The sequence below is a fragment of the Apteryx rowi genome, unplaced genomic scaffold (genome assembly GCF_003343035.1).
Source record: "Apteryx rowi isolate R43461 unplaced genomic scaffold, aptRow1 scaffold_496, whole genome shotgun sequence".
Lineage (NCBI taxonomy): Eukaryota > Metazoa > Chordata > Aves > Apterygiformes > Apterygidae > Apteryx > Apteryx rowi.
In genome coordinates, this window is record NW_020450756.1 from 65,145 (window position 1) to 137,233 (window position 72,089).

Here is a 72,089-nt window from a genome sequence, read left to right on the forward strand (position 1 = left end):
ACTTCATTGCTTGATGCCCAAATTTGTTTTTTAAAAATTTTGAAGTGCCAGCTCTTCTGCAAAACAAGCTGCTTATCCCTCAATTGTAGGAACTTCAAACAGTTATGCTGACAGCATCTAGACAGCCCCAGCTGAAATAGCTTGAGATGGTGATAGCTTCTCCTGGCAAGCGAGGGAGATTAAGAGCAAAATCCTACAGTGACGAAGTTCATTACATTTAAGTCCCTTTCTTCTTTAGATCTCTATACATCTTGAGGCCTGATCACCACTTCTCACGTTTTTTCCTCCTTGCAGGAAGTGTACGTTGTCAGGGTGCAGATCCACCGCAGGAGCAGTTTGTCCCTCTGTGCTTGCTTGGCACTGGCTCCTGCCGGAGCCGAGGGGCAGCCTGCACTCCACAGCAGTGCTTACGCACAGCTGTTTGTTGTTCTGCAGCTCTTCGTCATGGTTTGCCAAGCCAAAGTGGCTACTTCACCCATTTCAGTATCTGATATTAATTTGTCCCTGCTCCACAACTCCAGAGCACAGTGCCTTTATGCTTTGTTAAATCTGCAGACAGGCAGTGAGATGCATTTTAAATATTTTCACCTGAGTATGTGCAGCATAGAAGAACAGTGTGTGGATATACATCAGGGTGAGAATTTCTGTTTGTTTTCCTATCTCTGAATGAACAAGTATTTTTTTGCCCAGCAGATGTAGCTCACAGATGTTTGTCTTTCTCACTTGACTCCTCTCTCCAGTTTTCTCTTATCTATTTGCATACCTTAGAGATATACTTCCTTTCTTCGTGGTATGCAGAAGCTTGAAATTAGATATACGTTGAAGTACCCTGTTTGCTAGGAGAAAGCCACTACAGAGTAGTTAGTTAGGAAGCTAACCTCTGTGATTGCAGTGTGTGCTAAGAGGCTAAATGCTTTGGGGAATATGAACCCTGGTGACTGCTGCAACACTAGTACAAGGAACTCTGACATCTCGGTCTGATGCACCGGCATTGCCACATCTGCAGCAACACACTATGATCATGCCAGTGCCCTAGGACAGACACATCTGCAGTTCCTAGGTCCATCAGTGCCCAGTTTCTATTGAAATGAGCAGTCTACGTATGTCGGTAGATCTGGGCAAGAAGTTTTTTTATTGAGGAAAGGGGCTTTGAGGGGCAGATTTTAGATACTGAGCTCCACATATTGGGAGTGAGCAGTAGCCTGAACTGACATAATACAGTTTCAAGCATCTGCTGTTGGTAAATGCTCAGGTCCTTTTCTGTCTTACCGTCCTTGCAGTGGCTCAACGTAGTGTGCATGTACAAGCAGTGGGTATCGTACAAGCATTGCAGGCTCATGGCAAGTTTTTTGTTTCCTTTTTAACACAGTGCAAGCAGCATCTTAATACTAAGCTCCTTTCCAATAACTAGGTCTGTCTCAACATATTGTCTGTGCAGGTCCCTATTTTTAGGAACTATGTTTTCCATCTGGCTCATGGGGAAGGTTGCCTTACCGCTGCAGGTGCAATCTACATAGGCAGTTTCACACAGCTCCTGAAAATTTTAGGTAGCAGACAGATTGAGGCTACCTCTGACTGCAGAAAACAAGTCTCAAAAGGAATGAAAACACATCTTTTGTTTTCTGGGCTTGAGTTGATAGCCCAGGCTCCCAACTAGCCTGAAAGCCCTGTGCAAACTCCAACAGCCTCCCCATGGGCTGTTTCTTTAAATCTGGAGGCAATGAGCACCTGCAGCCTTTCAGGGCCCATTTTATAAGGGGTTGCTGTCTGCTGGGGCTTGCTTTTTTCTAACTGGCAACTACTCCTTCTTTCCTCTTCCCCACCTTCCCCCATGAGTTTATTTTGAATTCCTTCCTTCTGCCATTTTAATGTCCTCTTTGACTTAAAAGCACTTGGTCATGAGAAAAGCTGTGTAGAAGAGTTATCTCCCAGCTCTYCTTTGTGTGGGACTGTGCCAGGAAATCTTTGCAGAGCCCTTTAGCTCTGTCAGAAGGAGAAGGTTTGTAAGCACCAAATCTCACTGCTTTACCTTTCTCCACCCTACACATACTGCGGTGTCCTTGGCATGAAGGTGGGCTCTGCAAGCAAAACCTCCTAGCCTTTGTGCCCTCTTTGCTGGCAGCCCTATGTGCAGGCATTCCTGTGGATGGCCCAGCCAGTGCCAGTGCCAGCGTGGGACCATTTCTGTGCTTGCAGAAGATGGTTCAGCTGTGGCTTTCCTTGCCAAGGCCCCGAGCGTGCCAGTCATGGGGGGAAGCTAGCTGGGTCTTGATGTGTTTTTTCTCTCTTTCTGCCAGCTCAACACATGAGATTGTGGTACTTCATGATGTTTTAGAAGCTAGAAACCTTCTGTGCTTGCTGTGAGGAAAAACCCTAAGCTGAAATGAGATAGATGAGCGTGCAATGTATGTCTTCCTTTACACATGTATGTCTGTCTTTTTTTTTTTTAAGAAACCCATGGAACTGGAGCGTAACAGAGGGAAAAAAGAAAAAGCTGAGGAGAAATAACAGAGAACTTCAAGTCTGTGGCCATCAGAGCAAAATACAAAAAGGAACGGCAGCAGGATTATGAATCCTTCACCCTGTCAGACTGGCTGTGAAATCACCGTTGGCCTAGTTTGTGCTAGCGTCCAAATGCCCTTATGTGACCCTCTCTTTCTAAAGCTGGAAGGGGACATTAGAAAGCTGCAAAAAATCAGAAGGTTGAGAGCCAGATTAAGCTAGACTTTAAAAGGACAGTACTCCAAAGCGAACAGCCGCGGACAACCAAGAGAAGGGCAGTGCTGCTATGCGGGCGAGTTGGTTCATGCAAGAGGCTGAGCATCATGACCCCTTTGAATCTAGCCCAAGTTAACCACCACCTCGCAAACAAATATATGAAAAAGAGTGAATTCTGCATTTATTTGCTGAAACACCTACCTACTTTGTGTTTAAAACTGCGGTTTCATCCCATAGTGTTATATGTCAGTATGGTGACCTTTAACAGTCTGTAAATCAAAGGTGTCAGCTTTTCCACTTTTGTCATGAGCCTTGTGTTTCTGGCTGTGTGTTTTAGTTTCTTGTGGTTAGCTGCAGCTTTCTTGCAAATTTTTCCGGTTTGGAAAGGGCCATTGTTTCCTGCACTTCTTACCACCAGAGAGCTACAAGCCAAGGTGGGCAGCCTTTCCAGGCAGCTCTTCCCCRCTAGGACTGAGGGTGCGCTCAGTAGTGCTCACTGCCTCTTGCTGTTTTTAAGCAGACTGAAGTGGGACTCTTCTCTGTGCCTCTTTATGTTGGTTCCTGGCAGCTGTGGGRAGAGGCTAGAGGGGAAAACCAGCCTGAAAATGTTTGTTTGTTTTTTGTTTTAAAAAGAAATTTAAAAAAAGCAATCCCAAAACAAAACAAAAAACCCCAACTTCTCCAGTTGTTGACAAACATCTTATACACTTATGTGGAAATTTTCCTATTATTGTTRTTATTTCAGCTTTTAGTTGGCCATGGGAACATTTCCAAGGAAACCAATGCTCTGGGAAATCTTTTGTTTTCCAGAAAGGCTGTTATTCAAAAGCAATTAACATAAAAACATGAAAATTGACTAGCTTTAGAGACAGAAGAATGGAGGAAGGAAGTGTGTGTGTGTGTGTCTTGTGCGTGTGTGTGTAGGGAATATGGCTGGCAGGGTCAAAAGGCAGGAGGGTAGAGACCATGGCAGGGGTTGGCGCAGTGCAATTGCTGAGGTCAGTGGGGATGGGAGAGACGTGCGCAGGGGAAGTGGGAGCAAGGAGAGTGGTTGGGGACTGCTGTGAATTTTAGGGGTGAGACAAGCTGAGGAGACAGAGGTTGGGGAGGAGAGAGGTGCGGGGTGGTGCATGGCCCAGGACAGTGGGGGGACGGAGATGCCCAGATGTGAGGGTGGAGATGCCCAAGGTCTTTCCATTCTCCAGGCCGGGTATGAATGTTGTTTTCTGTCTTTTGACTGTTGTGAGTACCTGCTGTCAGCTGTTGTGATAATGTGCAGCTTTCTGCATGGGTTTCAAGATCAAACTTGTATTTTGGCAGCCTGTGGCAATGCTTCTGCGTCACTTCGCTTCCATTGAAGCCACCATAAGTGCTGGACTGAGGCACAAGCAGTGACATTTCACTGTATCTATTTTATGCAGTTACAGGATCTCTCTTTCCACCTCTTTCCCTGGTGGGTTTTGGACCAGCTGGCTAACTTCAGTCTCACTTGACTGGAGGCAGGGGGTCCCTAGGTATTAAGGTATTGTCTAGTTTTGTGAAAATTGAGGTTGATCAGAGTTTCCAGCTGACCCCTAGTCAGAGCTCTGCCTTTCTCAAAGGACACAGCTGTTTTAAAGCCTGAGCTGCACCCTATACAGCCTAAAGTAAGGGACAACAGTAAATACCGTGCAGTAGAAGTACTGAAGAAGAGTAACTACTGATGAACTGCAGTTACTGAGGTAGAAGGAAAGGATGCAGAAGGTTTTTGTTTTTGTGTTTAAAATCAAAACCTAGCCAGGATTCCTGCCTTCTGCTGCTCTCGGAAGAAAACCCCTACTTCCTAGAAGCATGTTTGAAATAGAAATCCACAAAGACCTTTGCTCAAATAAAAGTTTGAAATTAGAAAGTTTGTTCTGAACTAGACAATGGTCTTTCACTCCAAAAAATCTGTGTATGTGGGGTGAGAAACAAGACACAAAAAGTCAGAAGAAGAGGGAACTGCAGGACCAGATTCAAAACAGGTGGCGGCTTGGAAGCACCGCATAGAGATGGCACAGGAAAAACTGTCTGGGACTCCTCTACTCTTATGGTAATATGAGACTTTTGGGGTTTTCAAGGCAGTGTTTCTGTGTTGGTATTTTCCTCCAAACCTTCTCTTCCATACAAAGAGCAACATAAACTTTTAGTAGACCATCAGTAGCCTGTACTATCATGCCCACTCCTTTCCATTCTTCTGTCCCATTTCAAGATCAAATTTTAATTGAAACAAGATGTGGCAGACAGGATGAGTTTCTATATATAGGTTATAAAATGTCATCTTAAGAGGAATGTATGTGACCCAGTTCAAATACCAATTTAAAGAAAAAAAAGTGTTAAACACATAGCCCCATTAGACACAGAAAGGTCTCCTTGTAAATTGTCTTATTCTTTGACAGATATTTATTTAGGCTGGTTTCAGCAAATGATAACATATTTTCTGATTTGGTGCACAGTAAATGCATTTTGCCAGTAGTTCCATTCATATTGCACTTTGAATTGCTATTGAATTTGTTGCACAGATAATGTGCTCTCTTAGTTTCTTTCTTTCACCATTTTTTAAAGAAGTTGAATTTAAGTAATCAATAACCTGGTACACAGAAGAGGGTTTTTTGTTTCTTGTTTTTGTTTTTAAACCAAATCCTCAATTAAAAAACCTAAGTTGGCATGATACAGTGTTCTAGGATGAGCATATCATTTATTTGAGAAACCTTTTGGCATGTTGTAGAGGTTGTGATGGAGAGTTTAAAAGCCACGTGGGACCTTTAAGCTTGTACTTGCATTTATATAACAGAGTATTTCAGTCCCCTCGGCCTGCTCAGAAATTTACCTGCATAAGTAACAGAGGCAGCCGGGGTTCAGCTTTTGTTATTCAATCTCTTTTCAGTGTATGAAGTGCTCTCAAACAGCTGCTTACGTAAGTAGAGGTTTGGCATGGTTACATTTTTCAGTACTTGCTTATATACTCTTTTTTTTCCTTTGCTTTCTGATGGGTTTCATTTATCATTCTTACTGCTGGTGTTCTGCAGCAGTGTGTGTTTTGAGAAAAATATGTACTATAAGTGTAAATATGTTTTCATTATAAAAAAATATAAAATTAATACTAGCTAGGAGAAGAGCCCAATGTACATATTTTTAAAGTATGCTTAAGTTTAAATAAATGAAACATTTACTTTTAAATATTATCAGTACTCACTGAGGTTAACACATTATTACTATAGACAGTAAACTGAGCCAACTATCACTTAAAGACCATCAACAGAAGTACTAGGTTTCTAGGGGGATGATAAATAAGTTAGTGAAGTTATAAAAAAATTTTAGCCCATACTGCAGTGTTAGCTGTTTGAGTACATGCTGCAGAACTTCTCAGTTATTTTCAAACCTGCGTTATTTCTATGTGAAAGCCAAGTATTTATATTACATCAAGGTCAAGAAATGGCACATTCACCAGCCATAAATGTAGAGTGCAAGCTTTATCATTCAAAATACAGGCTGACTTTTTTTTTTTCTTTTTCCTCAAGTTGACTGATGGATTTAGACATACTAATTACAGTAATGGAAGTTGCGTGTTTAAATATCCTAGGCTGTCTCTAGCATGAGAAGTCACAGCTTATCTTCCAGAATCGAATATAAGGATTTCTCAAGCCACAACCCACAGACCACCAGCAGTGTGTGTTGATAGCGTTTCAGGGACAGATGACGGTCATGTCTGACAAAATTTATAATGCAGCTCATTGTGACATTGATATTGGCCGAATTTGTGCATTAATCTTGCTACCGTGTGGATACATCTTAAGACTTGTTTTTCAAAATGCATCAGCCTGAGTACCAAGGTATAGAGAAAAAAAGGAATAAGGGGTTGCGGTTCTGGAGGAGCAAAAGAGAGGTCCTTTGCCTAAATGCGCGTGATGCGTCTCCTGTCCCTACAGCACTCTATCCATCTTCTTCCATAGTAAACACCAAGGGTGGAAACCTCAGGAGAAACTTGTATGTGCATCCTAGGCCACCTAATTGATTTTCCAGCCAGTTTTGAGACTTATCTCTAGCCATTCATATAACTGGTAAATCATAGGAGAGATATGTGCTATATGGAAGCAAGCATTGCTGTGAACCCTCAAGTTGGCATTTAGACGTGAAAGCAGTTAAGCGAGCCGATCCGAGACCTATCTGCATCTTTTGTAATAAGAATTCAAAGGGTATATATGCACATGGAGAGACTATGAGTGCATGTGCTGAGTGAAATACCATCTAGATAAGACTGTCTGCATGTATAGAAAGAACACAGTTCTTTTAAAGTCCAAACTACACATATACAGCCTAATGTAATGCACTTTCTTTTGCAAGAGGAGAGAAGATTCCTGAATTTTTTAAGCTTACCTCTCTCATTTAGTACCCCTATATCCCCTTTCAATGCCTTTTTGATTTTTGCAGCTAGTCCTGACCTTTGTAGGAATCTGATCAGGGGACAAAAACCATACTGTTTAATATGGGTGCCTTGTCACAGTGTATTTGAATCCTGAACAAAAATACTTTGAGGTATTGGTACTATTCAGCAACCCACAGGCAAAATTGTTTTCACTGAACCTCTTCACTACGTGGTTATAAGAAAAGACTGTAAAGTGTTTGTGGCCATTTGTGGTCAGAATAAGCATCAGATATGATAAATTATTCTTACTGAATACTTCAGGAATTGGACTTAGTAGTGAATTTGCTTTAACTTCAGAATAGAGCTGCAGTGTAATCTTTAGCAGAGATGTGAACCAGTTGTGTAATGCTGGCCTTTCTGCTCCTCACACATAGTCTTGCTCACAATCACAAATTCATTATTGCTACTAAAAAATATATTCTGTCAAGGGAGTGGAAAATTTAAGCGGCTCCAAAAAGCAGAAGCCAGCACAGCCACTGAGCTATGTGGGATGAGAGCACCATGACACAACTGTACTGCAGGCAGGGTTTGGCCAGAGGATTGTGTGAGAAGCCTCTTTGCTGCCAGACTCGTGATGAAAAGGAGAGAGGGGGTGAGTGTGAGTGAGCTCCAAGTGGGGAATCATTGCTCACGTTAGCCAGCGACGGTTCGAGTCCACCACAGAGACAGAAGGGAAGCGACCACTGAGCATTGCAGATTCTGTGTTGGGAGCAGCTTCTGCCATAGTGGTCAAGTCAGTGAGGGGTTGTCTTCTTCACGCCTGACGGAGATGGGCTCTCCAGCTAGTTTTATTCAGAATAATAGGATTAGCTGCAGAGAAACATATATGGACTGCCAAGAAGAGGAAAGAGCCTCTATTGTTGAGAGAAAGATTGGCTTGTTTTCTTCTTTGCCTTCAAATAAATATACTTAAAACATTGAACTTTTCTACTAGTGAAGCAAAATAGCATTGGAACAAGAGATGGCAGTGAACGCACTAAAATGGGTGCTACACCAAAAATAACAAAGGATAAAAAAATTGCTGAGGAAGAGAAGTTTAAAACCCAAACTATATGTATCTTGAGATGGCAGTTGTCCCTCATTCCAAAGAGCAAATCTTGTAGCCAGCTGCTTTGGAAGTAACTTTCTATTGCAAAAGAAAACATACCTGCCTAGTTCTGTGCTAGACCCAAATGTTTTGCAGTTTAGGGTCAGCTGAAAAGGAGATTTTGACCATCTCTCCTCTGTAGTGGAAATGGGTGACAGCCCCGAAGGGGATTCCAAGTCTGGGCCTGAATTTTCCCCAAGTGTTGTATAGAGTTGAGATTTTGCCTCTTCCCATTGTTGGGGCCTGTACTAATTTCTCAAGAAATACCAAGGAGCCACGCAAGTACTGAAAGAATTAACTTTAATCTAATTTAACTGCAGCCAGGAGCCTGCTTTCCCATTTCCTGTCTCCTAAGAAGATAACTGGGGAACGTGGAAGGACTATTTGCGGGAGGTTTGACCCTGTGTTTCAATAGATGGCACCACCTGTGTCTGTGTCAGTGTGTCCGTGTCCAAGGAAAACAGCTCACTTCCTGGAGTCCCCAGTCAGGGAGGAATGTCACCGTGCATCACAGCCTGGAGCGGAAATCGGATAGCGCTGCTGAGAGCCCACACTGTGACCAGCTCACGTTTGGGCTTTGCTCATGTGAGCTAATGACAGCGGTTTGCTCTTTCCTGTAGTTGACAGCAGGAGAGAGACAGGGAAGCGGGAGGGAAGGGGGGCAATTTTTCCCCAGAAATGTATTTGTCTGGCAGCTATCAAGTCAAGCATCTGTGTGTCCTGGGAAGTACAGAGAGATGTTTTCCCCCGCTGATTCTGCCCCTGAACTGCCCAGCTGCTTGGCTTGAGGCAGCTTTGGCAAGACAGCCTGTTGCAAAATACAGAAAGTTATTTTCTTAGCTCTGTTCCCCTGCTCTATGGAATGAACTAAAGCTTTGCTCCACCAAGCCTTGGCCACCAGGAGAGAAGAGGATTAGAAATACAATGGTAAATATAAAATGGATAATTTCTACAGAAATATGTAGGTGGCAGCATGTAGGTGAGGATAGATAACGACAAGGCAGGTTAAAGAAGTTTGCAAGTCTTTTCATGCAGTATCGAGGCTCTGCTGTGCACTGTAATAGTGGCTTTAATGGACTGTGCTGCCTCTGGGTTGAAAGGAGTGGATTTTGCGGTTCTTCTGCCTGTCCCCTCTTCACCAAGTGTGGCTCGTAACGGGATAACTTGTTTCCAAGGCATATGAATGGAGGTGCCATTGCCTTCCTCCTTCTTCCAAAGCTCAGTAGCTGGCTGACTTCTTTTCCAGCTTGAATGTTCAGAAAAACATTCTTAAACCATGGCATCTCCAGAGATTTCTGGTAAGAAAACAGTGTTAATTTGCCCAGTCTAAAAGCAGAAGATGGAAAAAAAAGGGATAAAATACACTATCGTCTTTGTTCTAAATACCTGGAATGAATGTCACTGTTGGAAAGAAGTGACGTAAATTGCTTTAACGTTTTTCTCTTTTATTTATGGAGCCGTGCAGTACTGCTGCCACAGCATGGGTGCATTGCATGGCACAATCCACACATTTTCACCCTTTAAAAGCAGTGACTCTAATTACAGCAGATATCCCACAAGGTGTGCACCCGTGCTTTACTGTGTTTGCCTAAGGGGGATTGTGTCATATCAGCTTCTGGAGAAGTTCGGGTTAGGTGCCTGTGTCATGGAAAAATAAGGCTTGATAAACAGAGAACCTAGGAAGCCAAAATAAATACTAGAAACGTATAAAGCAGTTAAGGTGGTGTAGATTAGCGTGTACAAAGGGGTGTGTAAATCTGAACATTTAGCATAATTATTTGCTTTTGTAGTAAGAGGGAAGTCACTATATTACTGCATTCTTAGATGGAGATCCCTGCTCACAGCCTTAGAGTTATTTCAATGTCCCACTTAACTCAGTCCCAAATATCATGAAGGTTTGGGCCCACATTTAGATCTTTACTGACTTGCAAATGTGGAAGGAAGGAGAAGGAGATGTGAGACTTTAGAAAGCACACCCATCAGCAAAAAGCATTGGTGTACACGCTGCAGCTCTCGACTGAATCAAATACCAACCATTTAAAAAATATCCCCTCAATGAAAGTAGCTGGAAAAATAGGACTGTAAAAGGGATAGGAGTTTCTTCATCTCAGGTTCGTGTTCAGCAGCTGATAGAGGGTATAATTCTGTGCATTCTTGCCTTAGTGTTTACCACTTTTTTTTTTCTTTAATCTATGGGCTGACACACAGCACTACAATATAAATATTGGAGACAGAGAAGCAGGTGAAAAACTGTAGTTATTTAAATTAGTCATTGAGACACATCCAATGACTTGGTTATTGAGAAAGCATGAGTTATCGTTTTCTTGCTGTCATTTGAAGATGAATGTTTTGCAGCCCAAACCCCATCATTATTTGTGTGTATGTATTAAAAAAAAGGTTTTTTTACAGCAATCATAAGACTTCTAGACTTGCTAGGAGGTGGGTCCAACTTGTGGTTAAATTCTGCAGACGATAGTCTTGCTGATCTCAGGATTTTCCAAAGATTAAAATGCAGATGTCTGGATTTCTCAAAACCCCATGAAACTTCAAAAACATCAGACCCATTTCACACTTCCCCAGATATTAGAGATGGCCATAAACCAGTTCAACATCCCAGCAATAATTTTTTTAAGAGACAGTCTATTGAATAGCTCTTTGTAGCCCATTAGCGACTTTAGGTTTTACATTTTAGCAAGTGTAATTAGAGTTTATCCTTTAGCTTTTGCTTAACTCCCAGAAATTATTTGTGAGGTGCACGCCGACATGTGTGCGTGTACAATGTTTTTTCCAGTTGTGCTATTTTTATAACATAAAGTACTGTTTAAAATGGGTATGTGTATTGGGTGTTCTCTGTGAGTGTGTATATATATGTATGTATATATAAACACACATACATACACATGCACATCTATCTATCTATCTATCTATAAAGTCTGAGCCAATAAAAATAAAGAAATCTTCAGGTGAAAGCTGGCACCCTGTGATGGTAATGGTAATGGTCGTGCTGTGCCCGGCCCTGCTCTTGGTGCTGGCTCTTCCAGGAGTCTGAGGCCAGTGTGTGAGGGTTGGTGCCTACCCGCCACATTGTCCTGTATATGGACTCATCTAGATGAGAATTTGTTACCTGAATTAATACTAACACACTCTAAATTCCTGGCAAAAATCTTTCCAGTGCTTGTATTTACTTTAAGGGTTTGAACATTGTTATAGTTTGTGTGGCAAATATCCCTAATCTACACGAGTTGGCAGGAAAGAGAAAGTGTTACGAACAGAGGACATGCCGACCTTGTCCCTGCCTGAGCAGAGCCTAGAAGGGCTGGTGGTATATGTGTGTCTTTTTTTCATTTACTTAATTGTTTTAAGTTTCTCAGATGGGAACTGCTTAGTCTTGGGTAGCCATACAGTTCGGGAAACAGAAATATGCTTGCTGATGGGAAACACTTTGCATATTAGGATGGCTGTCTCAATCTGTGGTGAGCCATTTGTGATTTTCTGGTAAACTCATCCCCTTTAGAGCTTCATTCCAATGGCCCTTTTGACGGAGGGCCTGCTGTAGTGGATGCTTCTGGTTTTGGCCCACCCTGGGGTTTCAATTATCATTTGCAGAAGGCTCCTTCTTTGGCAGCAGGTACCAGTAGATATGCTGTCGTGCCTTCAGCTTTCCTTTGTGTTTTTCCACTTAGGGTTTTTCTTCTTTTAGTGCTTCTTTTCTGGTTTCAGTAAGTAGCTTAGGCAGATCTGCAGGTGAATTTTAATGCTTTTAAATGAACACCTTCTTTTTGACTAACATGCTTGTTTATTTTTCACACCTCGTTTTTAAGATTAATATCACAGGGCTTTAGTGGTTTGAGGTTTTTGTTTGGTTGGTTTTGATTGGTTGGTTGTTGCTTTTTTTTGAATTGGTTGGTGGGGGGAAGTAGGAGGTAGGAAGGAATCTGCCTCCAGGGAAGGTGGTGTTACTTAACTATGCCTGGGAGATTATTTCTTAGTGGCTCAATTGTAATTACTACTTGATCAAATTTCTGTGTGGTATTTAGGACAAAATCAAATATAGCCTCTGTTTCTGTATGACCTGAAGAAGAGCTGTTACTTGAAACATTCATTTTATGGGGTCAAGAAATTTCATCTGTAATTCTTATGCATCCTGCAATGGTGTTTGACAAATCTATATGTTTATGTATGTTGATGGGATGGGAGGTACAAAGGAGGAATTTGAGGATACCTGTTACTGCTGGATTCTGGTTATGTTTTCTGAAATCTCCTTAGAAATATATGTAGTAGGCCAGGATTTTTAAACTGTTACATTTGATGAGCGGTTTGTCCAGTGTATTGGTTTGAGTTTGTGATGTGAGCCTGGAGGTTGATGTTAATTAATTAGGTCATGAAGGTAATAAAGATGTGGTTTAAAGGTGAAGAATTTCTGGAAGAATGACAAGAGGGCTCCTGTCCACAGTTGTTTTTTTGGTTTTTTTTTTCTTTCCTCTCCTCTAACAATATGTGCACGTGCTATCACCAATTCAGCTCCAATACTGGCAGCAGTAGCAGGAAGCTTTCAGTGGCAAGGGCAAGTCTGTATTGTGTGAGCTGGGTCAGATATTTTGGGTGTTGAGTCAAAATCCACTCTGTTAGTAAGACTCCCTGAAGTCTTCAGAGAGGAGCAGATGGCCAGAAGGGATCCAGGCTGAGTTTAGACCATGTGTGTCCAACTCCGCAGTCCTCCATATCCCCACACGGCTGCTGACAGAATCCCTAGGCTCTGAACTCCTGGAGGGTTACCCAGACGTCTGAAGCTCTGCTTCTGAATGTGCCTGGAGGCATGTCAGTGTTGACAGAGCACTCATCCCTGTGCGTGCTCACCCCTTCCAGACTGCCCTCTGCGAAAGGCCACTGTAGGGCTGCCTTCACCTGAAATACAGCCAGTGCAGGGATGCTGCTGCAGCTTCTACTCTCCTTATCCAACAGCTTCAGCATTAAGATGCTTCCTCCTGCCATTTGATATGGGCTCAGTCTCCTCTTTCACCTGACAGGTTCAAAGCCACATCTCCCACTCTCAGGAGAGCCTCTGACCTAGCAGGGCTGTAGAGCTGTTTCACACAGGGTGCAGCCCCCACTCCTCCTTGTCAAGATTTGTAGAGTTAGAGGGATTAAAAGAGATTCTGTTCAGTGCAGTGAAAAGAGTACATGTGTGAGAAGTGGAAGACCAGGCTTTCAGTGTTTTTTACAACTATCACCCATGTGGCTTATGATTATTTTATATAAAAAGTATAAACAGTCTTATGGGTGAGGGCTCCCGGAGAGGTCTGCATGTCCCAGTGGAGCTGTACTCAGGAAATTTACAGGAAAAATGAATTTTGCATTCCCCATCCCAGTGTGATCCTTCAGAGGGAAAGTCAAGGTTCATGGAGAATTTGACTTTCAACTCATTATTAGAGAAACTGTAAGAATGTGGAGACAGCTGGTGAAATAAGCTGTTTGCAGACAGGGTTTCACTGAAACCAGTGGGGTTTGACATGCCATTTCCTAAGTGTTCTGGAAGCATGGGGCTAAATCAGGGTATTTACATGGAATATTTCATATTCCACTAAAATGGTGGTAATAATTCTTAATGTGTAAAGCTTATGGGAAGGGCTTATGTAATACTGTAAAGGAGTTGCTGGTACTTACTCCTTTAGCCCTCTTGTTTTGCACAGCCTGGTGTGATAGATGAAGCATGACAAACAAACAAATTCTTGGTTTTTAGAGGCCAAAAATGTTTGGCTGATTGTACTTTGCCATCAGCTTCAGTTAYGAAAGCCCATTTAATATGAGGGGAACAAGGCTTGTGCCTATTAACTGCTACCACTTGTGCTCATGAGAATGGTGGCAGCCATTGAATCTACATCATCAGCTGTGACTTACCTTTCAGGAAGGCACAATTTGAAGTCCTGAGTTATGCTCTAGTTATGCTCTTTACTCCAGATATAAAACCACTGTAGCGTCACATTTGTGTTTCAGAGGATTAAGAATCACCCACAGAATGTTTTGCAAATGATTTCTCTTTGGCACAGCCTTATATTTTCATGACAATTGCTTCTGAAATCCCAAAGCCTGTCCTTAGTCCGAGTCGAGCTCTTGTTGAGGTTCCTGATTTCCCCTTTATTGAGGCTGTTATCAGACCCCACACTCTGCCCTGGTTGCCCCCAAAGCAAGAACTGATATCCAGACACTCTACTAGGGACTGTTGGCTTTTTCCACATGAGGGAAGGTGTCTGCGTTTTGGTCAGGAGCTGAAAAGCAGCCTTCCACCATGAGATTGCCTGCACATATTCACCCCCACCATGTTTGCTTAGCCACCTGGTGAAGGATGTAGTTGTAGGCATGGGAAGGAGAGGTGCACACCGTACAGCCAGCCCTTGGCTGTTCCTGTAAGCAGCCATGGCCTAAAGGGTTCAAGTCATTAACTGCTCTAGTTGTTCAGGTGGAGTTCAGACTGCAGGAGCGCTCATGTATGTGGATGGGGTCTCTCCTTCACTCCCTTCTGTGAGCACACAAGGATTACCAGCACCCGGGTTATCTAGGCTGGAAGATGAGAATTTGGGTAAATAGAGCAATATACTAAAAAAAAACAAACAAACCTTATTTCTGTCCCGTGTCTTCTTGATGCATTGAATCATGATACTCATGAAACTAATGAATTGAAGCACAATATTAGGCAATGTATTTTTGTAGGATGTCCTCTTTAGAGGCATCTCCACTGCCTGGGAGTAGAGAACCAAAAGAAGCTGTCTTATAAATGCTGGCTCTCAGGACATGAATGGGATCACAGCCAAAATTCAGACATTCCCCATTATCCCTGGTTAACCTAGTGCCCAAAATCTGCCAAGTATTGACAAAGCAGACTAGGCTTGCAAACTCTACGTATGAGAGACTTACAGCTGTAAAATTATCAGATATATATTGAGACACTGAATGTGCACAGATACCAATTTTGTGTGAGGCCAATTTCATTAGGCAGAAAATACCTTCTTCCCCTTATTGGGTAGGAAGCTGTCTTCAGGAATTCCCAAATTTTATGCTCAGAACTTGCTTCCTGTATGTGTCATGTCCTCCAATGTTTAAACAGAAGTACGTACATGAAGGGTACCTTTTCTCCCTTTAGGCAAACCATGCTTTGGATTCAAGACTTGCAGAGAAAGGGGACATATTGTTCACATGAGCTGTGCATAGTTAGCAGCTTATAAACAATTTATTCACTTGAAGGAATAGTAATTTTTGCATCCCAGATGTGGGACATTGGCGAAGACTTCAGATATAGTGCAACAGAAAAACTGAGTCTGGTCCAGGGACTACGTTGGCTTTAACCAGAGTTACAGTCACAGCAGTTAGCACACAAGCAGCTGACAGAAAGTTTTGCCCTGAAGAGAACATGCTTGCAAGCAACAAACAAAAAACACCCAGCCCAAAACCAATTTATTATCTAGTCCACTAGTACTACAACTTTTATGTAGAGATTATTGATTTTAGGGTACTGCATCAGGGAAAGTGATGTTCTACACTTAAAATGTGATCTTACAGGTCATAAACCATAAACAATTACACAAGCAATACTTACCAGTAGCTTAAACACCGTTTATTAGTTAGTATTATGTCTCCCAAGAGATTACTGCTATTGCAGTCTGTAGACTGTGATTTACAATAGTATAATCATCTGAAACGACTGGATTTATTAAGCTTCTCAGATAATAGAAAACCAAGTCAAGCAATACTTATAGATACCAAGTGGACTTAAACAAGAATGTTTTTTCTTACATAAAAATGAATTACTTTATTACAGCCTGTCCACCCCTCAGCAGATAGACAACAGTGGTTTATAATCAGGAACACATAAATGAGAAAAATAAGGCATTTCTATGAATTCTAATGTTAATGGTATCATCTTAGTGTGACTGAAGTGTTTGGTAGTAATACTGATATCGCTTGACTATTCTTTCTAAAAAGAGCACTAAGTTATTTTTTTCCCCCCCAGAATCTATTAAATCTGTGAATGTCTCCTTCCTTGCAGTATGTAAACCACAAACACTCTTAGAGATTGTAAGAGGCCTTAAAAACCTCTTGGTAGGTTTTCTAATAATAAATTGTTGTCTTAATTTATTAAAGATGACTGACTTTCAGGAAAAACATTTTAATCATGTGGGGAGTTGGAGCCTTTCTCTTAACAGAATGGATATACAAAGGCTTTTTAACCCTACGCTAGTTCATTTTTAGTTTAATATTCTTCACTAGTAAAAACCCCTCCCTTTTCCTTTGCTTCCTTGTGCACAGGGTAGTTTTGACATTTACAGATCTCTGTCAAAGGAGATCAAGACATATGTGCCTGCTACTTCTGTCCTCTGTGAAGGCCTGTATGTAGTGCATCCATAAAGATCTAGACCACTACAGTGGGAGAAGGCAAGGAAATACAGGCCAGTGAAGAAGGCTCTGAGATGGCTCAAGGCCTCTCTGAACTGAATTTTGCTGCTCTCCAGAAGGGGCCATTCCTAGTATGGACAGGGCAGAGGGAAAGGCTGTGACAGGAAGGTTTCCATGGAAAACAAAAACTGCTGTACAAAACAGTGGTGAACAGTCAAGGAAAGAGCCCTGGAGATTCAGGATCCTGCTCTCCCTTCCACTAATGTCAGTGGGAATTCTGTGGGAGCTTAGCAACTGGCATCCTTTGTGCCATTACTGGCCTAACAGTGGGGGATTATAATAGAATATATTAGTATAAATGTATGTGAGGCTGAAGCCATGGTCTGTATGAAGTAGTACACTCAGGTAATACTTGACAGATAGTTATGGTTGTACATTAACAAAAGTCCTTAAAAAGCAATCTGTTTTATGTATGTAACAGTAGTATTAGTCAAAATCCATTCTTCCCAAGTCTTAAATGGTATTTGTCACTGCTTCTCTTTTCAAATGCCTTTCTTTTGTCATCTTTGCAGTTTAAATTCAACTTCTTTTATTTATGTTTATATAACCTTCAATAAGTACTTTTAAATATAAACATACTTCACAAATTTCACCTTTTTTAAAGCTGGCAATAAAACGTACTTTAAAACTGGTCTGTGGCACAGACTAGCTCCTCATTTATCCATATTTTTGACTTATATGCAGCGAAAGTAGGTAATGCTCAGTTCTCCTCTCATAGAAGCCATTGATGAGAACAGCAGGTCCACATGCGATTTCCAAAAAGAACCGAATCAGACTGAATGACAGTTGTATGTGTTGGTTACTAGATCTTTTCTATCCTCAGCTTCCTGCTAAAGCAAATACATTTTGATTGTTCCACACAGTAAACTGGTGTTGTTCAATGTAATGTTGAACGATTCTAGTGGTTGATTTCCAAGTGAGGCACTACAGACTAAGAAAAAAAAAAAAAGCCAGCAACAAAGGAAAAAGCAAGCAAGGAAGGAAAAGGGAATCTAGCAGCAACTGTATGGATAGAAAGCATTGAGAGAGTATCCATTAATATTTTTGCCAATTCTAAGCTGTGTTTACTTTTCCGCTTTCCATTTATTCAGTAAGACACTTGGGTTCTGAAAACTGAATGGATAAATACTGTACAGTAGAAATTAGCTGAGAAAAGTAACAACATACAATGCAGGAGGGCATAGAACCTGTATGAACACTTTTGACAGTGAAGGAGCCTGTGCTCCTAAATAGTCATTCCGAAAGAATGGTAAAAATATTTGTGGGAGAGAACAAGATGGTAAAGTCCAATTTTCTGTGCTGCTGTCTACTTATTTAAAGCAAAAAAAAAAAAAAATCTTACAGCAGTTCTACGTGTTTTCTTTTCATATCAAAGTTAAGCTTATGTTATAAGCATGTTTTCAGTACGTAAAGTAAGTTAAAAACATCCATTCTAAAACTCAGATGCAAAGTGAATGCGGCTTGGATGCTTACTGGCATGAGGAGAGCTATTCTGTCTGATTTTTTGTTTTGTGATACAGTTGTAGCATTATCTGGTATCCAGGGCTTTGAAGGATCTATTGTAAGCCTGTTTTAAAGACTTTTAAAATTACTTTTTTTTATAAATATTAGATCACAAAAACTGAGGAATGAGTCCCAGATACATTGAGTAAACAATGTGTCCCATTGTTAAGAGTTTTTTTTCTGTTTTGGAGTTGAAATTAAACTAGCATTAAGAGTGCTCTGCATATTCCTTCTTTCAATGAGAAGAAATCTGTACTAATTACCATTTCTATAGAAATGTACATTCAAGATGTAGCTTAGACATTAACTAGTCGCAACTGTGTGCTTCTTGTGCACTCAGACAGATGATGTGATTTGTACAAGATGACAATGTCCATGACAGAGCTGGGATGAGACGAGGACTGCTGTGTTCACTAGTGCTCAGTGGCTCAGCTCCTCAGTAACCAGGACAATCTAGTAATTAAAAAGCTATGGGACAAATCTTCTATTAAGCGCTTGGTAGTTTTGCATGCAGGAAGACAGCATTCTTACAACAAGTGGAAACTTGCCTAGCAGTCTTTCTGGCCAACACCCGTTGACTCAGAGAGATAAGTGGGATAACTGCTACAGCTAAAGGATACTTTATGGAGTATGGGAGCGAACTGGCACAGACTGTGGCTGGAGGCTAGGAATGGCTGATACTGCATTTGGTATCCAGATGAAGAAATCAAAACTTGACAGGTAGCTAAGGCTGGGACAAAGACACAGAAGTGGGAAGAAAACAAATCAGTGAGCTGTCGTAAGGAAGAAGACAAAAAGAAAGAATGGCAGAAAAACTTTGCCTACTTCCTCCCAAGCTCAATTTTCAGAAATCATTCAGCAAGTTAGCAAGTATTTCTCAACTCCCCAGATAGGGATCTAAACTCTCCTTCCTTCTGCTTCCTCTAAAGGACAACAATATTCAGTTACTGTTGGTTACTCTTCAGGTACCTCAAGGTGCACAGACTTAAGAGGTCTTGCCTTGCTGAAGACCATCTGGGTGATAGAACATCATTGCATAGCAGAATTCCTGTCTTTTTAGAATGCTTTTTTAGAAGTCCTGGAAATTAGTACAAGAAAGCAGAGGTAGAAGAAAATTCAGATTATGAAATGAAGCACTTAAAAGTTACAAAGTATCACATTAGAGCTACCTTTTGATTTGATCCCTTTATGCACATTCATTAGGATAGCTTACTCAAACACATTTGAGTCCAACTTTATTTATGCTGACAACTCTTGCAATTTAAATATCTGTATGAAATAATGCTTAACACCATCAACAGTCGCCACAATAGTAGCACTTTGTATTTTAGCTTCATTTTACAGGTGGGACAAACTTCTCCATAGCCAAGCAGCAAGCATATTTGCATGGCAGATTTAGAAGCTGGCGTATCTTGGTACCTTTTCCTTTATTCAGATGACTTTTTCCTCTTCTGAACCACAGTAGTATGTAAAATATACAGGGTGGGTGTGAAATCCTGGCCCTATAGAAATTAATGTAACTCAGGCATTAGGATGCAGGCCTATATCCTTAACATTTAAGTTATTTTGTTGACTAAATCAAATTACTTACAAGTTGGCAAACTAACAAATATCAGTATTTATCAAAACCATATGTTCTTTCAAATCCATGTATCATCAGCTACTTCCAGATGTAAATATAAATGAATATTTTTAAGGAATCTCAATCTTGCAGTCAGTTTCCATCATGATTCTGAGAATTAGCACTGTTCGCAAGTGATATACAACAGCATTTGGTCCCTTCAGGAAACAATACTTGTTGCTTTCCTTAGAGCAAGATATCCTGTAACCACGTCTGAAGGGAGCATCCGAATATAGGCAAATTCTTCAATAGTACTAAATCTCAGCTTGCTCTGGGGATCTGTATAATTTGCCTGAAAAAGAAACAATGGCAAAGACACTATTCAAAGAAAATCTCAAAACAGAACACTAAAGAAGTATCTAATTACAACACCAATGAATTTTGTATTTCTTTTCCCAGTAACAGCACTGCTGTTCTACCATGTGACCATAAGTTAGTACTTTTTTTCTTTCTCCTCTTGTGTCAGAGCTTATGAGAAGTTAATAGATGCCTATAAAATTACATTTGAAATGCATTAAACATAACAGAGGGCTAAAACAGCTTCATACAAAATGCAGTGCAAAAGAAATTCCACAACTCTCTAAACTCACCCTAGCAACTCTGTGTCTTGTGCAGTCTCTCACAAGGCAGCTCTCCAAAGAGTCAGACTGCTGCCAATAAATTATCCACAAAGAGGCTGAATTATGGGTGCTCTGATGGCTTTGGACTGATTTTTCCCTTCCTGCATACAACTTAGCTTTTCATTTACTTTAAAGTGGTTATTAAAGCAAAGGAGTCTCAGCTTATGGTTCTGTGACTGAACTGATAAGAAATTTGAACTCAATCTTTTGCTATGCTTCAAATTTCTGCTTTCAGGATAGTAGCCTGGCCAGCTAACCCTGGGCTGTGCTTATATCCTCTGCTGTATTTGGCTCTTGGGTGCCTGGGAGAGGGGAAAGTTCATTCCATTCTCCCCCCTTCCCTGTTGCCACAGAAACCTTGAGCTTGGACTAGCTAGGGCTGCAACCCAGGAGCTGGGCTGGAAGAAGGCAGCCTCCAGGGTATCCGCCTCTCCACCTTTAGCCTCCAGTAGACAGTTGTGACACTTTTAGTATTATATTCCAGATGCCTGCCAGTGCTCTAAAAGGGGCTTATTTATGTTTCCTTAACAGGAGATGGTGGTAGGCTGCAAGGCGCAGGCAGTTTAGATCCCTTAAGACGCCTCTACTAAAAAAGAAAAGGCCAGGAAAAACTGCAGCATTCCCTCCATCTGTAGTCTTAAAGTGTTGAGACCTCTACCATTTTTATATTGGAAGGATCTGTTGTCCATAGTAAAACAATTTAGAGAAGATTTTTGTCGTATTTCAATCCAGTTAATTGCCTGGCCTGGTAAGATATAGCAGAAAATTTTGAGTATTTGTAGCTTGTTTCTTTACAAAGAAATGCTGGAATGTTAATTTAATGTGGCCAACAAACAGTCCAGCCACCACTTTACAGCTACACCAGGTATAAAAATATTTTTATTTCACACTTTATTTTATACTCTGGCCTCATATGTCTAAGAAAAACCTAAACAAGTAGACTGCTTTTCATGATTCTGTAATCAACTAGCCAGACAATACCTACAATTTCTGTTGTGCACCAGTCTAGGTTAAAAGAGTTGTGGCATTTCTTTACCAATCATCTCATACTACTTATCAGGCAGTACCATTAGATGTTTGTATGCACTAACATATCATAACTAATATATAGTGAGATTTAGTAATTTATGCTATGATTTCAGTCTGAAAACTTTACTGCTACTTTGGCAATAATTAAAACAGAAAAGTGAAGTAATGCAAAGTTTCTCATATTTATAAACTAAGTCAAAGGCCACAGATACATGCTCTTCAAATACAATAAGTTAGTTATCTCAATATGTTCCTGCGGTATCAAGGCTGATCTATTTTCAGGAAAGGAAGAGAAATTTAAACATTTGAAGTTTGTTTTAATCTTCGTTAGATTAAATTACTTTGTTTTGCATGTCAGCATATCTAAATACTCATCTTGCAAGTTTGGAAATAATACTTTTATTTTACAATGTCAATTGTACATAATTAATACATAGTATTACAAGTATATAATACAAGTAATACAAGTACATAAATAATAGATTTTGAGTTCTAAGCTGCCTTACAAACCACTGGTGAATTTAATTCCATTTGTTTTACCACACAGAAAGCGAAGAAGATCAATAGAATTTAATTGTGGTAGTTACTATAACTGCAGATATACTGATGAGTGTTTTAATAAACTTCTCTCTCTCTCTCTCTCTTTTTTTTTTTTTTAACAAGATAGATTACTTAATTCTTCCCTAAATGAGTAATGCTAAGGAATTTATTTTATTTTTTTTCCATGGGGAATCCAGCATTCTCATAGAAAATATATTTTTACACAGATGCTTTCAGATTCCACATAGAAAATACACGGATTTTTTTCTTATTAGATTTCTAAAAACATTATTTTACCCCATGCATATTCCTATAGGAAATGACCTTGAAAATAAACTTAGTGCTTCTTATGAAACATTTCTGGTGTAGCAATTTAAAGGACAGGCCGTCTCAGTTATCTTAACAAAAAAGATTTTTTTCAACATGGTATTTTTATTGTAGTCTGAAGAAACCTTGCAGGCCAGGTAAAATAGGAAACTTGTCCCAAGGTGCATTTAGAAGTAGGAAGATTTAAAAAAAAAAGCTGAAAGTGGAAAGACAAAAATAAGAAACAGAAGTAGTGCTGAATGGAACCTTCAGAGAAACGACATTATTTATACTGAGCTAGAACAGTAACTATATAAATCACTGATGCAAAGGAGGAGCTGGTAAAGAAGAACTGAGGAGCTGGCAGGAACACTGTATTTCCTATGGCTAAACCGATCCTTAGCTGGTGCAGACACAATCTTCACTTACGTTTTGCTGTGCACTGTCATCTTGTTATAGGTGCAATGACTGACCAGTTTTGATATATGTTGAAGGCCAGCTCTGTACAAGATTGGTTCCTTGGAGAGGGGGCAATGAAAAGCACTTACACCCTTATGCCTCCTGCCCCACGTAAACTCTTCAGAGGTCAGAGATGTTGCTGCAACTCTAGTAACACCTATTGTGAATGTTATTAATGCTTGCAAAACAACTCTAAGAGAGGAGGATAGGGAATGGATGAAGATGAGTATTATTTCATGAATTTTTTGACATTTTGCTAAAATCTACTTGTTATTATTTCACTTGTCCACCTACCCCTTGTTCTGCCAGCCATTGCATCCTTATACTGAATGCAGATTGCGTTATTCAACTGACCCCTGCTCCTTGCCTGAAAATGAGATGTTGCTATAATGAAACAATACTCTTAGGAGTACAATACTGTGAGTCTGTCTGGCTGGAGGGAATTATTTTCACTGGATTTGTGAACTATATCATCTCCCGCATTTTCTGTCTCCCAGCTCATCTGTGAGGGAGGTACTGCTTTCCCATTCCCTCTTCAACACTATGGGTTACCAGCCTGGGTCTGAGCAACCCATTCCATTTCTAAATCATGCTGAGAAGCACAGGCTGGAAACATGCCATCTCCCAGATGCCTTATGTTAATGTATTACTTCAAAAATAAGGAAGTCAAAGAAAATACATGTTGTCAAATCAAGAATTCAAATGTTAGGATGTGCAGGATTACCGTTGCCTCTATAGCCATCCCCTGATTCCTTGCACTGTGTATCCACTATAAGGCAGTCCTTAACTAAGTGCTTACCCATAGTTTTCTCAACAAGGACTTTCACCTTGTTCAGTGCATGGAATACATGGTGTTCACATAGTGAGATGTTTAATCCTCTCTACCCCAACAGATGCCATATATTGAATACTCCTATTTGATGCACATTGCTCAAATTTCACTTTGAAGATAGAATTGTTAATTTTCTGATGAGCTTTTTTGTGTGTTAGACTGTATCAACATAACAGCAGGTACATTTACAGATATCTCTAGGAGATGGTACCATCCCTGTGAGGTAGGATAGTGCCCTACGGATGAGAAACAGATAGATAAACTGGGAGGAGGGACCCAGAAATTCTGCTTGGGGGAATTTTAAGTAACAAAATTTTCATTATTGTAGTTATTTAGTATAAACACTACTTAACCCTTTTTATAGTCCAAAATACAACATTCCCATTCATTTCAATTGTAATAAATGCATATACTTCTGCAAAATAAATCACTGGGGTTTGAAAGTAAGCATCCATAAAGTGAGAAGATATGCTGTTACTAACCTTTGTTTTAAGTGAAATTCTTTATGCCACATAGGAACAGTGACAGCAGCAGCAACAAAATTTTTGATGGGCAGAATTCAATGACTTTACTCATGTTTTGTGCCAACAGAATCTTTGCAGAATTCAGGTGCCAAACTATAACTACCGATACTTTTTTGAGCATGTGCAAACCAAGATCTTTCAAAGACTAAGCTATTTTTAATTTTTTTTTTTTAACAAAACCATATAAAAGAGTCTATCTGTGACACACAGGCTATGCATCTGCCAAAATCCCAAGTTCCTGCTCTGAAGCATTGGGGTATTTGAGATTCTTAAATATTCATGCCAAATGTCTGGCTCAGACTGATTTGTTTGAGGGAAAGTTTGAGAGCAATGACTATAAGAATTTTTCTTAATGTGGGCCAATCAATATAGTTTTGCCTAATCTCATCCTTGGAAATTGCTGAACCATCTTTTTGAAACTTTCCCTAAAAGATGTAATGAAAAAAATCATCCTCAGGCAAATGCTCAGCATGGAAAGTTTCAGTCTCTGTGGTTAAAGTTTGGCAAAGTTAGAAGTGATGGAAACTATAGGCTACCAGCTCCCACTGTAACACTAGAGAATCAAGAATGATAGAGAACTACACAGACCCGACAGCTGGGAAAGTGGTGTAAGACAAGCCACCTGGCAGGAAAAGGTATTTAATCTGTCCTAGCATCTATTAAGATCCTGAGGGCTTTGTGATATAAGGATAGTATTAAGGTTTTGGCCCTGAATCACTGGACTACTGTTAAGCATAAGGCTGAACTGGAGCCTCAGCAAGTACATCTTTTACAAGGCAAGCACCACCTTTATTTTGTTGTGGGAAGTGAGATGCCAACTTTGAGAAAAATAAAATACTTACTGGAAGTCCTGAAATGTCTGAATATTTCTTGGCAGGCTTAAAGGAGGGAGGAGCATCAATATTAAAATCTAGAGAGAAACAAAGGGATAAGTTCAGTTTGTCATATATATATTTTAAAAAGCAAAACCATAACGTAAGGAGGTAACAAATACTTCTTTAAAACGCTGCCTTTACCTCCTGAGGTGTCTATTAACTAGCAGCACTAAGGTAATAAACATGAAGCAGAATTACCTCTGAAAACATTTAGCCTGCTGGCATTGTAACTAATAGGCTGATTCTGCTCACCTCACTAATAAGAGTTCAGCAAGCAGAACTGCTCTCCCTAAAAGGAAAATTTCAAGAGAGCTATTTGAACGGCACTATAAATGCACTGATTTCCTGCAAGTCTTAATGACAACTTCCCTTGCAGTCAGAGTTATTTGCAAAGAATAGCCATTAGCATATGCTGAATGTTAAGACCACAAGACATTGCTCAAGACTGCAGCTCTGAAATACTGTAATCCAGGAAAGCAAAATAATCTTTTAAATCAGATAAATCTTTAAGCATGTACCACTTTAAGCCTAGTCAGTGACCTAGAATATTATCTGAATGTTAAAATTAAATGATGGCAATTGCTATTCTTTCATGTCCTTTAGATACAAATAGCAACTACTCTCATTTGCTTTTTTAAGATACAAGTGGTATGTTTCAGTAGTTAAATACCCATTTTTTAATGTTCACAAAAATATTTTGTACCTGCCTCATTTATTTCCTCCTTCCTGATCTCCCTTGCACCTGATTCAGATGTTGCAATAAACTGAAATGCTCCATCCCTATCAAGTATTTAAATCATAATCCATCAATTCAAAAGAAACAAATGCCACAGACAGCTGTTTTTAAATATGCAATTGAATTTGTTTTTCCACCCTCTTAAAAAATAGATTGCAAATTTACTGTTGCAAATAGAATGTAATGGAAATAGCAACATCAGCAGACTGCCGGTTACAATAGGCAGGAGCACACAGTAATCCACATTTTTCTATAATAGTGGTGTCTAAAACACAAAAATGGCAGTTATTTTTGGATAAAGCACCAAGTCTGACAAAAAGTATATGCATGTGCTCAACTCTAAGATGCCTCCAATTGCTTAAGTAAAATCCAGGGATTGGATTCTGCCTCTAGCTATGTTGAATAGTATCCCACTTTATGAGTAGACTTGGATATATCTAGACTAGAAACACTGCTGTAACTCCACTCCTATAGATGTACACAAGTTAGCTGTAAATCAGGAGTGCAGTTTCAGCTATGCTGAACTAAATATGTGATGCAGATTTAAAATCTCCCAAGAATCTCAGATAAGGAGCTGGATAGGAAGTTTGGGCTGAGGGCTGAGCTACTGCAAGTATGTGGCTAACTGAATCTCCCTTGAAAACAGTTCAAATACAGCTAATCAAGCAACAGCCACCACAGTACAGACTTACCTGTCAGGAGACGTGAGAGCTATATGCAGAGGAGGAGGCTCCTCAGCAGTGCTGAGGTGACAAAAACTTGATGGGAATAAGCAATTTATGACTTGTTTCTGATAAATATACTTCCTTCATTAAATTCTCTCCCCAAATGTATTTGAACTTTCTTACAACACTCAAAATTATTTGCTTCCCTTTACTTTCAATTTAGTGCTGGTGACTGTAGTTGAACTCATCTTAAATGTATTACTGGATTCTGTTAAAGTAGGATACTGCATACACTGATAAAATAATTCAGTTTTGTTTTAAGGAAAGTTATTTGTGTGGATTTTATTATTTATAAATAAATGCAAAGTGTCTAAGCAGCTTACAGCTAGGATCATTTAGTTGCCATGGCAATGCCCTTTCAGAAGCAAGAATTTGTTTTAGGTTCTTCCAAGTTCTGTTCTTCTTGCCAGCTGCTGCTCCACCAATGCTGGAGTGCTAGAATTAAAAGCACGATGTTTAGAGAAAAAAATAAATAAAGATTGCTATTTCAGAATTTGACACTTTTATTTCATAGTCTTTCTGATACATCTCATCTTGTCATGAACCATTTGTTATCCCCACTTACTTAGTCAGTAGACTAACATACTGTACACTTTAATCTTGCAAGAAAAACAAAGCTTTTGAACTGTGACAGAGCTACTATGTTTTGGATTAACTGAAGGAAATGAAAATCTGCTTTTTACATGGAAATAGAAAATCAATGTGGTTAGGTTTAGTCTGAGATTACAGGATTCTGTATGTACTTTCCATCATATTAGAACTTATTGCTATGAAGTTGTGTCTAAAATTGCGATTACATGGCTAAATTCTCTCCCTCCTTTTTATGGCATATAGAAAATTACAGGTGCAGCTCTCTCTCTTTCAAGTTATCTATGGCTGTAGAAAACACAGCTGATCTTGCAAGATGTAATGAGTACTATCAGAAGTTTTCTGGAAATTTTGTTTTTTTTCCAAATGATAGAAGACAGAATAATAAAAAAAAGAATAAGAGAATGTTGGCTGGCAAGACAGTTTTGCATTTTGAAAGCTACACTAACAGAAAGCTTTCTACAGATACTATAATAGTAATTTCAGTTATAAAATGTGATTGCTATGGAGTAATTTATTTATGTCCCTCCAGAGGCAGAAGATGCACCACATACTGTACTACTTCTAAATGATCAAAGGACGCAGATTTTCAGCTTTACGTCAGAAAAGAAAATGTTCTTACAACTGGAGAGTTGTTGTTATCTCTGTTAATAATTACTACCTGCCACATCAGTCCTATCAAAACTTGGCAAAATTCTGCACACTTCTGCTGTGATTGTTTTATAAATTAGCATGTAAAATAGTTGATAATGATAGGAAGAAGGATTCAATGAGAAAGATTTTTCTCCACAGAAGTAATGTAATATATCATATTCAGAAGGATGCTCATGAGCTGATCATATCTTAACCTTTTTGGCAATGAATATCCAATATAGAAATTACATCAAAATCCTTGCTCTGTGAGTAACACCCAAGTAATCTAGAGATCATTGTAAGGAATATGGGATGAAAACAGATGTACTACCACATTTCTAATCCAAGTCCATTACATGAATTTTCCCCCACAACATTGCATGATTTTTTTTTTTTCAGTAATCTGTTTTCTCATAAACTGGCACTTATGGCTTGATCTGAAGCCAAATGAAGCTGAGAGGAAGTCTACTCGACTTCAGTAAGCCGTGAATCAAACACAAAGTTTTGCTACCAGTTTGATTCTTGTTTTCGATAATGAGAAAAAGTTGATATTGTCCTCTGTACAGTAAACTAGAAATGATTATTTACAGAAAAATCTACATGAGGGTCTGCGTGTCTGTTTAGGGGAATGGGAGAGGCAAATAAAAAAGGAAGCAAGATCAAAATTGGTAACTACTGTATTTCCTGCTATATTTTACTTAAATGTGTGACTCTAACAAACATTTGAAGTTACATGAAAACAAAATGAGATGTGCTGATTAAGTACCTGGAAATTACTTTCAATTGTTTTAAAGAAGCAAAACAGGTGAGAATACACAGATTAGACTGTTTACATTATGTTTGGAGCACTCCACAGCTCAATTCAGTGCTGTGTGTTTTCTAAAGGCAGGGGATGCAAGTAGCTATACTGCTAAAGGCAGACCCTGACTTTGGAGCTGTTTGCTGAGACTAAGCAGCAGGAGGCCCCTCTCAGTTTGGTGGCATCTTTCCACAAGGGTTCCAAAGTTGAAATTTTATTGACAGGAAATGTTTATTAGAGGCCTTGATAGCATGTGCTTTGCTCCTTTATTTAGTTAAGATGTCTCCATTTAGCAGGTAGAAGGAATACTTTGCTGCAGTATTTCTTCAGTCCAGGATTGCCAAACATGGGGTTTATATGCACTTATGCCCCCAAGGAACGGGGCTGAGTCTTTGCTCACATACCTACAATCAAAGGGCAACAACTGCCAAGTGCAAATTAACCAAACAACCTCTGCACTGGGGAGGCTCAGGGAAAGCTCTGGGTAGCGCTATTCCTTGCTCTGCATGGTTGTCAGAAGGTACTCCACCCCCCCCAAGGGATGTGACTTCCAGTCAGGTAATACTGCTTAGAAAAAGGTGATTTCTTCCTTCTTCTCTGTTTTTAAAGTAGGTCCAAAAAAATCTATCCTCTGCAAGGAGCTAACAGTTTTAAACTCAGGTATATTTTTAAGAGATATGCATGATTTAATTTAATTTCTTCCTTTTAAGGCAAATTAGGCTGGAAGGTTGCAAAAGTCATCACAATTGTTTCTAGCAGTTCATGCAGACAAAAAGCTAGTTAAATTTCAATACATTTTTTCTCAGATTAGTTATTGTATTGGGGAGGACAATTTATTGTCAAGTTTTTATTATAACTACCTATTATTACTGGAACAGTTGTCAAAGGCTCTGTACATTCATTGTTATTTCAAGTAGGCAGACAGTATTGCCTCTTTGGCAATGGTGATGTCCCTCAGAAATGAGCATAAGGCCTAATGGCTATTTATTTAAATCCTATACAGAAGTGACATGGACTGCATCTGGGCACAAATGAGCTTTTCCCTAAGCCCTGTTCCCCAAAGAGGCTGGTGCTCACTGGAGAATTAGAGTGAGCAAAGTATACAATAGTTTGACTGCTCCTCTTATGACAGAAGCAGTCTGCAAAGCAGACACAGAACAACTTGCAAGTCAGAGATGAATTTTATACCCCTGCCAAACTCTTGCTTAGTGAGCTATATAAAGCCACACAATGTGCTGTGGGATACTGTATCTTATTCATACAAAATTAAATCTGGGATAAAATGCTTCTTTCTAAGTACTGACTTAGGGCTAGCAGTCTGAGGAGTTTACTGGTCTGGAAAGCATTTGTACAGTGTGTCAAGGAGTTGGTCCTAACAGGGAAGATAAAAAAATATTAAAGACAAACCCAACAACGATTGCATTATTAGCTCTAGTCTTCCCTCACCTTCTCCCCTAGTTTAAACCTCACATTGTTTTAGCAGCCTGTATTTCGTCAGCTGTCAGAGTTTACATGACTTCTGAACACTGGAAGGCAAGACTTCTGAAGAGTACAGAGCATTTGCTGCTAAATCTAGCAATTACTGAAAGAACAGGCACCAAAGGTCTGTCAGAGTTTCAGGGACTGGGAGAGGAGCAAAATGCCAGTTGCTAATGACTATGTGGCTGATTTTTAGTTCAATTATTTTGCAGCCTGCCTTGGCTAAGAGCTAGGAGATGGGATTCCTACGTTTACAGTAGTATAAATTGTTCCTTTCTAGCTATGGTAGTTTGTGATATATCACACCATAAAGCTTCTGCACATACTTTGATTTAGCGGGTTTGCTGGCTCTGTTCCAGAATGTAGTATTACAGTTCTGCCTCTGGTCCAGTGCCATTTTCATGTTATACTATAATGTGCACTTTGGACCATAATGTGGCATGGACTTGAGCTGATTTTCTTAAAAACTGCTGACCTTCTATTTGGCTGTTAAGCTGACTTTCTTAATATTTACATCAGCAATATGATTAAATAGAATCCTAGTTAAGGTTTTATTTGAAGAGTTTATAATATCAAATTGTTACAATAATATACTTACGATGAAGTTTAGATCTTTAAATGGTAATGGCTTGATGGTTGCTTCCACTGATCCTGTGCTGGAATCTGTGTTCAGAAATTTATTTTCATTCATGGTCTCTCCACCTGTACTCTGAAGAAAGAACACAGTCTTACTGCTTGTTAATCTGAGCAAGTTCAACAGGAGACTGACCCCTTTGCTTTATTACCTATCATCTGTTGCCTGCTTGGCCTTTCTCTCTCTCTTAAACCTTTAAAGAAGTTACATGCCAGCAGTGGGGAAGCATGAAACAGAATTATCTGTCAAGCAGTTTACAACTGATGCATAAAGGGAAGAGGGGAACACAGTGGCCAAAACTCACTGAATAAAAACAGCATAGGTTTTATTTCACTGTTGATGAAAGCCATCTCTCTAAAGTGCAAGAGAGCATATGAATCCAGAAATAGGCAGAGAGGTATATTGGATTTGTTTCAGAAAGTTCAGTATTAAAGAATCAAAAAAAATAAATAGTATAAAATTTATAAAGTTTATTTCAAAGTTCTAAAGAATAACTGAGTAATCAGTTTATTCTCCATCCTGGACTTCAGTCATGCCTGAGGGAGGATTGAGGGGAAAATATGTACTATTTATTATTATATATAAAATGTATTATATGTTTTTTTACATACAGACCTTGCAGGGGTACTGGTTTGTATTTTCTATGCTTTTCTTTACAGTTTATTTATTTAGGGGGAAAAGCAGTGGGAGCACGTGCATGTGTGACTGGAAAGCTAAAAATGTTGTGTGACAGTGTAGCCAATTTCTGATAGCAGCATGGCTGATTCTGTGTTGTTTTTTATTTTGACAGTGCCCTGTACGTATCCACGCTACCAGAACTAGCCCACTCTACATACACAAATGTTCCTAGTAAAATCCTGACTTATATTAAAGCCAATGAGAATTTTGCCATTGAGTTCAGCAGTTCAATCAATAGGATTTCATGCCTTGATGCTTTTTTCTTGAAGAACAAAAAGCCTGGGTAAAAACTAAATCAATATTTACTGAATGGGTGGTTAAAATGTTTTCGTACTTTTGCCTTCAGACAGATAATACTCTGAAAAAAAGGTTTTTTTTTTTCTTTTTTCTGTGAACAACCTGCAGTGCAAAACCTTCCTTGTTAGTATATACTCTTTTAAGTAAGAGAAATAAAGGTATTAGTGAATTATGGGAGTGCTCCTAGAAATCAAGAATATATAGTAAAGGCTGTGATCCAGCATATCCTTCCCTGTGTGATTACAAGGGAAGTGTTTGAATTCTTAACTACGCATAAGTAATTACAGGATTATGAACTATGCAAGTTGAATACTACTTTGGGAAAATACATCAGTTATTCAACAATGACTGTTTTTAACAAAGCAAAGATAGAGGTCTTAAATATTCCAAGTATGGTATAAAGAATCATTCAAATAAAATTGTCACATTTCTGATATCTTATTAAATTAAAATGTATTAATGAGGATGATCTATTTTGAAAACCAAATACAGTCCTCTATAAGCCCACACTACTGGGAATACTGTCATAATAACATCACTGGAAGCAGCATTGAAGTCTGCAGCTTAAACTTAATTCTTCCCATGCGAAAGACAGGACTAAAATGCTGACTGTCAAAAACAGAAAAGAAATGCAGATGGATGTTTAAAAACATATGCATTATGTGACACTGCATAGAGAAAATATTATTTTATGCAACCCTGAATAAAGTGGCTTTATAGAATCAGTAGCTGCGTTTCAACCTATGCCCAGGACCATATTCTTGTGCATGCATGTCCAACACTTCAGATTTCAGCAGCAAACATTAATCTTGAGAAAGTCAAGGCTTGAGATACAAGATTATTTCTGATGAATAAATTATCTCTTTGATACTCTTCATAGTAATGTGAAGTCTGTAACTGAAGGACTCAGCACTCAGTAGTTATTTTTCAAAGCACTCGCTCCTTTTACTTGGTACCATTTGATTGGTTTTAAATTCAGTCCTCAATTAATTACTTTATCACTTTTGCCCCTTCAAAGGACTCCTAAATATTCTGTTGTTTCTGAAACAGTTTCTGAGTAGTATTTGAACAATGGCTTAAACAGTAGCCAGCGTATTGAGACAGTGCAAATAAAAGTGGTTAAACAGTAAAGGGGAAAAAGCTTCCTTATACATACAATCCTTAATTTCTGCAGCTGGATACCTTTAGGTATTATACTCCCTGTCTTCAGTGAGTTTTTCTGTATGGATTCAGTGCTAATCTTGCTGGCACATTGGGAGGGAAAGTGAGGAACTGTTCCTGGCAGGACAAGCCATGAATGTAAATTCTACATGTAGTTTCTTTTCCTGACTAACCCCTAAGGAATTACAGGTATTAGTGCTACTGAGAGTTGGGATAACTCACGTTATAGGCCAGAAGTTCTTAATTTTGTTTGTGCTGGTATCACTCTCACAGTGGCAGAGGCAGCAAGAGCAGGAGCTGCTGCATTTCCAGGCAACATGAACACCCATCAAACCTCCCGTCCCACTGAGACGTAGTGACAGTAGTAGCTTCTGGGTCTGTTGCGGACAATTTGAGAGAGGAGGTTGTCTTCTCCAAGGAGAAGGCTGGTGTGCAAGACTAAAGCAGCTTGCATACCATAGTGGTGTGCAATTGGTATCACAATTTGGGAGCCCTGTGACAGACTGGGAAGCAAATAAAACTGAGAACTATGATCCCAGCTAAATGCTGGAAACTGAGATAAAAACATACTGGAGAGGCATGCTGGTTTCACTTCAATCAGCACTGCTTGTATGAAAACTCTTGATTTATAGCAACAGCACTATGGAAGAGAGATATTCAGCTAGCGTTCTTTTCTTTCTGGAAAAACATTAGAGAGTTTTGTAGAAGCCCTACTTCCAGAAAAATTTGCTACTGCACAGAGGAGTGAACTCCTGTAAGTACAGAGCTTTGAAATGATCTTACAGTGCAGAATTCGGAGTTGATATCTTTAGGAGTTTTTCAACCCCAAACTGCAAGTTTCTCAACAATTCTACAAATCTGTCCAATATATATTTTAAAATGCAGGATCTAAAACATAAGAAACATCATTTAATGTTTTAGGTTTGATATATATWTTTTTAAGTTCTTAAAGGGATGGGGAGTGATGCCAAATGAATTTTAACCAGTGTAGATCTACCTTTGTACTGTAAAATCCATCTTGAAAGTGAGAAATACAGTGATAAATACAAAACATTATTTAGAGCCTGAAAGATAATTCCCCAGCAGACAATTACTGCACAGTAAAGGTAATAAACTTTTAACATCAGTTGAGCAATGTTGCTCAAATGTGTTTGTTTGCTTGGTCATTAGTTTGTAAGATAGTTCATTCTTCACTGTCTTGTGCTAGTGTGAAAAAACAGGAATGAATTCAGCTCCCCTTTGTAGTCCTATTAAGAGATCATAGTCTCATCAGCACAGTGAGGAAGTGTATGCTACCAGGGAACATATACTGTTCAGTGTGTGCTGTAACCCTAAGTCATGTGTGGGGTAACTTCCCCTTCCTGCTAAATTCACATTTTCACTATCCAGCCAGCCACTTAGCTAACTCCCTCAACCCACAGTCTCCTAAAATAAACCAAATGCTTTGCCATAAGACTTAAAAGTGCAACCATAGGCTAAAACTCTTGATAGCTTCTTTAAAGCTTCTTTTTAACTGATTTTGTAATGTAAACGTCCTTGATGGGGAGCTCCATACACACTTTAAGGAGAGAGAATGAAGAAGCTTTTAATGTGCACTTTATAACTACATTGTGGCTTTTAAACCGTGGTTTGCGTATGTAGGGTTACAGGGAATTTGTGCTGCAGTAGTCACCAAACAGTCTGTATTCATATGTAGGGTACATCTACACAGCCAAATGAAGATGCAATTCTAGTATAGATGAACATGCTTACAATAGTCTTACTCCAATGAATGATAAATCCATGCTGCCACCACTTCTTATTTTACCTTCCTCTGCCCTCCTCCTTGCAGTACACTCCCTAGCCAGGTGCGGAGCAACCTCGGCTGGAATTGCATGTTGTACAGGGTGTAGAACAGCAGTCAAAGGCTTCTTATAGGATCACTTGTGCCATTTTATTCCTTTTATTAATTGTGTTTACGCACTTTAGCTGAATTTTAACTACAACCACAATGTGACAGGTTAGCAACATCTACCCTTCAGCCTTCCACTATGAATAGATTTCACATTTCTTTTTGTAACACCATCTATCAAGTGCTTCAGTGCATCCCAGCTGAGTAGGATGCAGCCCTCTCCTTTCCAGCCCAGGACTGGACTGTTGTTGCGCAGTAAGGAAGAGCGCTCAGTACTCCACTTAGTTAAAAGGCAGCGAAAATTCTCGAGCAAGGGAAGGCCTACGGCAAACACTCAGGAGTGCTAAGAGATTAGCCATAAGAGTAGCCAAGTCTGGGGAAGAGACCTGAGCTAAGCTTGCTACCTTAACATTGGTTTCTTTTGAATAAAGCCAAAACCCCAGGAATGAGTCTAGTTTGGACTCTACTGTATATGCTGTCTGTACTGGGAGAAAACTCACATTGGGAGGCTGCCTATTCACATATTAGTTTCAATCTTAGGTTTTGGTAGATGTATTAATTTTTCAATATATTTTGTTCCAAATTCCCTACCGCAGATGTATTGGTTTTCACATCATTCCCAAAGATTTCTCCATCTGTCTGGTTTTATTTAAGGAGAGGACAAGCAAAAACTTGTAGAACATGGAAGCTGAATTCTTTGTTTTGGCTATTTCCAGGTGGAATCAGCATTGTGGGGTTTGGGATGGGTGTCTGTGATGGGACTAAATACCGTGTGGAATTAGTTTATTATGAAATTGCTTGTCTGAATTGTCATTCTTGTTTTTTCCAAGGATGAAAGCTGCATACCACAATAACTGATTTGTGCCGAGGAATCATTTCCTATCTACTTTTGTATTACATTTTATGATCTTGCTTCATTATGATAGATTATTAGGATTTTACCAAGTATAAAAAGTACTTTCTAAAACTTAAAAGCCAAATTTTAAAGATTTTTTTTGTGCAATTCTGGCATGATGGTTGGTCAGTTTTAACACTATATTTAATAGTGCAAATGTAGATGAAGATCATCATCTGTGTAGTTTTTTGTTTTTGTTTTGCTTTGAAATCCATTTTATCAGTGCTCAATACTTCTAATACTCTGGCTCTGCCTTAAAGTGATGACTAGGGCACTACTGAAAAGTGAGAGGTGAGAATCTGCTTCTGAATCAAGCCCTTGAACTTGGTGAAAATTTTGCCCCGAGAACAAAATGTGGTTTGTTGAGGAGCTCATTTGTCTCCAAACACTGTATGTGAAGGTAAATTAAATAAAGTATTTTACTTACTTTTGGCAGCTGATTTCCATAATCATAATAATACCACAATGAAATTCTTAATTTTATTGACACATTTGTTTTAACTTGGCCTCAATATTGGTATTTGTCTAATTTCCCTCTGATAGGTTACTTTTAAAGCAACAATATTCAGCCTGTAGCAACTTACTCAACTTTTAGCTTTGTTTCAAATTCTGTGACATCCCAATGAAGCTGTGGCATGTAACCAGGGAACAAAATGGTAATGTCTGCAATGGATGGGTTAAACCCATATTTTTACTAGCAGCCAAATACAGTGAGTGAAAATTGTGTACAGAAACATACTACAGATGTCACTAGATGACAGCAGCAATGATAGGAGCAGACTTTACCAAATTGGGAATAGACTTTGAATGTCAGCTATTTAACAGAGTCTCAGCTAATACTGCTCATCCTAGAACATATATTAGGCTATTTTGATTAATATATTTGCTCTCACTATATAACAAACCTGGCACAGGCACATTCTGAATATTTAATTCATTTAACTTTGCATGATGACACGAGCCATTAAAAACTTGAGCACATGCGGTCTGTCAGACAAAAGTGCAGCTCTTTACGCTGCTGGGAACAATTCACAGAGAAAAGTGTCAGAATTAGATGTGTTTACTCTCAACTTAAAATGATAGCTAAAAATTTCCCATCACCAGCATTATGAGAATAATGCATTTCCAAAAGCAAATTCACTGAAGACTCAGTAGGGCTGAAGACATCGCATTCTCTCTTGACCATCGAGATTAACTCTCTCCACTTCCGTGATGGAAAGGCTTGCTGGAAGGCGTTACTCAGTAACATGTATAATCATGTCTTCCCCATCTGGTTACATTTTACTCGTTCTTGGATTCGGTGGGAAAAGGTTTTCCCTCCTTCTTTGCACACACTAAACTGAAGCCTGATAAATTTCCCCAGTCCTTTCTCTTTCAGCACGCTGGTACATGGTAGTGTTTTAGGAATGTTCTCCCTTCAAAACGATGAAAAGTTTTCATCTGCTTATTTTGGGGAAGGAGAAAAAAGATCTCAGCTTGAAACTGTTTAAATGCCAGGAAGGAAAAAAAAAAAAAAATCTTGCATATCCACAGCAAATTTTGTTCCAGAGGGTACTGAAAAACCTCAATTTACTAAACACAAAGAAACTGAGTAGTAGCCAGTTGAAAACAGATATTAAACACAGTGCAGAACAACGTTCTTGGATTCGACCAGCTGGTAGAGTGGGCAATATGTTCAGCAATGCATACAGGGTAAATTGGGAGTAAATCCATTTAAGTCACAGGGGTTTCATCATTGCCAACTCAGCCTCTAACAGAAAAGACAAGGTTCAAGGGGCAGGTTTTTGCCTCCATTGACATAAAAGGTAAAACCCAAATGCCTGACAACAAAAATAATTTTTGTTTAAATTATGACAGTTTCCTCAAATGCTGCTGCTAAGGAAGGGCAGTTAAAAGCAAACATAACAACATAAAACTTGAAGTGAGATTTTTTAAATTATTATAGTAATAGTTTATAATTCTAAGTACATTTGACTAAATTACTTCAGCTGCTTCTAACCATTACCCAGAGGAGGAATGGTGAGTAAATCTGGCAGCTCATGTGTCAAAGTACTTTGCTGAGTGAGAGTTAAAAGGAGGCTGCCACGGTTTTATATTAGTACCTGGCTAATTGTTTAGCTGTCAACAGGTACGACTTAGTAACACTATTTCAACAAGTACCAGTAATCTGAAGAAAGACTCTTATGTGGGGAGCAGGTGAAAGCTTACTTACCTGTATAGAAAAGTTTTAATTTCATCACTGATATTCAAGTATCTTTTTGCAAAAATTTTGAAGATGAATAACAAAAAGTTTGCCCTTTCTAAGATACCAGTTCCCTTCTAACTAACTGTACAGATCCACTGAGCATCCAGAATTAATCAGCTACGCTAATTAACTCCAAACATATGACTAAAACTTAGAAATAATCCAGTCTGTTGGGTATATTAAAAAAAAGAGGGGGGGGATTTGAAGCAGGCCATGGAAAATATTTAAACTACACTCTAAATAAATAAAGGTAATCAAGGCATATACATTCTCCAGAAAGCAGTCTGTACGTTATCCTTTCAAACTTTTATACTGATGTTTTGAGATGACTGAAAACATCTTATATTCTAACTGCCTTAGAAAGGCTGAACAAAATTTTACTCATGTACTAAAAGACTGGACTGTCACAAGGTGATGGATGGCTTTGCTATGTTCTCTGCAGGGCATTTCAATACCATAGACTTCAAGACTTGATTAAAGGGCGACATTCTCATTTAGGGTCCCGTCACTGCCTGAGCTTCAAACCAATATCATTCACCTGCACTCGTGCTTTCAGTGACAAAGTACTTACCAGAATGTATAAAATACTAATTACTTTAGTTACTTTGATAGAGGTATAAAGCACCCTAAAGCAAAGCTCTATTATACTGCATGAGGGTTTGAATTCAAAATTAAAAATGCAGCCAAAGGGAGGGTAAGATTTTAATTACATTCCCACCTCTCAAACATTTCTTGAAAACCTGGAGGAAAAAGACCTAGCAATTTCATTACACAAGAAATCCCTTTTCCACAGGTACAGCTCACTTTAAAAAGAAAACAAATCCAGCAAAACTCTACTTTACTTTGTTCTCTTCAAACTTATTAAAATTTCAAATACAGAAACAGACTAACAATCTTTAATAAAAGCTTTGATCTCTTCTCAAGAGATTTCAGATGCCAAACATATTTTTCCATTTAAAAACTTTCAATCACTATGATAGACCAAGTTTTATAAGTTACAGATATTTTAAGGGGAAACAAAAATACTATTTTCTATGGGGAAAAGCCTCAAATAAAATGTAATTGGGACACAACTGTGAACAGCTTCACACTATCTCAGAAAGGCCTGGTTTAATTTGCATTGCCACAAAGCTCCCTTTGGCTTAAATAATTGCAAAGGATCTCTCACTTTTAGATTTCATTTGGTGGATTGGGACTACTCCTTGTTTATAACGTTTGACAGTTTTCTTTATTAAGAAAATTGTAACTCAAATTCAGGAGATGAATGGCATGCTGAAGCAGCTCTGGAGCAAAAAATTTCAGTATATATGGAATGAAAGAGCACATGTTAGTTCATACTAAGGGTAAAACTGAGCCCATTAACAGAGGAATTTGATTTCTCACGAGAAAAAAATCTTATAAATTGATGGGTTTTATGACTGAAAATGAATGGAAGCATAGTAGCAAAAAAGACTATTCAAGGAGTAAATCAGAACTGAAATTTTATAAAAACTGCCTGTAGCTTTCTCCAAACAGAAAAATTCAGTTCAGTCAAGGATTTTGGGTAGACTGCTTCCTAAAGGTTAAAATACATCATCTGATATGTAACAGTCAAGGTCAAAGGATTGCAGGAAAAAGAATGGAGAATTAAAATATGCTCATGTGCTGTAAATATTGTAATACTGTTCAGGGAGCAATACCAAAATCCCACTACCAAACAACAGGCTTTAGCCAAGGCAGGAGAAGAATCTAAGTCCATTCATCTACATGTGACTGAACCAGATATAAGGAAAGCAAAAAGATACTGACTCCTGTGGCTGATGAGAAAGCAAATCCGTTCTGCAAAAAATGCTCAGTTTCCTGATTTTAGTTTATTCTGCCAAACATTATCCATTTCTAGAGGAACCAAAGTTTGAGTATGCTCTTAAAGGAAAGGCAATTAATTAGTTTGTAGTAATGATAGGTATATCTGTCTTACAAAGTTTCTAGTCTATCCTTAGGAAAAATACAGATACCTGAACTAGAAGAATCTAATTTTAGATCCTGATGTTGTGGTAAACTGCTAAACTGGTAAGGATAAGAAAATTTTACTTTTGCACACTTTGGCCCTTCCTATTGTCTGTCTTAACTGTCACTTTAAGCAGATAAAAATTCACATTCTATTTCTATTACATTTCCACTAGCTATACCTACTGCTGTCATAATGCATTAGAAATTGTAACCAATCTTAATGCAAAAGCTTAGCATTACAGTCTAAAGATTCTCAGAAGACGATTTCTTCATTTGTATACAGGTGCTTAAGACTATCATACCAAACCAACATGTCAAAAAGGCAAATGTTAGGCACAACGACATATGGAATATTTCACTTTTAAAGCAATTCAAAATAAAAATATTTTTCTACTAATAACCAAAACTTCAAAAAGTGCTTATCGAAGGTATACCATATCAAAGAGCAATAATTGTATCAGATGTTCCAAAGATCGCTAAAAGAGGACGAAAAGGAAACTACATCTTAGTTTTTAAAAACCTTCAGACTAGAAATGTCACCCTTATTATTTGTCCCATATTATGGGACAAAAAATCTTGCTGCACATGCCCTGAAAACTATATCAACTTTCCTTCACCTAGCAAACTCAACACCAACCATTCTTGCCTTTAATAGCACGCCGGGTCTCCTGTACTCGGCAAAATTGTAGGTGCATTATCCTATAGATACCTACCTTTAATGAAAAAAAACCTGTTGACTATATCAAAACAGACAGAAGGCAGATTCTAATTTAGGTGAAGATAAGGTAATATAAGTATCTACTGTAGACTATATTGAGATCGCTTAGGGGGAAAAGGTTGTATAGTAATGCTAATTTCAAGGCAAATTTCTGAAATATTTCTGCAGAAATAATCATACAAATACGTGGTTGCTTACTCAACTGTATAAGCTCTATGGCAATACATTTCACCTTGATATTGTATATTGAAGCTGAGGAACTGCTGCACATTCTGAAAACAGCCAGACAGTTCAATGTTTTGTATATAAACTTGTATCCTGACTGGCATTTTTTGCTGGACTTAAAATAGAACTGTTAAAAGACTTGACTTTTCCACTGCATTAGAATTAGTGAAGTTTTGACATCCATGAGTGAAGGTATCACATCTGTGATTAGAGATGAGAGAGAAACATAGTATTTAATGGATTTAATATTTTGTGAGGGGTCTAATGGGATATTTTAAGAAGATTTCCACAATAAATTATTTAGCAAACCAAAAAAAGCCTTTTGGACAGATGGAAAGAAGGAGGATAAAAAGGGCAGACAAAAGGCAATTCTGGCTGAAACAAATTAGGTTTAACAGAAACACGTTTCTTTATTCTTTTCCTGACCTAAGGATAAAATTTGAGATTGTGAATTTAAGACTCAAATGAGCATTACTACTTCTGGACCAGGCAAATGAAGAGAATCAACTTAAGAAGAGCAACCAAAACAGAATAAGAACTTTCCCAGCTGACAACTTTAGACTAGGCTTAAGAGGCGAGTATGTCATGGCATAATGGTTTTCTCCTATTCCAGTTTGTTCATTTTAAGAATTACTTTTGCTGTAAGAATATTGTGCTGTTCTCCATGAGGAAAAGCAGTTCTAGTAAAACATGTAAACATTGTTACAGTAAAGGGAGAATTAATAATGTCTAAATGTTGTCATCAAGTTTTGGACTTCATTAATACACTGTAGGGAAAAGTACCTAATTTAGGTACCCTGAAATGCCTCCTAAAGAAGTGTACTACTGCCCATCTAGGGAGAGAATGCATCTGTCTTTTAGGCGCAAAAATCAGATGTCTGAACTGAGACCCAGTAACACTGAATCACAGATTCATTGAGGTTAGAAGGGACCTCAAGATGTCTCTAATCCAACCTTCTGCTCGAAGCAGGGTCAACACTGAATTTAGACCTGGCTGCTCAGAGCTTTGTCCAGACAGGTACTGAAAATCTCTGAGGATGAATATTCCACAATTCTCTTGGCAACCTTCCCTTTCCCTATCTAGAAGTCAATATCCTATACAATAGAAAATACTGTTTTTATTAACAAAAAGTTCTTTTGGCCATAATCAGTCAAACAACTCATGTTATTTACTGTCCTAATTTCTGCATGTTCAGCATTATTTTGCTGTAGTCCTGATGGTTTAAGGGCATAAATGAAACAGAGTTTGTAGGCAGAGGAGTGATCTTTTATTAAATGCACCCGTGTACCTGGACAATTAAGATAAGCTTCTGGATGGACTGCATACCAAACCACCACTGACAACAGAAAGACTGGTTTTATGGCACATAATCCATTCTTTCACTGTTTTCTACAGGCTTTTAACTCTCTCCTTGCTCCTGGATGATACATACTTTGATAATACTCTCTCCCATCCCTGATTAACAGCCTCTCTACTTCAGGGATGCCGCTACCCTTTCTTTCAAAGATGGTCTAATTGATACATATCTAACTAAATGCTAAACAGTTGTTCTCAAACTGTAGTTAGCTTTGAAAGTTGCCACTTTGTTTTCAGATTTGAAGAAAGACTTGTATGCTTGACAGCTAATCGATTTTTCCAGCTATACTGCTTAGTTTCGTAAATGACGCTATCCATACCTGTAAAGCTTGTCTAATTTATGCAGAAACTGTCATAGATCTCTGTCTCTTCTGCCCTTCTCTCACTAACTCAGAAAAGTGTGAATGTGAGGAAGCAGAAAAGGTGGCTGTCATGTGATAAACATATATCATCCTTATGAACACAAAGCTAGTAATGCTACAAGCATACCATCACGGTAGAGGCTGAAAAGTGAAAAAACATACCTTACTTATAATTGCCCTGTGTAGAAGGATCCACCTCTACGCCTGTAGATGTTTACAAAATGAAGTAGCTGTTAAAGTATCTGTTTTTAAATGGCATCAGAAAAGCACACAGAAGCCCAATATTTTGTCTGTTTAATGAAAATTAAGGAAGTATAATATATAAATCATTTTTTTCTCCATTTAATAAATAGCAAAAAGGCAGATCTGCTACTGGAAGTCTCTCTTCATATGGTAAATCCTACCAAGGGCTTGTAGTGCTTTACAACAGATTTTTTTTTTTAATTCCCCAAAATGCTTCTCATCCACAGCATGGGCTTATAATGAGCAAGGGCAAAACTTCCTGAGTGCAGCTAGCAGTGATGCCCTGAAGCAAGATGATTACAAACCATGTAACTACACATATTGCCTCCTCCCAGAATGACAGACTCTGTGGAACTCTCTGCTACAGTTTAATCATATATTACTCAGAAAATAATTTCCTTCTATCCATTTCAAATTTGTTTCTTGACTTAACAGTGATCCATTTTTATTACAACATAAGTACATATTATTAGATGGCATGACTATACAGCATTTTGGCTAGAGTTTCAGAAGGAAAGGATTTTGAATCCCTCTTTGTATAACTATGTATTTTGCATTAAAATATCATTAGACAAAGCATATAAACAGACCTTGGCGCAAGGGAAGAAACTTCACTCTCCTGTTCTGACAAGTGTGTTCAATACTAGACTACACAGTCATTCTCTTTGGAACAAACAGATCAACTTTRGTCCTCAACTGTAGAGAAGAAAATGTTTCCACATTCCTCTCCTACCCCACTAGACTGGCTTCCAGCCTAGCAGTTAGGGTGTGCTTGTGGAAAAAGTAGGTTTGAATCCCCTCAGGCAGAGGCAGGAACTGAACTAACTTCAGCTGGGGAACAAGTACCAGTGTCATAAGTGAGACTTCTGTTCTGTTTTTGAAAGAAAGGATTTAATAGTTGTTTTCAGAAAGGCAGATGTTTATGGTTCTGAATCCCAAGTGGAAGGAGATACCTAAGTCTGTGGGGAGAAGCAGAATTATGACCAGGCCTTAGGATTTCCTACTGGCTTATTTTGGTGGCATCTCACAGAGCTTGCTGGGTTTTGCAGATTCAGTTCTAAGGTATTCAGAGACTGGCACACAAACAGTAGTGGATTAAAATACGACAACTGAAGCTGTTACCATCCCTATCTTCCCTGGACCAGGATATTGGATCTGCTAATGAATCAAATTGTGAACTGCTGAAGTTTTCATTTAGCTTGTTAAGATAAAATAATGAAACCTGCGGTTTAAGAGTATCCAAGCTGATGAAATAGCTCATTTGCAGTGGAAAAGTGGTTTTCTGCCTGCCACATGGTCCTGGTCCTTCCTTGTTCTAGCTCTAGCACCAGGAAGACTAGAAGCAGGAGACTGTGGTTTTCTGCCAGAGTGCTCAGGTTTGGTAAGTGAGTTTTCTGACTGATGAATTCTATCAGCAGCTGGGTAGGTCTGGTGAATAGCAAAGCTGGGGGCAATAACGCGGGCAACAGAAGCACGCAGCTGAGAGTTGTGGAGGGGGGGAAGAGCAAGGGAGATAGGAGGAGAGTAGGACTCTTACCTTTCATTGTGATAAACTACTAGATTGGTTAACTGTGTCTCTTGACACTGTAGATGTGCTTTACAGTGAGACAAGACATGCTGTTGATGGATGTGAATTCTGCTGTGAGGGCTGGGTGTATTTCACAGTGCTTGATGTCACAACTTTCCCGGCTTGCTGCCGGTTCGAGCCAAAATAAATAGCCAATATCTCTATTCTGTTTCCTTGGAATGCTAAACAAATGTGTTCAAAACCCTTGTAGGCTACCAAATTAACATTTCTATTAGCCTTTCTAATCCAAAATTAACATATTTATATAATTACTAACACCTTGCTAAAGCAAGGACTGAAATATTATCTAACTCAAGCATTATACTTCACAAAAATGTGTAAAACAGTCTGACAGTTATAAAAAATCTGCAATAGCTATACAGTTAAGTTATTCCAAGTTTTCTTTCATTAACCTGAACCTTTTAATGAGCTAACTGGATTCTGACATTGCATCTTAGAAGTACTACCTCTCAGACAAAACATCTTGCTAAAGCAGATGTATAAAATGTTTTAGATCATTGTTTCTTTTCCAAAACTTAGTTCATCCTATTTTATCTCCTTATGATAAAAGCAACCAACCATTTTTATTCTCTCTCTTAAGTTTCTTGTGTGTTTATTATGAATGCTGAAATTAAGTGCAATCATAGTAAGACCCTCCATTAGCTAAAGGAAAAATCAAAATTCTCTACTAGGATAAGGGGAGAAGGCTAAAAAACATGACACCAGCATACTGTCACCCATAGTAAAAGTCAATACACATATGCTTTTGCCTTTCTCTCTGCAACATAACACATCTGTGTTTACTCTAAATCTCAAATCTAATTGCATTTGGTTGGGGAGCTGGTAGTTCTCAGAGACTGGTATCAACTGATTTGGAAATTCACATACTTTTGTGATTACAGATCATCTAAAGCCTTCAGCATGTGATAAATGTCAGGCAAAGTCAATTCTTAGTCCTCAGTTTTGACAGTCTTCCTTTTAATCTAGACTGCTATATAAAAACAATTCCCTCTTTTACAAAATGTTTTAACTTAAAGGACTCATTTTATAACTTTAGCCAGATTTCCCTATAAAATCTGATAATTGTTTTCTAATTATCCCTTTTTCCTCACCAGGGACTGGAGGGATCCTGGTTCTTTAACAGATTTGACTTCAAATATGCAACTCACAAAACTTGGTATCTCAGAATGATCCTGGTTCTCATTAGCAGACTGCTTGGAAATAAATGGGTTTTTGGAAAGGTCCAAAAAAAACCTTCTGGAGGAGGATGTACTTAACACTTTAGCTGTTCACTGTCTGCTTTGTTTCAGAAGGTATCTTTGTGTTCATGTGTGTTTAAAAGGATTAGGAGATCTAAGTACTGACCCTTTGAGTGCTTTGCATGGAGAATCACAAATTTGGGGGATTTCTCTGTGGCCTCGTGACATGCAGTGTGATGTCAGAATACGCTAACCATCTATGTTAACTATCCCAGTTTAACTACTACCTTTTAAACTGTAGTTAAGACACGGCAAGTTGCTTTAAACTGGTGAATTAAAGACTTTTTAGAGCCAAGACTTGTAGGTAGTGATATGAACAAGTGTGGAAGTGGCTGAATTTGAGAACAGCTCACCTCAGCAATTCTTAACAGTAACTAGCAATCTACTGTGCCATGTCATATCCATGCTTTATCCAATGAAACAATCATTTAAATAGATTTAGATTTGAGTTAACATCCCCTGGGAGCATGTTACATCTTTTAAAGATATTGCTTCAGGTGAGCAGTAGCTTCAGATTGGCACTGCTTCACTGGTTAAATTCATATATTTTCAGTTATTATCATAATCTTAAGGCTGAGACATTTAAAAAGAAAAGTAGAAGAGTAGTTTAGAGCATAATGACACGACAACTTTTTCATAAAAAAAATTTGCTTTTTAAATTTCCAACTGCAAATAAAAATTATGCTTTTGTGTCCTGGCAAGTCTTATACAGAATACTGTTATATTAATTAGAGTAAGTTTAGTGTTATACTAATTAGAATAAGTCTGTAAACAAGGTCTGAATTCATGAGCAGCTAAAAATTAACTTCAGAGTAGAAAGTTATTATAGTATGGCATACTATAGGAAGTGCTTGTCCCAAAACATGGTGAAAGCAGTAGTTCAGTTAAGTAGTTGCAGTGGTACTTACCGATTCTGTAGTTAAACTCCTTCTAACCTCATTTTTCAGGAAATTAGAGTCAGATCAAATGGACTCTTTAAAACAAAGTTACTTTAAAATTGATTTGATGGTTTCCTACTTACAGTGAAAGGCTTGGGAAAATAGCAGAACGGAAAAATTGATTAAATTTAGTGATGGTTTAGAGTCCAATTCCATGCCATTTATGTGCTAGGGTAAGCTCTCTCTGTCTTTTGTGGACAGCTTCTGAATACATAACAGTAACCATTTTTAATACATATATATTTTTAAAAGTCATGTTATTGAGCATACAGCCGTCTAGCAGATCCTTAATCTGATGATCTTCAGATTATACTGTAAAACATCTTTGTTCAGTTATATTAAAAAAAAAAAGTTCTAAGCTTATCTTGGAGTTGCTCCTTTTATTTGAATGGTCCAGGTGAGAGGACCTTTCTTAAGAGGATGATAACTTTAAACCATTTTGACCTTTGTATTTTCTAATACTATTGCATAACTTCTGCTTTTGAGCATAAAACGTAAAAAAATAAAAAAACAGTGTCAATTATGCACCTGGGAGCTAGTTATATAAAATGAAGTTTACCAGTAGTACTGCTGCAATATTCACCATTAGAGATAAAATCAATATATTTAATAGTTTAAGTAAATAACTCTTAAATACCATTGAAAATTGGCAGAGGAGGAAATTCAGTCTTTATTTTCTAAATTGTATCAAGACCTGCTGCTGCAGCAAGAATGGAGAAAGAGGAAACAAAGCATTTACCCTATATTTTTGCAGTTTACTGGGTTTTCCATCAATTCCGATGTAAGACAAACCATGATGTCATTCCCCAAATGAGGTATTTATTCATACTTCATCTCTCATGTGTGAAGTTGCTTCACAAATAACATAAGAAGAGATGCACTTACCATAATATTCAGCACTTTTTCCCTCTTTAATCGTGCTCTGACAAAATCACAGACTTTCTTTTTTCAAATCATTCTCTTATCTAAACTGCAAATTTTGTCTTTTGAGCTTGCTAGCTCTAGTGGGCAAGCATTTTGTTCTATCAATTACACCTGATGTAGAATACACTTTTTTAAAAGCTTCCTGTTGCTGTAACAATTCATAAAAATAAAGATATGAACACTAAGGTAGAGGAACTAGTGGCATTTTAAGATCTGTGTCTACAACTTATTCTATCCCAGGTTATGTGATAGTAATTAAAAAGATGAGACCTGGAGACAGGTCTGCACTCATGCCTACATTACTTTTGCCAGTGATTGGAGATGAAGCAGCACACCAGCTATTGGGAAACAGCTATTGGCAAGGACAGCTAACTGAATGGTGCTGTATCATCCACAAAACAGCATAGTTTTTGTCACGTTAAAGTCACCATTGTCACCATATAATATATGTAATAATCCTAAACATTAAAAATCCTTTGCTGCAGCAAGACTTAAGTATTTTTCAGTGGCACAACAGCATGGGAGGAATAATTGTGCAAGGCTAATAAAAGTGATGTAATCAATCTGCAATCATGCTTTCCTGTAAATGCACTTTTAGATTTGGTAAATACAGGCATTATATCCAAAAAGTGTGTGTCTCCTTGTGTAGACATGACTGACAAGCAGTATGTGGCATATTCTTCCAAAATAAACATGACTCAATACCTTTGGGTCAGTAACTCATACAAAATATGAAGAACATTTTTTTTTTTTTTATGCTTTTGAAATGTATCTTAAAGTTGCAGTTCACTTGCTAGACCATGTGTTGCTGAAATATAATCAAAATTGGGTTTAAAAAAAAATCTGTCTCTTGTGTGATACTGGGAGTGCCTTGTAGGATACACACAGTGGCTTAAACTAGTCGATTACATCGCTACACTGAAGTGAATTTGTTATACAAAAAGCCCAAATTTTTAGTGATTCTTTGAAATCTATAGTTCTACCAGACCAGCCTTCCTTTCAGTACAAGGACTATAATAGCTATTTGTGAAATAAATCATGCAAAAGAAAAACAGGATACTGTGATTTGTGGATGTTACAAAAGAACTTTTTGTTTAATTTCATGGTGATGGAATCACAGATCCGGGAAAGTTCAAAGTTGGCACAATATGAAGTATACTTTGGAGGAGCTTCTCAGCAGTTATCAGTTAATGTAATGGCCAAAAGTATGCTAGGTACAGTATGTTAGAAGACTAGGTCCCAAACCTTCAGTTGAACCTGCAAATAATTGTAAACCTCTTGGAAGAGGTCCTCTTCCCTCCCCTTAGCTTGCTAATTAACCAAAGAAATCACTAGCTATTTCTTCATCTGTTTCACAATGTCAGTTTCTTTAAAACAGAAACTATTCCATGCTTGAGCTATGGCATGATATATTTGGCTTATGAAAGGCTGTAAAAAATAAGATCAAAGAAGTTAATTAGGAAAGTGAAGAGTAAAAAGAGTAACAAGTGTTACCTTGAAACCTGTGCTGAAAGTGGCACATATAAAAGGTACATGTACCTATCAGACTGCCAGATGGAGAGTGCTACTAATCTGGAGTTTAAAAAAGTTCTCACAATGATTGGATGGTCAGTACATAATATATTCAGAAAAAGTATTAAAAAGTTTATGGATGAACTAGTTCCTGATTGGCTGAGCCATTTAAAGATTAGAYAAACTATAAAATAGAGCAGTAAGTCCTTGTTGACTGGCTATATTCTGAATAGGTTGGCAGACTAGAATTATTTCAGTATTTCATTGTGTCACAGGCTACCTTATTCAGAAGATGTATATTACTCAGCAATTAGCTAAGGCCTATATAAGGACTTTTGGAGATTACAGATTGAAAGAAGTACTGCAGAAGAACATGCCCAATGATTAATATTTCTAACTCAAAAAATACAAAGCCTCCATTTCATTTATGTTTAAACTGGCTTTCTCCAGAGCTAGTCAGCGCCACTGAGTGTGATACCTAGATCAATGAGCTGTTTCTTCTCCCAGTCTTCTGGTTACATATTTTCTGAGCTGCCTTTTTTTTTTTTTAATTGCACTGCTGAAAACAATGGATGTATATGCTGATTAATGTTGAGAATGTATATGTATACGTTGAGAATGCTTCTTTCTCCACTGAAAACACTTGTGTGAAGAAATGCAAAAACTGCTTACCACACACTACCAAAATGATAAGAAATCATGAATTGTCTAATAATACTGAAAGTTGTCCATGGACTTAAGTTTGATATGAATTGCAGAAAACAGTTTTGGCGGTTTAAAGGTTTGGAGAAGTATATTTTATATATATATAATGTGTGTGTGTGTGTATCTATATATATATCTATCTCACATATATATACATATACAGTAGTCCATTCCATGCTGGAAATCCAGACTGTTATCCCTAACAGACCTTGAAAATAGTTGTCAAAGGCTATCATGCCAGGCAGTAATTTTTCACTGTTGCAGTGCAGTTTGTTAGCTACATTAATCACCATGGTTCATTTTCCTTCTCCTAGGGATAAGCCCACCAGAAAAGGAAAAGCAACTATGTAAACGCCACAGGGTGAAGAACACAAGAGTTACAAGAGCATCATTCTGAATGAGGAAGGGTCTGTGTCTGCACCCTGGCAGGAGCACAGTGGCTTTTCATTGTCTAGAAAGAAGGTCTGCTGAAAAATGCAGAAACATTCCTCTGGATCTGATGGCTCACATGAAAATAGCAGCCTAATTGGCAGTAGTGCCTACTATGCAGCTATGCTACCATTACAGTTCATGAAAAATTGTGGAAAAGAAACATTTCTAGGGGAAAAAAAAACATAATCACTTTTTCCAGCATTCAATTTTGACGACTTCAGCTACCAAAATCCTTCTAAAAGTAGTCCAAAACATACCACATCTAAAGTCTATACAGATGTCATACAAGCACTTCAGGAACCTCTGCTATACGATACACTGGCCCCTCTGCTAAGGACTTAGTTTTGGAGTATGAGCTGCTACATCATGATCAACGGGCAGATGTCATCATAGTTTGGGATGAGGTCTGTGAAACTGCGTGGTTATGTTGCACAACGCAGAAAGGAAGGCTGCGCTAGCTAGTGCTACTGGAGGTAGGAGGTAAGAATAAATTCACATTAATTCCCCTTCTCCCTGACCCTGTTCCCCAAAAATCAAGCTCCAAGGTTTCATCTTCATTTCCCATTTAACTCTTATGTCCACCTAGCTGAAGTGAAGCAGGCCATAATGCAAAGTAATATCTGAGCAGCACAGAACAGCCCTACCAGCTGATGAGCTGTGCTAGTTCCTCCTCTGTGACAGACCAACTACCCTGAATCATAACCATCATCATGTACAAATTAAGAGGTCTGTGTATGTAGGCGTACATACAGGATTCAGGTACGCCATAATTTAACATAAGTTACAAATACAGTTACTAAAAGCAGGCATAGAAAAGGGTAACTCAAATATAGTTTGATGAGAAAGTGTCAACACATATAAGACCAGCTGTTAGTGATTTTAAACACAGCTTTTATTGAATCTAAGGTAAGCTTTGCTTCTTAAGCCTGGAGCATGCATGAGAAGTATGTTATAATTTTAACTATGTACACAGCCACCGCTCTACAGGAGAATGGAAAAAGAGACCTGAAACAAAACGTTCACAATGCCTCGAAAGAAACTATCAGGCCAAACACAAGGTAAGTCCGCCGACCGAGATTCAGGAGCAAGTACCCGAGCGGCGAGCCCGCACACGCAGCTTCCGCAACGACAACTTCTAGCCTAGTCGGGGACCAGGCCGGACAGTACACGGCACTGGGGGGGGGGGGGAAATACGGGGCCGTTAATGCCCCCAACCGCCCTCCCCAGGCGCACGCGCGCTCCCTGCGAGCATGCGCGCGGCACTCGGCGCCGGCGGGGGGAGGGGGAAACAGCTCCGCCGCGCATACGCGCCAGCCTCCCCGAGCCCATTACCTGAGAGCCGCCCAGCGCCATCACTTTCTTTTTCTTGGTGGGGCCGCTGCCGGTGCCAGGGCTCGCTGGGCGCTTCTTGCTACGGGATGGGGCGCCGGCAGGAGAAGAGGCCGCTGCGGGGATCAGACTCGCCATCTCCTCCACGGCCCCTTTGTGCCTGGGCTGAGGATGCCGGCGGGGCGGCACAAGGAGATAGGGCCCTTCCCCCCCCTCCCCGGGTCCAAGCTGCTGCCGCGCGTGCGCAGTGGCGCCGTGGGAGCTGCCGGGTGTCTCGTTGCTCCTCCGTGGGTCGTTAGTGGGCATGCGCAGTAGGCAGCGCGGTGACCCACCCCCACGCGGGCGTTAGGAGGGAGCGCGGGCGGGCGGCGGGCAGGCCCTAGGGGTGCCTTGAAGGGGTGGAGGTTATGGTGGTTTGGCCGTGTGTTGTGGGGGTTTCTGCTGTGAGTGCATGGGGCTGCTGGGGTGACTCTCACAGGAAGCAGCCTGCTTTCTCTGCTCCCTGCTCCGTGGCTGTCTGTGCTATCTCAGGAGCGGCTGTGGAGGGAGAGTGGGTCCACGAGGGGAGTTCATCAGTGTGTATCTCGCTTTGCTGTAACCTCAGCTGAAGGCCCCTATGAGTGGGAGGCTGCAAAATGTGGCTAGSTGTATGTTGGCTAACCATAGGAAGTATTAAGTGTGTGGTGTTGGAAAGGAAGCTATAGTTGTTCCCCACGTATTGCAAAGACTTTAGAGTGCTGCCGTGTGCAGTAGCTTGGGAAGTGTTTTAATCTTGAAGTAAAAGGTGGTGTAAGGCCTGATTTAATGCAAGCTATAGTTCTGGGGTAGGGGAATAACCTGGCCCAAGCATAACTTGTGCATTGGAGTGCAAGGCTGCATCTTAGCAGGCAGTTATTGTCTTAAGTCTGCCCAAAGTGAAATAAAGTTTATGGACAACATTGTTAGACCAAGAGAAGGACCTGTGTGTGTTTAAAATGTGTTGGCTTTTCCAGTTATATTAGGTGCCTTGATAAAACATACAGCCATTTTTAGTTATTCCCTTCAGTTCTAAGATCATGAGATCCAAGAGTCCTACCAATAGGTCTTCCATGTTACTGACCACTTTTTAACTGTATAATCTTTCTAAATGGAAATTGCCCGTTGTTACCGTTGTGATTAAAGCTTCCAAAATATGATTTGACAGATAATTGATAGTGAATGTCTTTATGGGAAATTCATACTGATAAAAGGCACATGGTGCAACACCCTGTGTTGATGTGGCTAGTGAATTGGTCTAAAGACTTTCATTTTGTTGGAATCGGGAATAATTTTGCACTGGAGCAACATATCAGAATAGATTTGGGGTGATTAGGACTATGATAAAAAGTATGGTGGCAGTCTTCTTGCAGTCTGTGCTGTTTTGTCCTGTGGCCTGGAGAACTAGTTCATGGTGACATTGTGTTAGAGACTGCTCTCAAGCCTCCTTGATGGCCAATAGAATTGTTTTTGGCTTCTTTATGCTTGCATATGCTTGAAATCAACATACTGGTCAACTTATTGGCTTTTTTTTTTTTTTTTTTTTTTTTTTTTTTTTTTTTTTTTTTTGCTGCCTGTATATAGTGCCTAATTGTTAGGTTTCTAGCTGCAGCTGTATGAGACCCTGTCCCAGTGCATGCTTTGTAGAGGGAGGCAGAGGTCCAAGAAGTTGATATTCAGGCATAAAAATTAGGTCAGATTTATAGACACTGCTATAATGAGGACTGATCTTGGTCACAGTGGGGGTGCCAGGCAGTGCTGTATAAAACAAAAGCTTTGAAGGTGGCCTGAGAGTTGAGAACAAAAGCCTGGACTTCCAGGCTGTGTTCCAGGCACCTGTGTATATAGCAGAAAAGCAGGACAGGATTTGCTTGTACAGACATCCAAGGCCTTGTACAGACATCCAAGTCCCATCTTCTCCTTCCCAACTGTGGTTGCTACCTTTCTGTCTGTGAGTGCTTAGGCTACCAGCAGCATTTCAGAGCAGACTGGTAAAAGTTACTGCATTTGCTCTTGTTGTTTGTGATAGTTTTAGGCTGATGTATGCTATGCACTTTGTGTTTCTTCTCTCTTCAAATGACAGCCTCCCATCATGTGCTCAAAATGGTGACCTGAGTTTGAAATTAGCTGGGGTAGTTAGAATTGCAGGGGAGTTATATCCCCTGACAAAGCCAAATCTGCTTTACTGTATGCTCAGAGTGTTGTTCTTGTCTCAGTCGGCCTCTTTTCATTCCCAGGACTGGGTCTCACTCATCTCTTTCCCACACTCATGCTCTTTGCTCAGCTCCCAGGCATGCCCAATTAAAAGGAGGCATACCCTATCACAGGAATGTTTTATTGAGAGTTGAGCATCTATAATTCTACTGTAGACTAGATGTCGCATGTGAATCATGTAGAGAATTAATCTGCTGCATCAGTGAAAGTTTATAAACAGTGCTCAGCATGGCATTTTCTTATCTGTACCCATTTTTATCAGTCTACTAACCACAAAATCAAAAGGCCCACATGTATTGTAGCAATATTGAGTACAATGCAATTTTATAAGGTACCAAACACTTTAAAGTCCCAGAAGGCCTACAGCTCATTGGAAAATAGCAATAATAGCAATGTAAATGATGAGAGTGTCCACAGGGGATGAATAATTGAATTATGGATGTGGAAAGGGCTCTAGTAAGGCTCTAGAATTGCAAGGCAGGTTGCCTTCTCCCCCGTTCTTGAATAGCTGCCTACACCCAGCCTTGCAGAAAATGAAGAGGTGCTGTTCTGGTGAGTAAGTGAAATATATATCTCACTAGGTTCCTGTTACAGACTTAAATGGGTAGTTTCTTTGCCATAGAGAAGAGGGCTTGCCTGAAGAAGTGTAAATTGCAATTGCTAGTTTGACATCTGTGCGATTTGGCTCTTCCTGCTATTCATTTTTAACCAGGCTCATGGTGAACACTGTTTCTCTCACTACTACTGCAAGGTCTATTTTTTAAATGCTGCTTCACTAAGAAAATTAAATACAGCTCGGCAATAACTCTGCATGCTCTTTGCTATGAGCAGTTACCCAACCACCTATTAGTAATAGTCTAAGTGAACTGGGAAGGTTCCTTATACTTTTCAAAATGGTATGGGAAGAAAAATGCATAAGGACCCCAGAGACTCCTGAATTGGGGAGAAGCTCTCAAGATGGTATCCCAAATTTGAGGCAGGTTTCTATTTTGTTTGTTTGTTTCTTTTTCCCTTTGACTTGATGAAAATTGAATACTAAGATAGTTTTTTTTCATTGTGCAGAGGGGCTAACTCCAGTATGAGCTGCTGAGGCCTTTGAAGCATGATGGTGCCTCATGATTGGATAATTTAAGGTTGTTTCTTTTCTTTTTTTTTTTTTTCTTCCTTAATGGGAGGAAAAAAGTGATGAGAGAAGAAAATATTTAGAAACCCTGCAAAAGGGTCTTTGAGATGAAGTAGGCAGCCCAGAAGTAGAGGGTGTTTCTGGGGCAAGAGAAGACAGGACTACAGAGCAAACCAGAAGTGAGCACCACAAAGACCCAAGAGTCAGTAAGTGCAGGCTCACTTGGGCCTGGCAGGACTGAGGCTCACAGTAGTGTAAAGGACAGAGGAGATCAAGTGGCCTGAGCAAGCAAATGCAGAGGCCTTGGCTGTACAGACAGTCTTGTTACCAGTAAAGTCACCCCAAGCTCCTACAGCAGCCTTGCTGGCTCAGCTGGGAGCACTGCCAAGTGTCTGTACATGCAGTCAGTCCTTTGCTCCCTGCCGCGTTTGACACTGTACTGGCAAGCAGAGCTGGGGTCTGGGAAGGCCTCTAAAGTCAGTCTCTAGTCTTTCTGACTTGTGTGCAGGCTGTTTCTGTACTTAATAGATAATCGTCAGTAGAGAACAAATCAAGAGGGAGAGATGTGATAGGGTCCTAGGAGGGCTCTACCATCTACTGCAGAAGCACAGGCTACTGTGCTACACACAGCTACTACTGCACACCAGACGGCTGTGGTGTGGGCTGCAGGGAAAGCAAGGACAGACTTAACTGGATGAGGATGACCTATGATTGTAAGTATTGATGTGTATCTGGAGGTGCGGAGACAGCTGATGGACAAGATCCATAGAAAGATATCATTTGTGAAACAAGCTTCATCAGAGCTGTTTGCTTTTTGCCGTAGTTCTAGTAGCAGCTTCACTCTGTAGCAAGTACAGATTGTGTCAGCTGTTTCTACAGGTACTGGAGAACTTGGCCAAGTGGAGTGGCTGGTTACGATAGGACACCCTCTTATTGTTGTGTTCAGTCTGTGTGGGAGCAAATGCCTTAGTACCAACACGCTTGATCTGRAAGGATCAAAGGATCAATCTACTGTATCAAAAGGAAAGACTGATCTCTGCAACTGTGAATTTATTCTATTACAAGCTTTGAAATTAAATCTTTCTCGCTATTTAATTTAAATCATACCTGCTTGTTTAGCTTTCAATATCCCTACTATTCTGACTTTTGTACTACTAGAAAAATGAGGGGTTTAAAATGAAATTGTCTGTGCTTTCTCTCATTGACCATATTGCAGTTTATAAAATTACTAGGTACCTAAAATAGTGCTAGAGAATGTGCATAATACTTTTGTATAAACACGGAATAGCATTGAATTGAAAATGGAGGTTTTTAAAATTCTTACATAACCTCTTTCTACATCTGTTTCTGTCTGCAGAGTGGAGATAACATTTTGCTATGTACTAGGTATTATTTAAAGTTGAATTTAATGTAAGAAGTTGTTGCTGTTGAGAGATGCCTACTGATGATGACTGTTACAGTTACTTCATAGGATTACAATTTCTTGACAACAGTATCAGACACCTTGTTTCTGTTAATTTTTCCATTGTCAGTGGCATTACACAGCTGCAGTTTGTGCTATAGTTTTCTAAATTTTAACTTTTTAAAGAGGCATTTAAAAACACCTTTTTTTTTTTATTGTGTACATGTTAACTCAGTGTTCTCTGCATTTTTTATAGAGGTTCTGAAAAAAGAAAAGATTGAAGTTCTTAGCTTCACTGCTCTATCAGGTAAAAAGAAGGGATTTCTGCAGGGTAGCTTGTGAGGTCTTGTGGCATTTTGTACATTAGTCTTTAAAAGTACTTGAAGGCTTTGATGACTTTTCACAGCCTGCAGTGTGAACTTTTGTGATGTGCATTTGTTCCCTGCAGTTTGCGGCTGCAGGCACTGCACTAGCTTTGTTTAAATATAATGCTGAATGCCTTTAAAATAGGTATTTGAACTTTGGATTAAGGAGGCTACTTTTGTAATATTAAAGGCCTTTTTGCTGCATACATCAAATATCTAACTTTCAATGCAATCTTCCTGACAGAAGCTTTGAAAACACCATTTTTAAGTCCTTAGTAACGAAAAAGGGAAATGGGTTCTTTAGAAATCTTTTGTGCAATTTTCCTAGTACCAGAAAGTACAAGTTTCCTAGTTTCCAGAAACAAGCAGTAAAAGAAGATTCAGAAATTTTTTAAGTGTTGGCTTCTGACCAAAAATTGTATGCATGCTTTGTCTAGCAAATTCAACCAAAATATTGTATAGACAAGATAAATCTAAAACAAAAGGTTATGTTAAATATAGATTTTAATATGACAAGATGAAGTTCTACACTGGAAAAAAATGTAATATTTGTCTTTGATTTTAAACGGTATTCTATTTGCTTAGGCTGTGAAATGATGAAACTTGCCATTGTTTAGTTAATGTATTCTTTATATCCTGGATAGTTATTTGATGTGTAATATTTAACATATTTACCCACTGTTTCAAAGGATTTATGAGTTAATTTATTATATGAAGTTTAATCTCATCTTTCTCAAAGTGAAAATTGGTTAAGAATTTCCCTACTTAGTTTGCATTTAGATTCTGATGAATGTTTTCTGCAGTTATTCATGTGAACAAGCTCTTGATTTCTGAAATACTCAGCTGAGAAAAATAAAAATGTCATGATAGTCATTTGCATAATTTTTAATGCAGTAACCACCTTGAAAACCCTGTAGGTTTGTAAACTGAGAAAATGTGGATTAGCTGAATAAGTAATCGGATTTATGAATGTAAGATTCTGATGGGATGGCAAGTAGTTTGCAAGCAATATAGAGACTTAACATATACATACAATCAATTTATTAATAACTCTAAAGAATAATTCACAGGAACAGAAGTGTCCCCTGGAGTTCATTAACAAAGCAGGTGTTGAAGTCACTGAATAAATTGCTCAAAGAGATTAGCTCGTGCATTTCTGCTTGTTAGACCAAGTCTGCTATTGTTATAGTACTTTTTCAATTGCTTATATGTTAAGGCTGTGGCATTTTGTATGTTATTTGCTTTGTTCACTTAGTATTATTTTCTCAATCCCCCCCCAAAAAAACAAACAAACAAACAAAAACCAAAGATGAAGATGTAAAGTGGGGGAAATGTGACACCTGCTTGGTAACATCTTGATTTTGGTAGTTATTTGTCAGTCCCTTCCCCTTCCTCTCTTCCCCCCCCCCCCAAATGCAAACTAGAAATGCAAGTGCTAGATGCAGCTACTCTATGGTGGGTGCAAAACTGGTGAGACTATCCAGTACCGTAGCCAAGGTTGTTCTGTGAGGGTCTGCTCAGTTGCTACTATGCAAACCAGATTATGGGGTAGACAACAATTTTTAAATTTGCAGGTAATACCAAGCCAAGAGGGACCTGTAGTTGGATGATAAGATTAAAATTCAGAGAAAAGACTAAAAAAAAAAAGTATATGCAAGCACAAGTTCTATGCTTTATTTTTACAGCCAGTGATTTTTAAGTGCCTGATGTGTTGATCCTTGGAAATCTGTAGGGTCCATGAGAGGTGATGGAGAGAAGCAAATTGTTACTTAGCATCAATGTAATTTTTGTGAAATTCCTAAAAAAGATCATATCTTTTTGGTGGAAAAAGTGTTCTACAATACAGAAAAGGTTGAAAATGATTGGAACTACATAAATCAGAGGTTGGGGTAAAAATGAGTGGATGGCAGTTGCAGTAGAAAGCATTGCAGCGACAGAGTGAACTACCAGCTGAATATGAATCAACAATATTGCAGTGCCCTGAAATATAAATGTCACATAAACAGGAAGCCTGCAAGGGACATGCAGTAATCCTTTCACTTGTCAAAGCTTTAGGCTCAATTTGAATGCAGTGTCTAGCTTTGGGCATTACACTGCTGGACTCTCTCTCCAAATGCTTCATATCTTTCTTGAAGAGAATAAGAGAATTTATCTGAGGTCGAGGAAGCATGATCTGTGAGGAAAGGTTGAAGAATTTAGGTTGCATGTGTGGCATAAGGAGGAGAAGGGGGCTGGAGGAGATTTCTACAAGAAAGGAAGGGGTAAACTGTTCTCTGTGCCCACTGTAGATTAACTCAATTTACTAAGCAATATAGGCCATTCTTTATACATGATCCATATTCTGTAACGTTATTCTTTTTACTAGTAAAAACCCCACTAGAAGAATCTGTTTTCTTATTTTCTGTGATGCCCTAAAGTGGGTAGTATGTAGAGGAATTTTGGTGTCCTGGGGTTTTTTTGGTTTTGTTTTCTCTCAGTGAGTGGTTGACTGCAAATTGGGAGAACTTGGGTTTTCTTTTCAGCTTTTGGTAGATAAATCCAAGGATATGAAAGGCTACTGCAGAGGGGAAGGGACCACCTCTCCCCATGTCTGCAATAATGAAATAAAGGGCTTGACTTTGCAGCAAGGAAGATTCAGGTTAGATATTACAAAAAGCTTTTTTCAGAGAAGGCAAACTTAGCCCTAAAATAGCTTGCTTTTGAAGGTTTTAAAAAACAGGTTAGATGTCTGCTGTGAAAGATCAGGTACAACTGATTCTGCCAAGAGACAGGAGAGTAGATTACATGACCTCTCAAGAATTTTTCCAGTTCTGTTTTCTGTGATTCTATCAATTCCATCATTATTCTTAAAAAAAAAAAAAARRAAARRAAARRAARRAAAAAAAAARRAAAAAAAAARGGGGGGGGCACGGCAGATGGTCTGACATAAAGWAGGAATGTAAGACTGGCCTTTCAGGGTCAGACTGTTTAACCCAGTATTTCATCTTTAATGTTGTCCAAAACAGATGTGCAGACAAAACTATATGAACAGGGCATATATATGATACTTGCCTTCAGTATTCTCCCAGGCTGTAACCTCCATCTGTGGCTCAAGCATTTCTTGAGCTGTATGTGGTTTCTGTGTGCTTAGTAACTCTTGGTAGATTCCTGTTCTGTGTCCTCTTGAACTAGTCTGAGCCCACCTGCTCCATTACCACTAAAGATTTTATAGGTCTTTACCGTATCCAACCTTAAATGTCTCTCTCTTTCTAAACAGAGGAGTTCTAGCTTAGTTATTTGTTATCTAGAAGAAGATCCTTGGATCCTCCTCGTTGGCTCTCTTGGAACATTTTCAGCTCTACTGTATCTTCTTTGAGCTGGAGGGGAAAAAACCGCACACAGTATCTAAGATGTAGGCACTCCATAACTCTCTACAGTGGCAAAGCAATGTTCTCTGTTTTATTCTGAATTCCTTTTCCAATAATTGATTATCTTTTTTTGACTGCTATTGAGCACTAAGCTTGTATTTCCATAATCTGTCTCTCATAATCTCAAGGTAGCAGTCTCAGAGTAATACTGGTCAGTTCATTGTATATGTGAAATTAGGATAGTTTTATTCTCCTGTGTATCTTTTTACATTTTTCTACGTTGAATTTCCTGTCCTGGTTTATTGCCTATTTACTAAGTCTCATAAGGCCCATATGTAGTTTTTTTTATTATGAGCCCTAATCTTCACTACCCTAAATAGTGAAGTAGCATCAGCAACTTTAACCTTGCAATTTACCCCTTTTCTAGTTTGTTAATAAATACAATGAGCAACACAAGTCCCAGCACAGATCTCTATGAGGACTGTTTACTTTCCTAATGCTATTAGGAGGTTATATCCTCCTTCGTTGTTGGTTTGTTCTTGAAAGGTGCTTAGTTTCCAGAAGSCTCTTGAAAAACCAAATAGACTGTATCAACTGGATCTCCATTGTCCATAAGCTTGTGGACATCTTCAAAAACAAACGACATTACTAGTGAACAATGCAATTTTTTCCTTACATGAGAAACTATTATCTTCACCAAATACAAATTTGCTAATTTCCCAGTGTTACTGTCCTAGTTCTGACTCATAGACTTGGTGTGCTTTTTATTGCTTGTGATACAATGATTTCATCATCTGTGTCTTCACTTTCTGGAATACTGAAATTATAAATGAATGCATTTTACCTCTTGAAAAAAGATTTTGATGAAGAGCATTGTTAACCATGTGCTGTTGAGCATGTCATGTTATGCAGTAAAAAGATTTGCAAATGCATGTGAAGTTTTTCAATATGCATGATTAATATTAAAACTGGATTCTTTTTCAGTACCACTTAGTGTTATATTACTGCTGAGATTATTGACAAAAAATAGGTATGTCAGCCTGTTGTGTCATTTTTATTTCCTAAGCTGTGTTTGAAGATGGCTCAGCAAACTTCAGTAACAGGGAAGAGAAAAAGTAACTTCAAGTCAGAGTTATGCTGTCCTGGTCATGGCAATTGCTCTGACTTGGCCAAAGGCCTGAATTTACTTGTTTGCATTAGGTGGATATATGCAGTCCTTTGCAGTTAAAGAATTTTGCAAATGATCTCATTGTATGAGTAATTAAGATCTCTGCTCTGTTAATGGAGTCCATCATTAAAAAGGTAATGCATGTTTTTATTTAATTAAAAATATTATATCTGAGTACTTTTCAAGATTTTTTCCCCAGCTCCAATTCCTTCCTTCCTCCAATGAACTTCTAGCATGGGGGTGTGTTGTTTCCTGTAGCAAATATTAAGTGCTAATATGAACAGAAGATATCACTGTCTTTACCACCTTTCATCTTTTATGATTGAAAGAAATGTTTTCTGTATTATTTTGATTAAAAAAAAATCATTTAAATTCCTCTTCTGAAAGGTTCTAAGAAATCTTTCTTCTCCRCCTAAGGATCTGAGAATGCATGTAATTATATCTAATAATTTCACCATTGTCAGATTAGATTGATTTTTTTTTTTTTTAGTCACTTGTGTAGATTAGATTCAACACAGGTGCTCGAAGTGAAAGAAGGTGCATTAATCTGCAGTGACATTCTGTCTCTCCCAATTAGTGAATTCTAAGAAATGTTAGATAATGGAAGTTTGACCATGTGAGGCATTTTTGTTCGCGCTTGGACCTTAGTAAAGTTAAGGATGATTAGCTCTTCAAAGGCATCCATCAGCAACTTAAGTTTTGGGCCTGCAAAAAAGCATGAAAAGTTATTGGAAATAATATTCTGGACAAATTTAAAAGTTGGAGGACAAATGATTGTTTGTAAACTGACATTTTGAGGGAGACTTTTATTAAATTACTGTAACGTAAACCTGTAGGGTACTGCATCTTTGTGTAATTAAAATGCCTGTCAAAATTTTGATTAGCCTATTCACATTTAACATGTGAATTTGTTTGTACGCAGTGGTTTTTCTAGTGCTATGTAACCTTGTTATTTGACATGTTTGTGGTTCTGTGTAGTGTTGAAGGTTATGCACTAATTTCTTCAAACTGCATGTGGTCAGACCATAATTTTAATTATTTTCAGCACATAGTACATTAACACTACTGGAAGTGAATAGTGAAAGACAAGTACAGAAAAATGAAGTGCAAAGAAGTGACTTATCTCTGTGTTTGCATATCTTCTGATTTGGCAGAATTAATGCTGGCAGTGCTTTGCTGTAGCTTGAAGTATATGCTTATTCCTTAATTATCTCAGTTACTGAATATGCTCATTGCATAATCTGGGGAAGCAGTAATTGAGTCCATTACTGTAGATAAACAATTGCCAATTTATAGTACTTCAAATAAAATCATCTTGACTGTAAACAGATGTTACAGATTCTAAAATATTGATGCTATCTTACTTTTACCATGATGAAATCTAAAGTGATTTTCTTAATGTGCACTCTGCCAATGCTCTTTGAAAATGCCAATGTTTTCTTTTTATTTCTTTGACAGTCTACTCCTATCAGATTAAAATATTTTTTCCTTTTCACATGTGCCTTAATTTTTTGTTGAGCTATTTATCTTTTTTGTTTGTTTGTTTAATATTGGCATTAGCTAATGTCAAGAAGCTAGTCCTTTTTAATAACTTAAGAAGATTGCCTTTTGATTAAATCAGAGCAGTAAAGGATATAACTTTAGTTGATGAAGCAATGATAGTTTTGTAGATGTGTAGGCAGTTTTCAGTTTCCTACTTAAAAAAGATGCAATAGGTTCATCTTATTTGAGGAATGTTTCCATAAATCCCAATGTAGTATTAAAACAAAAAGCCAAACTTGGTAGGAGCTTAATGTTAATAGCAGAAAGTAGATTGAGCAGCACAGTGAGATGTAGGAGTTGTCCTGCAGATGACAATACATAGTAATTTTTAGGTTTAATTCCTTATATTTTGCCAGTCTATTAATCCACCAAATCCAGAAGCAGTGGTCAATATGGAGTTTCTATAAAGCATTAATTGGTTGTGTAAAACTGTACTATGGGTTGGAAAGATGGAATTCTGCTGCATCTGAAAAAAATCTATATTAAAAAAAACAGGCTTGGTTGCTTTCTTCCCCCCCTTTATTGGTAATTATGAATTATCTGGTCCTATAAAACATGCAGGTACAAGACCGAATCCTACATCGGTGGGCTTGCAGTATGCTTGTCTGAATGATCTCTCTTGTGGTGGAGCAAGGCTTGATCTAATTCCTCCTGGAAGTGGGGAAAAACTCTTCATTGACCACAGTGAGAGCTAGAACTTCTCCAGAAACAGAAGTAACTTTGGTTACTCAAGGAGAATTATGCGACCGTGAGGTTGGAATTGGGGCCTCTAATGTCTTGTGTGAGTGATGTTGCAACCCATATGAAAGAGTTTCTCTCTTGGGACTGCCCCCTTGTCAGCTTGTGTGTTCTCATATTGCGACATATGCTATACAGCAGTGATTGACTGGATTTCAAAATATATATTAATTAAGTGGAAGTCAGTCTCCCTCCTTCTCTCCCTCCTTCCCTGTTGCGAAAGGAGTGATGCACTTCACTCATAAGAGGGAAGCAGCACTACGTTTATTGCAGTAAGACAGCAACTTTGTTAAGTTCAATCATAAATAAGAACGATTTAATGAGGTTCGATTGGCAAGGTTCACTCAGTTATTTACTGCATGAAGGACAGGGTCAGATCCGTGTGCAACGGAGACCTTCCCATTGAGTCACGAGGTTCAGACTGGACCCCCTTGCTTTCCAAACTCCTCTGGAGAGGAGCCTAGGTGTGGCTGGATCCAGTCCCAGTCCCAGACTTGGTCAATGGTTTATGTCTAAGGGATTATGTGCGCAATTAATCAGAGATATAACTCAGCAAAGTTTCGTGAAGTTCGCAAAAGTTCAGCATGCTATTAATCGTTTACCGAGGATCTGTCGTGGGTAAGGAATCTCTCAACCTCGAGGAGTAACCTTGAGAGGCGTCCCTGCTCAAGGGGAGGTTCCGCAGTGCAGCCCGCTGCCATGCAGGAGAGCTCAAGGGGCTCTGGGCTGCCCCCTATTTATGGGGGGGAGATGATTGACTCATAGTCATATTTGCATACTAGACGGGCCTTAGTTGGCGCATGCTCAATTAGCCCCTACATACGTGCTGTTTACAGGGAGGTCAGGTTGAGGGGGAGAGAGCACATCAGTGGGGGGAAAGGAGCACACCGTCACATTCCCCCCCCCCCCAAAAAAAAAAAATAAAAAGCGCTCTAGAGGCCTATCCTGCTAATGCTAAAGTTTTGCTGTTGAGTATTGTGAGAGTGGGTACATGCCTCCTGTTATGCAGAATTATTCTCCCAGTCTCAAGGGGCAATTTCATATCTTATGCCTGCAAAATGAAATTGATCTCACAAATACATAGCCCAGAAGTGCTCATTTAATCTTGGAAGTAGTCCCACTGAATGTAATGAGCCCTTAGATAGTAGATTCTTTGGGACTTTTATTTTCCTTTGTGCCTTATTCAGTGATAAGCACAATATCCATTAGCTTTTATATTTAACATCTACTGTTACTTACAGCAAAATGCATTTAGGTTTTGGCTTAGAAGTGATATTTCAAACASATAAGCATAAAAAGTATGTGGCAAAAGACAACAGTTAAAATAGAATTATTCTGAAATTAAGATATTTGAAGAATCTGAGTTGGCTTTGTGAAATTTTGAATACTACCTTTTTGAATGCTGCTGCAGGGATTGTAAGATTGGGTCTTAGTTGGAAAGAGTCTTACAGCTACTAGAATTTTTGAGAGAGGAAGGTTTGTAGACCTCGGATAGTAAACACTCCAATCTGCTGATAAACGCTGATAGTTAAAGTAACCCTGGCTTCTACATTGCTGAGAATAAATGCAGAAAAATACAGATTAGCTCCAATGCTGACAGCCGAAGGTATCCGACAGTGTTACCCAATGAGGTGCTCTGACATCTATTCAAGTCAATAGCATGCTTCCAATTGACTTCACCAACTTTGGATGAGCTTTTCTTCCTTAGCTGTCCCTTCATTTCTGCATGTTTCCCAAATCATATTCCTAAAATAAGCTTCCTGCAGGCTGGATTTGATCTGCAGAATTGATGTGGTCTAATTATATATTTATTAATAAGCTATATTTAAAGAGCAATCTCATTTTAGATAATTGAGACATCAGTTTTTCTTCCCAGACAGTTTCAATTTTTGGTTTTAGGGCGGAGGAAAAATTCAACCTTGCTAGAAGAGTTTATAAGCTTTCTAAATACAATGATTTAGTTAGAACAGCATTTCTACTCTGGTTTTGTAAAGCCACATCCCACACTGACCCGAGCTCAGTATGAGGCCTACAGTGCTTGACCATATTCCTTTAGCAGCATGCTTTGGAAGAGTTCATGGGAAATTGTGCATGCTTTTTTAGGTATTTTTTCTGAAGGTTACTGTGCTAGCATCTTACTGTTTGATTATTTTCTCTTTTAGAAAAAAGAGAGGAGTAGGAAATAGGAGGAAGAGACAGCAGAAATAAATAGAAATGTAGGCAATAAAACCAAACTAGTCTATCATGCTATGAGAAAATTAGGTGAGATGAGTTGACTTGCCTATTTGTTTTCACTTTAGAACTGTTTGGAAGGCACATTATCTACTGCATTGGTTTTCATGTTAAAAAATTGTACTCTGGCTCAGCAGTGCTGTCAAGAAGTACAGTATGTCCCACCTCGTTAAGATCTTGTCCATCTGGCTAGAACAGCAGGAAACCTAGTCTTCAAATAGAAAAATAATCAGTTTTGTACATTTCCTTTCTTCAGCTCTGTATCTGTATTCATCTAAAAATTCAATGAAATTTTCAGGCAAGTGCTTCAGGAGCAACAATCCTAATACAAGTGCCATTCAGAACATCAATGCCTATTGTTTGGCATGTAGCAAGGTGACCAACTATGAGAAATGAGAGTCCAAACAAATAATATTTTGGATATGTTAGGGGAAAAAAAACCCTGCTTATTAAATAGAAATACAAACTGTGGTTGATTGACAGCATAATTGGAAGAAATATTAGAAAGGGAGGACTTTCCTCCTCTTTTTGAATATGTGAACAGGATTGCATCACTGTTTGGGCACAGAAGTGCGTCACTTCATGCCTAAAAGTATGTTTTATATGGAAAGCAATAACTGAGCCATATAAAAGAGAAGTGACTTGGAGCTTATTTGATTCACTACAGTACTATTCAGATTAAGGGTCTGTTCCACCATAACAAAAGTATATATTGCCAGTTGTGTAGACACCAACAAACTACAGATGTGTCTTTCCTGTTGGAACTAAGAGAAAAACAACTCCAAAAGCCAGAAAGGGGGGGGGGGGGGGAAAGCACAGCAAAACTGCCAAAACATTGCCTATGTTTTCAGGTAATTGCTTTCATCACCATTCAGCTTCTGGGAATTGTAGCACTCTTCAGGTTAAAGTCATTCTCTTCATGGGATGCATATCAATTCAGTGTCCTTATTCTTTACAGCGGCCACTCGGAGGTCCTGCAAGAAATTGATTTTAAACCTGTATTGTCTTTCTGAAAAATACTCCCCAAGACTGAATGAGGGGTTCTGATTAAACCTTTTTCTTTCAGAGACCTCAGATCTTACTGATACAGTTCTACTAGTTGGAGTTGCAACACCGAATGAATAAAGCAGTGTGACTTTATAAGCTCACTACTTTGCAAAGACAGAGTGTGGCTATTGGTGGAAGGTGGTTGCACACAAGGCTAAAGTCCCACATCAAAGGCTGGATAGAAATCAAATTGTATTTTGCAACTGAGGTAATACCAGAGGATGTGTAATGGTGTGCTAATGAATATTGTTTGCAATATAAAAGAAACAGTTTTTAAAAAGTAAATATAGAGTCAGAAAAGAGCAAATAGGCTAGAATAATTTGTATTTATTCTCTGCCTCCTAAAAATATTTACATCTTTAGTTCTATTGTAGACATAAAAGGTAAGAGAATTCAGTGTGTAACAAAAGAAATGAGCATGCAAATCAATTTCTGACAACAGACATCAGTTAACAATTTGCCATTAGGTGATGTTTAACAATCTGAGAGTAATGAAAGCAGTTTTCAGAGAGAATAATTTACTGTGTTCTGGACTATGTTGTTATACACTGAAAGAATAACTATGCAGAGCATAGTCTTTCGGATAGAGAGATTTAACACCTTGCAAGGCATGAGTGTATCTTTGAAGAAGTCACTTCACTGAGCATTTTCTTTATGCAAAGAAGGATATTTCAAATAATAAAGCAAGTTTTACTGTTAAAACTGCTAAACAGTGATATGCTGTAGTGAAAATTGAGAAGTATGTAACTAAATATGAGTATGGTTTAATAATGAAGTACAGGAATAGGAAGTAAGACCTTGGATTTTCTTTGAAATTTTGTCACTGACTTTCTTTGCAACCTTGGGCAAGACCTCAGTTTGCTTCCCATAAAGACAGGGGTAACTTTACTTGCATTACAGGGTCCTGTTTGGTTAGTATTCAGTGGCATCTGCTACTCTAAGTTCTGCCATTGGTCTAACGAGAGTGGGACTGAGACAGTTGTGTCAGCAAGAGCTTTGAGAACATTAAGTAAAAAATATCGTGGATGTATAACAAGTTTATTTATCTCAGATTTGCACTAACCTAAGTGCCAGTGTTTCCAATATTTAATAACAAGTCCAGCGTATATTCAGATAATTAGATAAAGAGCAAGACATTGTTTAGATGCAAAGATGCAATTTAAAACATGTTTGAGAACAATGATACTGTGTTTACTCTTGACTCTAATGGAAGTGATTGGCCAAGACCCTGTGGAAATGCCAAGGAGTTAGTTCAGGGCACCTGGAACGCAAACAGCTTACGACCCCGAGAAGGTAATATACCTTTTGTGCCCACTGCCACCCACTGCATCTTCCTGTTGACCTCATCAGACTGATGAGTTCACACAAAGGTTGTCACACTTGAGGCACCTGACCTCAGAATAGTTCAATAAGGAAACTTTACATTCCTACACTCTCTGACATTCCTCTGTGAGCTCTGTTGGTAGTAGGCTTCAAGATCCCATGGGGACTTGTGGTATTTGGGCATTGTATTAAGCACTTTATCTAAGCTCTCTGGAAATACTTCCTTATTCATCTCTTTGCTCATGCACATCTGCTCGCTCAGAGTGGAAAGCTCATAGACTTTTCCCTTTTACATTATGGGAAAACATCTCAGAAATGGCACTCTGGAGAGTTAAACCCTTTTTACAAAAGACTTGAGAAAAAAGATATGAAAATAGATTCATTTAAAATTAAATACATTAATTTACTTTAATGCTGCTGTGCTGGTTCTAGACTATAAACTTGAGCTTTTTCTCATCTTCTCAGAAGTGCATAGCTCTTTGCTTGCACAGTTTCTTTGCTTGTAACACTTGATGAAACAATCTTTCTTCACTGTCCACCTGTGCTAGGATCTCTGAGTATATATCAAAAAAATAGCATAGCTTATTTTTAATTTAACATGTTTGTATGAAGGTGGGCGAGAGTGAGGGAGGCTTGCTGTGGCTGTATTGTGTAATACAGATGAAAATATAGTGTGTTTTTGTTTTTGTTTTCTTCCCCTGGATCCACAAGATTACTATCCAGGTAGAATTATTTGCACTGCATAAAGGAAGGGTTAAAAAATGCAGGCAAACCACAAGGTGGGAAGGAGAAGTAGATCAACAGTTTAAGCAGATTTTCTTCATTTTGTCCATTCCAAGCAGTGCTGCTTTGGCTGTGGCAGCTGCTGTAGCTCTAAGGCTGAAACAGCGGCTGCAGACCATTACTTTGAGGTGCTGGACTTTTTCTTTAATCCCTGTATGTTGGCCTCATGCTTAGCCATGGTGTACTCAGCTCTGGTGCAGGATTTAGGAATTGGACAGTAAGCATTAAAACAGGGAGTGATTTTTATCCCCCTTGTCCAAAATCAGTGCATCCCTGGGAGGAAGACAGTGAGTCTACTAATATCAAAGGTCCTAGCAACACAGCAAGACAAAAGAAATCTTATCAGAATCCCCTTATTACTCAGATGTATGGTGGATAAAAGATTTTATACTTGCATATGTTTGAGACTGTGGGGTAGAAGGACTTAAGAATAAGAACAGAACTGTATGAATGTTAGACTATTTCATAATATCTGAAAATTGTTAATGAAGTCTGAGTGTTGGTTTATTTTATGGTTTTACAGAAAAGCCTCTTTATGTTTTAGATAAATTATTTGACACCCCCCCCCACACACACACACATGTTGTCCACTGGTTCCAGAAATCAAAACCCCATGGAGAGTACATGGATTCCTGTGGTCTGGACCAGATCATAAGGGCAGCACTGAATTAAGAAATGGAGGCAATAGTTGCCTTTTGCTTTTGTCAGCAGCCTGCATGTCTACAAAGCTCACCTGCAGCAATTAAGTATTGCCAGTACATTGCTATTAAACACATATTTAAGTGGACAGCTAGCTGAAATTGATCTACCTAGAATTATTGCCATTTGGAGCTCTGCAGATTATAGAAGAGGAATGATCACCTTTATATTGAAAAGAGAAACTAAACAAAACTTTGGCTGGAAGCTGAGGAGGTGCTGCTATGTATTTGTTCTGGCCCTGGTAATCTTTCCCCAGGCATCCGCTTCTGGGACTGTCAGAGACAGGATACTAAACTACGTGGACTTTTGGTCTGACCCAAACTAGCCATTTGTGCAGGCATAACTCATTTCAAATGCCATGTGGTAAATGGCAAATATAATTAAATCATTAAATTGTAGTGGGTGTTGACCCTTTTAAAACCTTAATTGAGCAATAAAAGTGGAATCTAGATTATGGGTGGAGTCCTTTGGAAATAATATCTGGGAATGCTAATCAATGCACACTTTACTGTAGGAATATGAGACTAATGGGAAAAACCTATGAAATGCTTATTAAAGGCTTGCTCCAACTGAAAAGTGACTGGTGAGTAATGCATTTTTACCATGTTAATGTACTTTCCTTATCTGTCAGTAATTTCTTATGATGCTTGTAACTTAAATGTTCCTACTTCTGCTTGTGCTTCACAAGCCATATATAAAAGAAATAGTATTTTTCCAACACAACTGTTAATATATTAAGTTCCAGTCACTGCCTCCACTAGAAACCTGTGGAAGACAAATAGATTATTCACTTGTCACTGAAGACATAATTTAATGATTCAGCTTATCACTACACTAATGAATTCAGCGTTTTTGTGTCAGTTAATCTATGATGTGTGGAAAAGAGAAGACAGTAGCTTTACTTTGCAGACCTATCAGTGGGAAGCCCACTTCTGTCCTTTGCTTTTCTGTATTGGATAAGTAAGCCTATTTATTGTAGAAGCCACTAAGGTACAAAGCTGAAGCCCCTGAGTGCCACTTTTACAGTCCCTTTGAGAAGATACCTTCACTTTCAGGCAACTGGTTTCTAAATGGCCTCTGGCACCCCCACAAAGCTGCCTTGTTTCACATTTGGTGAAAACCTGGATATTGCTGACCCACTGTGTTAACAGTAATGGGTAAATAGTGAAGGATAGATGGAAGCATCTGGGTGAGAAATCTGTGACAGGCTGTTATGTCAAAATATTTAGTATCTGCTTCTGCTTTAATCACTCTTACTGTTTTTAAGTCAGTGACAAAAACATCCTGCTGGGATAGGAACACTGGGATCCCATCTGCAGGAAGAACAAATGTTAGACAGGCCTTGCTATTATGTAGACCCAATAGTATATCAAGCAAACATATTTGCTAGTTTTACTGTTGTTTTTAAGACTGCTTGAGAAAAGTTGCTTTAACCAGGCTTATAAACTTTCTAATGGCTACATAAAATTATACCTCATCTTTGTTTATCCATAGTGTAAAGCTACTCTGATAAAAATAAGAGAGACTTCATTTTTAGAGGTTTATTATACCTTTATGTTGCTGTAAGGCCATCTGTGTTTTTCTTGGAAGAAAACTCATTCATATTTCTTCCAGGATAGAACCAGTCAGTTTCACTTTGTAAAGGCTAGGACTGTTTGTGATAAATCCTCAGTCCTTTAGGTCACGTGTATATTTGAATAAGGTTTAATAGTTATTTTTCTTTTGTGGTTTAAAAATCCACAATTTGTAGTTGTGGATATTCTTGCTGCATGAAACTTTTGCTAATATATTGAAACATGTTGCTGTGCCAGAAATATCCTATCAATACAGCACTTCTTTTTTTCCTGGAACATAAACTTAGAAATAAGTATCAAAACAAATTATGACATATAGAGTAACAACAGGTTATGGAAGAATGATGAATGTGCTCCGGGTTTAATGTAGATCTTCAGGAAATGGAAGCACTTTTATACCTGCCAATCCCTTTTAAAAAAACTGTTAAACTTTTTGAAAACTGGTGTTTACATTCTTTGAAATCTTTATATTTAGAAGCAACCTTGTTCTTTGAAAAACTTGGTTTAAGCTGCCAAACATACTAACATCCTCTGATGTTGTTCTAAAGCTTGCTTTCAATAAGAGAATTAAGAGAAGGAAAAATTAAGGACTGGAAGTTGAGGAACTAACTCCTGTTGAGGAAGCTAATGCTTTGAAAATGTGGCCTCGGGTGGCTTGCTGCAGTAGGTCAAATAGGAAATGCATAATATCAATCAGGATGGATTTTAGAAATATTGAAAAGAAAGTGCAAGAGTTGCCAAAAACGTTCTTTTACCCAAGGCTTTCCTTAATGATTCAGAGTTTCCTGCAACTCCTGACTCTTCTGTGATACAATATACAGCTTAGGTGGCAGTAGCACAGTGTGATTGCTATTTTGTTTGCACTTGGTACCATATGAGTCAATACTTATTAGATTCTCAAACTAATTGGGTAGCATGATATCCATAGGGTTAGGCTTATGAGCCATTTCCCAGTCCAATTTGGGCTGTGCAGTGTCACTGCTTTTCTGTCCTTAAGTTCCTCCCCAGAGGTAGGACAGTGCCATAGTTCCAGTCCAAGACTGGGAAGAGGAGTGGGGTGAAGGAGACCTGTCCTCCCTCTTTCTTTTCCCCAGCAAAGGATCAAAGGAGAGGGGTTGTGCACACATGGGTTCAGAGAGCATCTATGGAAAGTGAGTGTGCAGGGGTCCTCATTCCCTGAGAAGTGAGAA

The 72,089-nt window shown here is 38.7% G+C and overlaps 1 protein-coding gene across 2 annotated transcripts; it reads right to left on the minus strand.

Annotated features, from left to right (window-relative positions):
* Positions 1-19,370: 19,370 nt before the first annotated feature.
* On the minus strand, positions 19,371-51,583 carry INO80C (INO80 complex subunit C). Of its 2 annotated transcripts, none has more exons than XM_026079238.1 (5): positions 51,331-51,583; positions 30,565-30,675; positions 26,791-26,902; positions 24,974-25,041; positions 19,371-20,113 (listed from the first exon to the last, which is right to left on the minus strand). In XM_026079238.1, the coding sequence occupies exons 1-5, from the start codon at positions 51,463-51,465 to the stop codon at positions 19,982-19,984; spliced, it is 558 nt and encodes a 185-aa protein (XP_025935023.1). In that variant the 5' UTR covers positions 51,466-51,583; the 3' UTR covers positions 19,371-19,981. The 2 variants fall into 2 exon arrangements, with proteins under 2 accessions (XP_025935023.1, XP_025935024.1); XM_026079239.1 differs by having other exon boundaries at positions 30,565-30,668; positions 51,331-51,407.
* Between the last annotated feature and the right edge of the window lie 20,506 nt (positions 51,584-72,089).

Coding starts and splice junctions, on each gene's coding strand:
- INO80C (XM_026079238.1), bottom strand. CDS start 51,465: ATGGCGAGTCTGATCCCCGCAGCGGCCTCTTCTCCTGCCGGCGCCCCA. Junction 26,903..30,564: donor TTAAAGATCTAAACTTCATC/GTAAGTATATTA, acceptor TTTTAATTCTAG/CACTCCAGCATTGGTGGAGC. Junction 25,042..26,790: donor GCAACTAAATGATCCTAGCT/GTAAGCTGCTTA, acceptor GTTTCTCTCTAG/ATTTTAATATTGATGCTCCT.